Genomic DNA, 72,089 nt, shown 5'->3' with positions numbered 1-72,089 from the left:
AGTTGAACAAGATGACCATTAAGAATAAATATCCATTGCCTAGGATAAATGATCTTATGGACCAGTTGGTGGGTGCTTGTGTATTTAGTAAAATTGATCTTAGATCGGGGTACCATCAGATTAGAGTTAAGGGTGAGGATGTACCTAAGACAACATTTAGGACTCGTTATGGACACTATGAGTATCTAGTAATGCCTTTTTGGTGTGACGAATGCTCCTGCAATTTTTATGGATTACATGAACCAAATTTTTCATCCGTACTTGGATAAATTTGTAGTTGTCTTCATAGATGACATACTAGTTTATTCCAAGACTTAAGAGGAACATGAGGAACACTTAAAGGTAGTACTTCAATCCCTCAGGGAGAGACAACTTTATGCCAAGTTGTCTAAGTGTGACTTTTGGCTAGAGGAGGTGAGTTTCTTAGGACATGTGATTTCAAGGGAGGGTATAGCAGTAGATCCATCTAAAGTTGAGGCGGTGCTTAAATGGGAGACACCTAAGTCAGTTAGTGAGATTAGGAGCTTCCTTGGATTGACTGGATACTATAGAAGATTCATAGAGGGATTCTCTAAGTTATCATTACCCTTGACAAGTTTAACTAGGAAAGGAGTTGTGTTTGTATGGGATAGTAAATGTGAGAAAAGTTTTTGAGCCCTTAAGGAGAAGTTGACTAGTGCACCTGTTTTAGTGTTTCTTGACCTTAGTAATACTTTTGTGGTTTATTGTGACGCTTCTAAGATTGGTTTGGGTGGAGTGTTAATGCAAGAAGGAAAGGTCGTATCTTATGCATCTACGCAATTGAAAATACATGAGAAGAATTACCGCACCCATGATCTTGAATTAGCAGCTATGATATTCACACTTAAGATTTGGAGACATTATTGGTATGGTTCAAAATTTGAGGTTTTTAGTGATCATAAGAGTCTTAGGTATTTGTTTGACCAAAAGGAATTAAATATGAGGCAAAGGAGATGGTTAGAGTTCCTTAAGGATTATGATTTTGATCTTAGTTATCATACGGGCAAAGCCAATGTGGTGGCTGATGCTTTAAGTAGGAAATCTTTGCATCTATCTTATCTTGTGATTAGGGAGATGGACCTTTTGGCTCAATTTAGAGACTTGAATTTGACTTGTGAGGTGACCCCTAATAGTGTGAGACTAGGTATGACTTGGGTGACTAGTGAGTTGTTAAGGGAAATTGGAGAAGCACAGTTAGTGGATTCATTTCTAGTGGCTAGACGTGATGCTATAAGACAAGGTGTTGGAGGAGAATTTACCTTGGGTGTAGATGGAGTATTAAGACTTAAAGACCGAGTGTGCGTGCCTAGTGACCCTACACTTAGACGTTTGATCCTAGAGGAAGGTCATAGGAGCAAGCTTAGTTTTCACCCAGGAGCAACTAAGATGTATCAAGACCTTAGGAAGATATTTTGGTGGCCTAGGATGAAAAAAGATATAGCTGAATTTGTGAGTGCCTGTTTAGTGTGTCAGAAGGCTAAGATAGAACATCAGAAACCTTCAGGACTACTTCAATCTTTGAGTATACCCGAGTGGAAGTGGGATAGCATTTCTATGGTTTTTGTAGTTGCTTTGCCTAGGACTAGGAGAAGGCATGATTCCATTTGGGTTATAGTTGATAGGTTGACTAAGAGCGCACATTTCTTACCTATTAGCATTAGGTATTCTCTTGAGAGATTGGCTAGACTATATATTGAGATTGTGAGATTTCATGGGATACCATCTAGCATAGTGTCAGACAGAGACCCTAGATTCACCTCTAGGTTTTGGGAGAGCCTACAACGAGCTTTGGGGACCCAACTTAGACTTAGTTCAGCTTACCACCCTCAAACTAATGGTCAGACTGAGAGGACTATTCAATCTTTAGAGGATTTGCTTAGAGCCTGTGTGTTGGACCAAGAGTGTAGTTGGGATAGTCTTTTACCTTGATAGAGTTTACCTATAATAATAGTTACCACTCTAGTATAGGTATGGCACCTTATGAAGCCTTGTATGGTAGGAGATGTAGGACCCCTTTGTGTTGGTGCGAGCCTGGTGATAATGTTATCTTAGGACCTGAGATTGTGCAACAAACCATTGATAAGGTTAGATTGATACAAGAGAGGATGAAGACATCTCAGAGTAGATAGAAAAGTTATGCTAACAGGAGGAGAAAGGACTTGGAATTTCAAGAAGGTGACCATGTATTCTTGAAAGTCACTCCGTGGACTGGGGTTGGCAGGGCATTGAAATCCAGAAAACTTACTCCTCAATTTATTAGTCCTTTCCAAATTCTAAAAAGAGTCGGTAGTGTTGCCTACCAAATTGCTTTGCCTCCTAATTTGTCAAATCTCCATGATGTTTTCCACATTTCCCAACTTCGGAAATACATCCATGATCCTTCGCATGTGATTGAGTCGGATCATCTTGAGGTTAAGGAGAACCTAATTGTGGAAGCTACCCCAGTGAGAGTCGAGGATCGAATGGTGAAGCGACTTAGGGGAAAAGAAATTCCTTTGGTGAAAGTTATTTGGGGAGGAGCTACATCTGAAAGTGTTACTTGGGAGCTAGAAGAGAAGATTAAAGCGTCATATCCATTTTTATTTGCTTCAGGTAATTTTGAGGATGAAATTTCTAAATGGAGGGGAGAATTATAACATCCCAGATTTTATTTCATTTTTTATTTTATTTTAATTCAGGGTATTCTAGTAATTTTATATAAATGTATAGGGGTAATTTAGTAGCTTGGAACGGGCTGTTCCGGAATTGGAACGGGCTGTTCCGGAATTGGAACAGGCTGTTCCGGAATTGGAACGGGCTGTTCCGGAATTGGAACAGGCCGTTCCAAACTACCAAAATGTATGTGAGTTAGTAGCCCAGAACGGGTCGTTCTCAAGTTAGAATGGGCCGTTCCGGACTATTAAAAACTGCCCATAATCCTAAATGGGAACGGGCTTTGGAACGGACCGTTCCCAAATATTATGGCCGTTGTGAGTAATTAATGCACACCAGAACGGGCCGTTCTGGTTTGGGAACGGGCCGTTCTGGATGTGATTTTTACCCATTATTTAAGGGTCCAGAATGGGCCGTTCCGGTGAAGCCTAATGCCTATAAATTGAGCTTTCTACCACTCCCAAAAAGTACACCTCTCATTTTCTGATTTCTTTTCTTCTGTTCTCTTTTCTTTTCCTCTACTTTCTGCTTCAGACCGAGGGGAACCCAGCGAGGGAGATTAACCAGATCTTGTGTAGGTTCAGCTTCTACATATCTAGGTACGAGGGAAAGGGATTATTTATATGTAGAGTTACATGAGAGAATTTGGTAGAGGAAGAGTCCCTTAGGATTATGAGTAATTTTATAATTATTTCTGTTTGGAGAATTATTGGTCTCATGTGATTCTGTATATATTTAGGACTATGAATATATGATTTATTTGTAAAAATGATGCTCTGGGAGAGAGAATGAAATTATAGAAAAGTGCCTGTAAGTTAGGTTTTGGAAAAATTGGATTATTTCTGTTTGAGAAATTGATGATCCCATTAGATTCTGTATGTGTTCTGTATGTGTTGAGGATTAGAAATATATATTTAATTTGTAAGAATGATGATTTGAGAGGGAGAAAAAAATTGTAGAAAAGTGTCTGTGAACTAGGTTTTGGAACAATTGAGAGTTTTACCGTTATGTTGAAATTATATTAAATTGGTAATTTCGTTGAGTATTATATTAATTTATGAATGTTATTATTATATTACTTGATAAAAATTGATGATTTAGATGTGAATTGCTTGATGTGTATGAAACTCATTATTTTGGACTTACTTGATGTGTGTATGGTATTGAGCTATGAGATGAGATGTTGTATGGATGTGATTATGATTATGGTTCCTCACACTAATGAGTAAGGATGGCACGACCCCTGGGTAAGTGATGCTACAAGGAGGGCGTGACCCTGACATGGTGTGGGATGAGTAAGACAGTTAACACGTATACTTATGTTAAATCTGGCAGCCCTGGCATAGGGTTAATTATAATAGATTGTGTAGATTGTGATGTGTTTATGGTTCCTCACATCAATGACCAGGGATGGCACGACCCCTGGGTAAGTGATGCTACAGGGAGGGCGTGACCCTGGCATGGTGTGGATGAGTGAGACAATTACCCCGTATCACTTATGTCAGTTGTGGCGTGGCTTTGACATAGTGTTAATTGTAAGATTATGTGAATTATGAATGTGAAAATGATAATGTTAATTGCAAGATTTGAGATAAATGGGTGTGATTGTGAATTATGAAGTGAAAATGATGCATGATTGATAGAGTTATGATATATAGAAATTCTTGTAAATATTTCATTATGTAATGAGATTACATTGTTATGTGTTTGTATGTGCTTTACATATGGATGTTTTCTTTTCTTACCGTACAAATTGTGGATGTTTTAGGTGAGGAAGATCTGGCTACGAGTGGCATCTAGAATGCCAACAGTAGAATTGTGGGGATGCTTTGATATTGTGACATCGGGACAGAGAATTTTTATGACATAGGTTTTCATATGGATTTGGAATTGTAAATGTTATTTTTGAAAACAATTTGTAAACTCTTGCATTTCATTTTTATTATTGTGGTTATTGAAGAATAATTTTGAAAATTCTCATGTGAACCCTTTTACCAAAATTAAAAAATTTATTTGTAAGTTTTCATTACTATAATATATGTGTTGGGGTAGTAAGGGTGTCACAATGGCTTCTATGATGTTAGAAGCCATGTCTAACACACATGGAAAAGGTAGGATTTCACTTGGTGATACCACACTCTTGAAGTGTGATAAGTCTCTTCAAATTCTAACCACACTTAAGAAATGATAAGAGAAAATGAAGAAGTTTCCAGGAGAGAAACAAGCTTTGAGAGAGAGAATTAGAGAAAAGTTCATCCAACTCAATAATATGCTCAAAATTATTTGATCAATACAAGGAAAAAATCATATATAGGATTTGGCTGGCTTATGGTACAAGCTAGACTAACCATGGTCAGGTGTAACCATGATTAGCTATCTTGTACTTAAGCTAACTAGCCCTAGTTTATTAACTTTAACAAATTCGTGAGTTCCAATGAGCTTTCTTTGTTTAATATGTTAAGAAATCAGTTAGTCATGCACCAAATAGTAATTACTCATGATAAATGGTATGCATTTACGACTTTGTAAAGTAAGACTGTCTACTTTGTCTGATGACACATCCTCTATCTAAAGGTTTGCATCTTTTGCAAAAGCATTTTCTGTTTAAAAAAACTATTTATTTGTTATCATTAAAACTTGAAAGCTTAAGGGATCCAAAATCACCTTTTGACCTAACAAAGAGAATTAATTTCTCTGAATTTGGAACCTAACTATTGAACCAAAAATCAATCATGGCTATATTACCTACTACCCAATTAATATGAGATTTAACAAGTTTCTAGGCCTCACACACGCCTCTCCAAAATTTATACATTTTCTATTTTTTTCTCTATGCATGGGAAGATTACATTAGATAAACCATATTTAGATTTATTAAGTCTAACCCACAGTTTATCTGAATCAAAAACTAAACTCCAAAAATTTTTCATCATAATGTTATCATTCACATCCCTTAGTCTATGAAGATCAATACCCTTTGAATCCTTAGTTTGCTAAATAATAGGTCATCCCACTACATTAATGTTCTTGTGCTCTTCATTATCACCCCAAAGAAAACCCCTACAAATCTTGTCCTCCTCATTAGAAAAAAGTCATGGTGTAACATCCTTCAAATTTGACATCTTAAGGGCTCCACTTTATGACACTTCACATTGTGACACTTCACGCAACTTCTTGTTCATTAGAACCCTTCATGGATAGCCCTTTCTGAGATAGCTGTCCGCTTTTTAGGATTTAAAAAAGCCCCCATAAACCAACACAAGCCTTTTTAGTGTTCTTTATTCTCACTTGCACATTTTCTAAGAAACTTTCCAAAAGGTCACTCATACCTAAATTACTTCAAGTCAAGCACGCTTAACTATGAAGTCCTTAAAGGATAAGCTACCAGAAAATAGATGCATCTTGTTAGTATAGGTAGTACAAATTAATTGATTTAAGCTATCATCAACTATACAATCTCATACTTATACAATCTTTGGATCCCTCTCATTCTGGTGTATTTGGAATGTTACATGTGGTAGATGAACCCTTTGCATTGTGTAAGATGGTAATGTAATAAAAACTGACTTAGTTAAGGTTAGTCTTGTTAAGTCAGATGAAGCGCATTTGCAATTCCCATCGAGGTTTTGAATATGACAAATATAATACATATTGTTATTGCTAACATGTGTATTAGTGTTTCAGATAAATAACAATAAGTTCAGGAAAAATGAAAGTCAAGTATGATCAAGCATATATAAACCCTAAACTTGAACAAGACATCAGACGATGACAAAAGCTAGTATCGAGACTAAAGTTGATCTAGGCCTAAATCAAATACAAGATAAGACGAATCTATCAGCTGAAGCCTGAGGAATCAAATGGTAGACCAAAATAAGCATTGTATGAGACCAAGTCAAGCACGGGATGAAAGTTGGCCAAACATCAACTTGAAGTGGCAAAATCATTAGATAGAGCCAAATGAACTAGAAAGACGCAATTATCTCTTTCATGACCAGACGTAAAGGGTACTCAAGATTAGACAAAATGTCATATATCCAAGTGCAGTTAAAAATGATGAAGTGTGTTTGCTGTCACTAATTAGAATTGAGTGAGATCATACAAGAAACACCAAAGTACATCAAACAAGAATATAGAAAAGAAGAAAAAGGAAAACATGGAGTTACAAGTCAAAGCTGTGTATGTCAGAGAAAAGACACCTACTTTTCAGAGATAGACAACACCACAACAGCTAAACTAATGAGATAAGTACAAATATGCCTAGATTATGATTGAAGTCAGGAATTGGAGTAATTAACTACACAAAAGGACTTCATGTATACCAGCAAACATTTAATGCAAGATCAAGTGCATTAAATGAAGAGATTCACATAGCCATGAATAAGTCTCAATCTGCAACGACATGAAGCTACGCTCCAACGGGAAAATTTGAATTCAAACAATGGGAAAATTTACTTAATGGCTATATGAAGTTAGCGGAAAAACACATAGAAATGGGGGTTGAATATGTGTGTTTACGAAGGATTTTTAAAATCATTTTCGTGGGAGTAATGTTCTTCGTTCAAAGTACTTTTCAATATCAGACGGTTATGCAGAATTCGCTTAGAACAAGGGTATTGCATATGAAAGATTCATCATCTGCTGAGGAAAATGGTTTATATAATAATACTTAAAGTTCTTGCATTTTCCTTTTCAAGATAGTTTCATTTAAGGATAGGCAACAGGTACAACTTTTCAGTGTAATATATTTGTTATACAAAATTTGCATCTTCGTTTGAAAAATGGTTTTAATGAAGAATAGAAAGTAGACGAAGTTTTCAACACGATTAGTCAATTAGGAAACACTACAAAACAAAGTCAATTTAGTCACCGAAATTAGCGATCGATTTTTTTTCGTCACTAATAGCGACATAATTAGCGACCGAATCTAATTTAGCTGCAAATTTTATTTAGCGACCAATTTAGTGACCAAATTTTTTAGTAGCAAAAAAATAGTCGCCAAATCGGTCGCTAAAATAATAATTGTTGATTAAAATAGCGACAAAACGGTTTCGGTCGCTAAAAAAAATAAAAAATATTATTATTTATAATAATTTTAGCGACAAAAATAAAATTGGTCGTTAAAAATAAAAAAAATATTATTATTTATAATAATTTTAGCGACTAATTTAAAATCGGTCGCTAAATCAGTCGCTAAATCAGTCGCTAAAATAACAATTGTTGATTAAAATAGTGACAGAACGGTTTCGGTCGCTAAAAAAATAAAAAATATTATTGTTTATAATAATTTTAGCAACCAACTTAAAATCAGTCGCCAAAAAATAAAAAAAAATATTATTATTTATAATAATTTTAGCGACCAAATTAGAATTGATCGCTAAAAAATAAAATATTAATATTTACAATAATTTTAGCGTCCAAATTAGAATCAATCGCTAAAAAAATAAAATATTATTACTTAAAATAATTTTAGCGACCAAATTAAAATCGGTCGCTAAATATAAAATTTTAATTTTTTTTTGAAATATATTTCTTTTAAGTGAAAGCAAATATAAAAATATATAATATTATTTTTATAATGATAAAAATATTAATGATAAGAAATAAAAATCAGTACCGTCCCAATAAAATTAATTTTTTTTTTAAAATAATACAAATTATATAATTCAAAATAGATAATTAATATATCATAAAGTATTAAAAAATGAGAAACATAATGCTATGAAAGAAAATTAAATAATAATCTTTTTAATTGAATCTTTTTTAAAAAAAATTAGACTAATTTAAATAATAATTTATCTAGAAAATTTATTTATTTTTCTCTTGAGAAATTTATTTCTCTTTTATCCTGCTTAATATTTTATTACATTATTAGATAATATGAAAATACATAATTTATTGTGCTTTCCAATTTTGTTAAGATAAATAAACTTCTTTTCATAAATTTTATTTTATTTTCATTATTATTTTCAAAATTGACTTAAACATGTAGTTTAATTGATATAAACACGTTTGTTCCATTAAATTAAAAATAATTGGCTTATATAAGGATTAATAAAAATTAATCAAACAAATCTAAAATTGATAAAATATAATTAGTATTCCATTAGTTTAATAAATAAAAATTATAAAATAAATTATATATATAAATATATACATCAATAACACATGAGATCAATTACTTAAAATACATTATACCATCTATCTTCGATTATGCTCATACTACTTTGGGGTAGATATCGCTTCTTTGAGGAGACATGATTATATTATTATTTATGAATATGATCCCACCATGGGAAACTAATTCAACAACAACCATATTTTGAAATATTTTTATTTTGTTTAATGATAAATTAATTTTCAATATAAAAATATTTATTTAAAATATATCTAATTATACAGATATATTTTAAAATTATATTAATTAAATATGTATATAATAGTTTATCTTAAAAATCAATTCACTTAGATATTATAAAATATTTTATTTTAAACATCAATTAAATAATACCTTGCTACTTATAATTTATTTAAATATTTATAAATGAATATTACATTAACTCCATTGATTATTTTAATCCTTGTCTTTAATTTTATTATATATAAAAATTATTTACCTAATATATTTTGAAATTATTTTCATGAATCTTATTTTATTTCAATTGTTATTTTAAAAGTTAGGCTTAATCATTCAATTCAATTGATATAATCCTGCTAGTTTCATTGTTTAAAAGCATTTGACTTATACAAAAATTAGTAAGAATTTGTGAAACAATTATAAAATGAAATATTTTTTTAGTAATTTAAAAAAATTATTATCCTTTGATTTTAATTTACTCATAGATGTTCATAGTATTTAACTTATGATATATACACCTCTTTTTTATTACTATTACACCTGCTTTGTTTAAAAAAGCTAAAATTGTTGACAGTAGAGCTCGAATCCACACACATTCTTACGTGGAGAAAATCTTAAGTCTTCCCCCTTAACTAATTGGGCAAACCACCCGCTGGTTCTTTTTGATCAGTTTTTAATACATCACAATGCATTTCCTTGTTTTTTTCTTTATTAAATAGAATACGTGATTGTTTTAATGGAGTTTTTTTATCAGCACATTTATTTTAAAGTTTCATGTTGAAATAAAATTCCAACATAAATTAACATTTTATAACTAATATCTGGTTTTAAAGTTGATACGAAAATATTATGATATAACTTGATAAGATTTTAAATTATTATTTTATTAATGGTTGATAATTAGAAAATAAAACAAGGATAAATACATTTTTTGAATATTATATCTTAGATTTAAAATGAATAAATATATTAAGTTAATTAAAAATTTATTTAAAATGTTAAAATTTAATTTATAAAATAATATTTTAAAAGAGAAGTGTTATAATAACACAGGTGTAACTTTTACTAAGTATTACATCGCTCAATAACTTTATATTAAATGTGAGTTTTATAAATTCAACTGTTAGATTGAAAGTTTTTTACTCTTAGATCATATATACAAAATTTTATATGAATTCAAGATGATTTGATACTTCATTCTTGTAAAATAAAATTGAGGTAACATATACATTTCAAAATATATTAAAATATGAACACTTTGATTACCTTCTAGTTGTTGTTCAATTTTAACAAAACTTGATATAAACATATAAAGTGATATGAACTTTCAATTTAACGGTTGGATTTACAAAATTCACATTTAATATAAAGTTATTGAACAATGTAATACTTAGTAAAAGTTATACCAGTGTTATTATAACCTTTTTCATTTTAAAATGTAAAAATTATTATTTTAAATTTTAAATTTATAATAGATAATTTAAATTGTATCATAATATTAATTTTAAATAGAAATAAGTAGATTGTTAATTATAAAAGTAAGTATATATAAATAAAGATTAATTAAATATAATATAATTATTATTATTGGTAAATAATTATTAAATATATTATTATATTTTTATAACGGTTCGGATACACCGAAATGAGAGGGATCCAAAGATAGTATAAGTATGAGATTGTATATTTGAGGATAACTTAAATGAATTAATTTGTACTACCTATACTGACAATATGCATATGCCTTTCTGTAGCTTATCTCATAAGAACTCCACAGTTAAGCGTGCTTGACTTGGAGTAATATAGGGATGGGTGACCTTCAGGGAAGTTTCCCAAAAAATTGTGTAAGTAAGGACAAAACATGCTGGAAAGTGAAGTATTGTAAAATAAAATCCTTGAGAGGCCAAATATGAGTATTTCGTAGCGACCGAATTTGTAACGTCTATAAAATTTAATAAAATAAAAAATTAATCTTTAGCGACTGATTTATTTGGTCACTAATTTGGTCCCCATACACATCAGCGACCAAAATCATTGCAACCATTTTTTGCGACCAAAATTTTTGGTCGCCATATAGTTTTGCGACTACTTAAATTCGGTCGCTAAGGCAAATAACGACCGATTTGAGCAATTTAGTGACCAATTTTGGTGGTCGCTAAATGTAATTTTTTTTGTAGTGAAATGTTTGCATCTAAGATATAAATAAAACACTGAAATCATTTTTATATTGGTCGCTTAATTGAGCTACGTCTAGTCTCCTTCAACTGAAGGGTTCCACTAAATATCAAAATGAAGAACATTGAGTATTATCGTCCACTCTTGGACCTGAGTATTCTCGACCACTCCTGGCCCTGAGTATTCTCGACCACTCTTGGCCCGTCAGCTTCACTAACCAACGCTAGTATTCTTAAACCATTTCTGGTTCTCCAAGTATTCTCGACCACTTCTGGCCCGTCGGCTTCACTCACCAACGCTAGTATTCTTAAACCACTTCTGGTTCTCCAAGTATTTTCGATCACTCCTGGCCCGTCGGCTTTACTCACCAACGCTAGTATCTTCTTATCAGCCTCTTTAGGCTAGCATTGAGTATTCTTTGACAAGCCCTTCCAGGCTTTACAAGTATTCTTTCCCTAGCCTCTTCAGGCTTTGCAACTGACAGATGTGTAGGTGGGTTTGAGTGTTTTGGGTTACTCTCACAAAGATGATACATATATGATCTACACTCACTAAGGATTATTACCTTAGTTTTACAGAGACTTGTGTTTGAGTGTTTGGGTTACTCTCATGGAGAGGATGCATAGGTTTAAAACACTCACTAAGGTTTGTCCATAATTGGCATATAAAACACCTTAGTCTATAGAGATACAAATACAATATTACATTGTACATATGACTATGAAGGCTCATCTCTGGTCTCTTTGTCTTGTGGGCTTGATATCACTCTTTTTCTTCTTACCAAAAGCCAACCTCTTAAGGTTTGAGATAGTGATATATATATGGTCTAGTGGAGATCTTCCCGTTGCTTGATTATGAATATGTCCATTGATGTAGAGCTTCCCATTGCAATTATTTGTTGAAACAGATATATTCGTTCATGATTAGTTTGATCCTTTCATTTAATGCATTTGGTCTTACATTAAATGTTGCTTCCTGCTTTTAGACATTGTGTGTATTCTTCTTTGTCCTGTTGCTGTAGTGTTTGACTTTATTTGAGACTCAGAAATTATTTGTCTTTTTCCAGTCATGCAGCAATATAGCCATTGTCCTTTTCTAAAAAAGTAATGCACTTTTTTTTGACACATGCATGCTCTGCTTTTGTGTGCTTCTCTTTTCCTTTGTTCCTTCATATGTGTTTTACGTTGAAAGCTTTGGTGTGTTCATAGACAATATCTTGGCTTGTTTCTTAAGGCGTGATTCTTTATTTGCTTGCGTGGCAGTCTTCAACTTCAATGATTTGACTTTTCTTTGGTCTGATTAACAATGTGAATAAACAAACATAGTTTCCATCTAGAGTGTCTCTCAGTCTGTGTTGTCCTTCGTTTGATGCATGGTTGACTTTCTTTTGACCTTAGACATATGCCTCATCTGATTTGTGCTTTATAATAGTTGTACTAGACACGTTCCAATTATTCTCCTCTTGCCGCTCGATTACCTACGTCACTTGCTTTATCTATCTCGATTTGTCTAGTTCGTGTCTTGCCTTGACTATTCCTCATAGGCTTCGCCTGATACTTCAGTGTCTCATTCTAATGGTATTCTTCTTCCATCCGTGAGCAAACTTTGTTTTTATGCTTGATTAGTTATCATCTAATTCTTTCATCTAGTTTGTACCATCTTCGTGGATTGTTGCATTTAATGCCTTTGATATTGCATTAAGTATTTGCTTGTTGAATCTACGCTTCTTGAGATCTTTTGTACTATTTGTTTGCTTCTGTGACTGATATTAAGATGTCTCTATACTTCCCTGATACTGTTGCTGCAGAGGTATTATCCTTTGCTGGCTGGTAGGTGTGCTTGCATTGAAACACGCAATTTTGATTTTTGGATATGCGCTAGTCCATTTTTCTTTTCTTTCTCCTTATACTTTGATGACTTCATATGTTCTTCTGAGAGTGTGGATGCTAGTTAGTTTGTCATATTGAGCTCTTCAGAAATAGTCCAGCATTCCTGATCTTCATCTATGTGTTCGAGTCTCCGTCTGGTCGATTGTGTAAGCTTTTCGACTCTGTCTAGGATGCTTTGTCCTCGTCCATGATGTGATGTCTTGTTAGCCTTTGTCCTTTGTCTAGGTTGTTCGTGTCCTCTTCTTTATTCCATTGTGTAGGTGTCTTCGTATGATGTATTCCCTTTATTTGCCCAGCCTTTATCCAATGTTTGACTCATATCTCTTGATTCTGGTATGGATGTATATTCTCCATTCTTCAGTTTACATGTACTTATATATGAAACACTAACACCTTCATTAGAAATAACAACATGTATTATATTTGTCTGATTCAAAACCTTGTTGAGAATTGCTTTTGTCTTCGTCTGACTTAACACTATAAGTATCAAGGCAAAGAAGAAGAAGAAGCAGAACTGAGAAGTAGAGAAAAAGTGCAATAAGAAAAAGAAAGCGAAAGAGTATAAGCCACATTTTCTTCTCAAAGCATTTCTTGTATATCTGTGTAAAAACTAAGATAACTTATCTTAGTAAGTGTTGTCAATAGTCTATCCTCTCTACGAGAGTAAACAAACACTTGGACACTTATTCCTGTGAAACTAAGGTTATGCATCTTAGTGAGTGTAGAAACTACCTTATCCACTCTGTGAGAGTTGTAAACACACTCAACACCCTCATTTGTTGTAAAACTTGAAAAGGCTGATAGAAAGAATACTTGTGAACCAGAAGTGGTTGAGAATACTAGCGCTAGTAAGTGAAGCTAGCAGGCCAAAAGTGGTCAAGAATACTTGGAGAACTAGAAGTGGTTAAGAATACTAGCGTTGACAAGCAAAGTTGATGAGCCAGAAGTGGTTGAGAATACTTGTAATCTTTTGTGATTAGCGGAACCCTTCAATTGAAGGAGACTGGACGTAGCTCAGATTGAGTGAACCAGTATAATCATCTGTGCAATTTTTTTTTCTACTCACTTCGTTTTCATTCATCTTCTTTTCAACAAACTGTTAGACAAAAACACAACTGCTTATCTTATTTAAGAAACAACTCTTTTTATTGGACGATAAAACTTTTCAGACGGAAAACAAACTCACTCAACTTGTTTCTTGAAATAGACGATCAGTTTTGTTAGATAAAATTTTTAGTCAGACAAGTCTGCACAAAGTTTTTCAACTGTGATTGAACACTGTATTCATTAAAGAATATCCTTGCAAAGAAACTTTGAAAAATCTACCTTCGAACACAAACACACACATTCAACCCCCCTTCTGTGTGTATTTACGCTAACTTCAAGTCTCCCTACTAAAGACAAATTCTTGGCTTTCCAACTATTAAGTCTTTGATTTACTTTCACAATAATCTCTTGATAAGTAACTCCATTAACCCTTGAGTGATGTAAAGTTATAACAAAGTACTTTTTAAGATTCTCAACTCGTTGGAAACCAAAAGTTGAGCCAAACTCTTTTCTCAAGTTTGAAGATACATTTTTAGAAAAGAAAATTTTTATCTTCTCATGATTAATCTTCTTTCCTCAACTGTTACAAAATAAATCCAAACAAGATTAAATAAATTCAACTTACTCTAAGTTTGCTCAAGCGAAGAGAACCAAATCATCTACGAAGGTCAAATGAGATAAAGGGGGACCTCCTCTTGAAAGACAAATAGGTTTCCATAGGTAGTGAGGGATAACAAAACTAATAAGGTGAAATAAATGCTTCATGCACAAAACAAATAAATATGGAGAAATCATATCACCTTGCCTGATCCTTCACATTGGAAGAAGATCTTCTAGTACCTCCTTGTTCTAGAGTATGCACATTTTGGCAATGAAAATACAAGCCCATATGAGCTCAATGAATTTGTGGAGGATGCCAATATCTGCTAGTGTATCTTTGATTAAATTCCATTTTGATTTATCATAATATTTTTTTGGGTCTATTTTGATTACCATCCACCCTATCTTACCAGATTTGTATCTCATTGAATGAATGAATTCTTGTGCAATAATGATATTATCTTTATTGTTCCTTTGTGGGACAAAACTACTTTGGTTAGGGTGAACCAATTTTTCCATAAAATTATTGAGAAGCTAGTTAAAATTCTTATGAGGACCTTGTAGGATACATTACACACTTCAATTGGTCACATGTCTCAATTAAGTGATTCTTCATATTTAGGATCAAAGTAATGAAGGTTTCATTTGTGTCAAATAATCTATTTGGAGCAGCTTCAATATCTCCAGCTTCAATATCTCCAGTCAGGTTACAAAAAGCAGTCCCAACAGTATTCCATTGCGTTTGACTGTTGAATATTTTTGTTGAGTTGGATGCTAGATAGCCTAATGATATCTAACCACTTGCTCTTTTGAAGAGAGTTTTTGTCTGAGAATTCCCCCATATCTTAACTCTGAGACATCAATTTCTACCATTAATGAGGCTTGTGGATTGGGGATACCTAGACATGGGAGTTTTTTGACTATCTGTTTAATCTTTATTACTACTTGACTCATCTCATTATTCCAAGGTGTTGGATTTTTTTCTTAATCTTGAATATAAAGGGGCTCATATAATCCTAACATTAGGAATGAAATCTGCTACGTAATTAACACATCTTAAGAATCTTTGAAGTTGGTTTTTGTCTTTTATCTCATTAGGAAACTTGTTAGCGAATTCTAAAGATCTTTGTATAGGAGTTATAGTACCTTGAAAAATCTTATAACCTAAAAATATAGTCTTAGTTTGAAAGAAATTTTTTTTAAAATCTTTTTTGTTGATGCTACTAAACCATTTTCCTTAATAATATTTATTAATTTAGTAATATGTTCTATGTGTTGATTTATAGATTTTGAAAAAACTAATACATCATCTAGGTATACCATGGTAAAATCCATGTAATTATAAAAATATATCATTCACAATATTTTGAATTTCACTAGGAGCATTTTTTAGGCCTTGAGGCATTACATTCCACGCGTAATGCCCAAAAGGCACAACAAAAGTTGTTTTGTATCTATCTTATTCCTTTACAAAAAATTAATAATATCTAGACTTCATATCAAATTTAGAAAATATTGTTGCATTATTGAGTCTTTTAATAAGATCTGGTTTATTGGGTAGGGGGTACCTAATCCATTTTACAACTTTGTTTAAAGATTATAATTGATTACTAATCTAGGAGTTCCTCTTTCTAACTTAGATGCATTCATGACATAAAACCCAGAACAACTCTAAGGGATTTTTGAAGGTCTTACTAATCCTTTATCTATATATTCTTGAATTTCTTTTTTAAAATTTTCTAAATATTAAACATTCATTTGTATTGGACGAGTTTTTGTTCTTATGTCTTGTTTATTAAAACCATCTACATAAGGTAAAGATATTTCATATTTTTTTGCGATGTCAAAAAGCTGTTGGGTTTAAATCACAAATTTATTTTTCTATTTTTTCTTGAAAATTTTTAATAGTTTTTTTTTAAGATTTGTATGCTTTAACTATTCTTCTATTCTTTTTATATTGAATTTCTTTACTCAAAGAATTAATATGTTTTTTTTTCTTTTTATTAATAATACTAGTACAATGTTCTTTTAAAAGATTTAATCCTCTTGTCCTAGGGGATTAATAAATTCAAAACATATGATATTTCTCAATACTTTTGTTTCTAATCCTTTTGCAATTGCATTAAAAGGGTATAATAATGATAAAAAAAAAGGAATTCCTAAAATACATCATATATTCATATCTTTTATTAATACAAGAGAGGTTTCATAACAGATTTTGTTGGTACATATCTTGGCTGAGAGTTAATAATTAATATTTATTCTAGAATTATTTGCACTAATTACTTTTTCTTTAGTTTTTTCATAGTATATCGATGGTATTAAGCCTTTTTGTAAACAATTAATATCAACTCCTGAGTCTATGAAAGCTATTACATTAAACTCTTTTTGTTTTATTATTAATCAAACCTTACAATGCCATTTGTGAACAAATATCAACTTTAAATAATTCATGTGTGAGGTTGAAGCATCTTCAGTTATTGGTTTATGTTAAGTCAGACAAAGATGAAAGCAATTCCCAACAAGGTTTTGAATGAGACAAGTATAATACGTATTGTTATTTCTAACAAGATTGTTAGTGTTTTAGATATAAGTACAGACAAGTTGATATGCATCTATACCAGAGCCAAGAGGCATAAGCCAAGCACTAGATAAAGGATGAGAAAACGAAGGGAACACATCAGACAAAGATAACAAACATAGACACAAAAGAAATATAGAATGGACATGAGCAACCAAGATGAAGGGAAAAAGCTAACAAGATGTCAAATAAAAACGAAGGGAACACATCAGACAAAGACAACAAACATAGACACAAAAGAAATATAGAATGGACATGAGCAACCAAGATGAAGGGAAAAAGCTAACAAGATGTCAAATGATCAAATAGAATCAAGCCCAACACAAGAAAGAAAATAATGAAGCCTTAGATGATACAAGACCGTGGACGATGACAGTTGACCAGACGAAGACTCAAATTCACAGACGAAAACCAAGAAGGCTTTCTTGGATTGCGACTAAAGTCATAACGAGAAGAGCTACCTAACATCCACACTCTCAGAAGAACATATGAAATCATAAAAATAGAAGAAGAGAGAAGAGCAAAATAGAACTATCGCTTATCCACAAATCAAGCTGCATGTGTTAGAGCAAGTACACCTACTAGTCAGCAAAGAACAACGCCTCTATAGCTACAATATAAGGAAAGTACATAAATAGTATTTTACTATGCAATTGCATAATGAATGGCTGCTGAAGGAGGCTGTTAACGAAGGGGGGCTGCAAAATTCAATTTGAATTCTAAATCTAATAAATTTGAATATAATAATGAATAGTGCATAGTAACTTATAATATTATAATAATGAATAGTAACCTATGCATAGTAATTTCATAAATTCTATAAATAGGAGCCTAAGGATTCTGAAAATTCATAACTTAAAGGAAGAAAGTTCTAGAGAGAGAGTAGAGAGAGAAAGAGAGAAAGAAAGAGAGGAGGTTCTGCTCTAGTTCCGATCCTGGTTTAAGGAAAAGAGGAGGAGGTTCTGCTCAAGTTTCTATTTATCCAGGTACGGGAGAAAAAAGGGTTATTTATATGTAGAGTACATGAGGGTATTGGGTAGAATTTCTTTGGATCACGTTTAATTTATCTGCATGGAAGGCTGAGCCTCCTATTAATTTATAATTTGAAATAATTAGGGATTTTACTGTTATTCTATTAACTTTTATGTTAATGAAGGTTATTGCTATATTATTTGTTAAGTATGAATGATATTGATGTAATATGTTTGAGGGGTATGTAAACCCTACTTTGTTAAATTTATTTGTTATATGGAATTATATACGTGTTATAGATTTGATGAGATTTTGTATGGTTGTGATATGATTATGATTGTGATGTCTCACATCGATGACTAGGATGGCACGGCCCTGTATAAGTGGTGCTACAGGGAAGGCGTGACCCTAGCATGGTGTGGGATGAGAAAGACAGTTAATACCACCACTTATGTCGGTTATGGCAGCCCTGGCATAGGGTTAATTGCAATAGATTGTATTGATTGTAATGTGAATTGTGGTTACTCACACTAAAGGATCAAGGATGATACGAACCCTAGTAGTTGATGTTCAGGGACGAGCGTACTCCTGGATGATCAGGGATGATACGAACCCTGGTAGTGGATACTTCAGGGACGAGCGTACTCCCGGATAATTAGAGATGATACGAACCCTGGGTAGGTGATGCTTCAGGGACGAGCGTACTCCTCGACGATCAGGGATGATACGAACCCTGGGTAGGTGATGCTCCAGGGACGAGCGTACCCCTGGTCTGGTGTGGGTTGAGTGAGGCAATTAACCTGTATCACTTGTGTCAGATGGCGAGATCTTGGCATAGTATTAATTGTGAGATTGGCATGAATGATGGATGTGGAAATGATGTTGTAAATTGTAATTGGTGTGGATTATAATGGATGTGGATATGTAGATGAAATGAGATATGTGAATAGAGATATGAGAATGATGAATGATTGATATATATATATATATATATATATATATATATATATATTATATTAAATAATGAATTATGATGAGATTATTTTGTGATGTGTTTGTATGTATTTTGCATATAGATAATTTTTCTTTTCTCACCGTATAATTTGTGGATATTTTAGGAGGAGAGGATCCAGCTGCAAGTGGCATATAGTATGCCAACAGTTTTATTTTGGGAAAATGCTCTGATAGTGTGACATCGGGGCAGAGGATTTCTAGGTCGAGATATTTATGTGATTTTGATACTGTAATATTATTTTGAAAACAATTTTAGAAACTCTTGTATTTTAGGTTGTTGAATTTTTATGTGAACCCTTTTACCAATTTAGAAAGTTTATTTTCTTTAATTTTGTTATATTATTTTGATGTATGTGTTGTGGTCGTAAGGGTGTCACACATCGTGTAGGTTTGAAAGAGACGGTGACAAAACCAACCGATAAGCAATCAGACCCACACGCTATATGATCTGATAGGGAACAACAAACCTCGGTGTCAACTTCCTTGCCTTCAATGTTCTACCCACACCAGAGGTCGGGGTCACCTTTAGAAACACATGCTCCCCTTCAGCAAACTCCAAAGGCTTACGCCTTTTATCAGCATATGACTTCTGCCTATTTCGAGCAGTCTTCATCCTCTCTTGAATCAGCTTCACCTCCTCAGTAGTCTGTAGGATTAGCTCCGGTCCCACAACCACTGACTCACCATCTTGATACCAACACAGAGGAGTCCTACATCTTCTGCCATATAAGGCTTCAAACGGCTCCAACCCAATACTAGCATGAAAGTAATTATTATACGCGAACTCAACCATCGGTAGAATCTCCTCCCAGCTCAAACCAACAGCCTTCTCAGTTCCCAGCAAACCAACAAGTTTCACCAACTCGACATCTTACAACTATTTCTGTCCAACCTACCTCAAGAACTCACTAGTTATGGTAATCATCCCATAATTAATGTGATCTTGAGCTAACTCCACATAAAGATTCAAATCCCTGAACCCCTCAACCAGCTCCAGCTCTTTCTCCATCATACAAGACATGTGGATGGATTTCCTACTCAGCGCATCAGCCACAACATTGGCTTTCCCAGGATGATACATCAACGGGAAGTCATAATCCTTCAAAAATTCCATCCACCGCCTCTGCCTCATGTTCAGCTCCTTCTGATCAAACAAGTACTTCAGACTCCTGTGATCACTGAAGACACTGAACCGAGCACCCTACAGATAATGCCTCCATATCTTCAAGGCAAAAACAACCGCTGCCAACTCAGTTGCCTTGAAGCATATGTCACTACTTTCCTGTTTTGCATCAGCACGCACCCCAGACCCTAGTGAGAAGCATTGTAGTACACATCAAAAGGTTTACCAGAATCCAGCAACACCAGCACAGGAGAAGAAGTCAACCTCCTCTTCACCTCATCAAACTCCGCTCACAGGCACCTGTCTAAATGAACGGCTGCTCCTTCCTTGTCAACTGGGTTAGAGGTGCTACTATCATGGAGAATTCCTCAATGAACCTTCGATAGTAACCCACTAAACCCACAAAGCTCCGAATATCTGCGACAGTCCTTGGACGTCCCCACTGCAACACCGACTCCACCTTAGCCAGATCAACAGCAATCCCCTCAGCTGAGATCACATGGCCCAAGAACTTCACCTCACTCAACCAGAACTCACATTTTGAAAGCTTAGCGTACAGCTGCTTCGCTTTCTAAATCTCCAGCACTAACCTCAAGTGCTCTCCATGCTCCTCCGGGGTCCTTGAATAAATCAAGATATCATCACTGAACACCACAACGAATTTATCCAAGAACGACCGAAAGATCCTGTTCATGTAATCCATGAACACAGCAGAGGCGTTGGTCACGCCAAACAGCATCACAACATACTCGTAGTGACCATACCTAGTCCTGAAAGCAGTCTTCGGTATGTCACCCTCCTTCGCCCTTATCTGGTGATATCCTGACCTTAAGTCAATCTTCGAGAAAACGGATGCTCCGCTCATTTGATCCATAAAGTCATCTATCCGGAGAAGTGAATATTTATTCTTAATGGTCAACTTGCTCCACTGCCTGAAATCAACACACAATCGACTACCTCCAACTTTCTTCTTCACCAACAACACGGGAGCACCCCACAGTGATACATTCGGTTACACCAACTGCTTCTCTAACAGGTCCTCCAACTGACCTTTCAGCTCAACCAGCTCAGCAGGAGCCATCCCATAGGGAGCCACCAACACTGGCCCCGCACCTGGAACCAAGTCAATGCTAAACTCCATCTTCCTAACAGGAGGCAATCCAGGCACCTCATCAAGGAACACCTCAGCAAAATCTCTCACCACATCAATCTCAACAATGACCCACTCGGTCTCCACACTCATAGCAGCAAGCAGAAAACAACACTCTGCTCCATCCCTCAATAATGATTCAGCTTGACCAGCTGAAATCAATAGCTCCTCCTCCACCTGAGGAAAGATCAACCGCCTATTGGCACAATCTTTAAGGATGCGACTGGCAGACAACCAATCCATCCCTAAGACTATGTCAATATCCACCCAAGGTAAACAGATCAAGTTCACCTTGTACCCCTCCACCAATGCTCAACCTCCCCCAGCCAGCATGTAGACAGCATATGCCAGTCTCCTCTCTTGAAACATCCCAGCACAGTGAAAATCTTCTCCATCTCACAGATCCAGTGGTCAGCTACCTCTGGGTATGCATCTCCCTTGAACTGAGGAGGATGACATTTCCGGAACTCAGCTAGATCTCGGCTCTCCTACCACCCCAAGGGCCTTGCTGCACCAGCTGCAGCTCTATCAGCATCCATCCTAGTAAAATAAGAATTTTGTTGCTGCATAGCCATAGCCATCATCTCTATGGCACTGGCTATCAGCTCATTGGTTATAGTCATTGTCTACAGAAGTAACAGCATCTTCAGTACACAATAACTAAACCAAACAACCATCAACAGCACAAGAAAACAACACAGCAATCAGCACAACAAATAACACAACAAGACAACACAGCAAGACAGCACAACACAGAGCTCAGCACAACAAAAGCCTAAAGGAACCACCCCCAAAGAGTGTCCACTAGACTCGAACTGCTCTGATACCACTAAAGTGTAACGACCTGGCTGGTCACTACACACGGCATAGCACACTAGTAACACCAGACAGATAGAACAAGTATATGAATATAGGATCTAGAATATATAAATATACAAAGTTCCAGTCTAACTAGAGTTAAAGTGCACCAAAGAAAATTACAACCAAATGCTACTATCCCAAGTAGCCACAAGCAAAATAACCACACAGCAAAACAGCTCCATGGTTCCGCCGGAGACTCACCACTAGACGCCCACCTATTCCTGTTCTGCTCCCATACACATGTATGATCATCGCAGTCCAAACACCATGGAAAACAGCAAAAGGGTAAGCTAGTGCAATTAAAAATCAGCATATACATAGCAATATAATTAAAATTCATCATTTTAAGTATCATCGCATCTGCACAGCTTATACCACTCATCAATACTAGCACCACGATGCGGCTACATCAACACTGCATAGTAGCAACAACAACACCACTTCAAGTGGTTATAACGGCACCGCAAAGCGGCAATATCAACACCGACTTAGCGGCAATTACAGCACCATGTATGTGGCCGACAACAGCACCGACTGAGCGGTTATAACAGCACCACGCATGTGGAAGACAACAGCACCGACTGAACGGCTACAGCACCGACTTAGCGGCTATAACAGCACCACAATAGTGGCTAATAGCACCGACATAGCGGTTATAACAGCACCACAATAGTGGCTAAATACAGCATACAGCTCATCAATAAACAACACAGCAAAATCAGCAGACAGCACAGCTAAGTAGTATTCGACACAGCTTACTACTCATTACACAGCTCGTCATTCTAGAGCATAGCCATATTATAAATCAGCATTTAAAATTATCAATAACAGCCCAGCTCAGCATAGCGAGATACATCTATTACAGCTTAATATCATTTTTCAGCATTTACATCTAGTCAGCACAACATATTTATCAATTACATCTCAGCTCAGCAATCACAGCAAAATTCAACAATTATCAGCATATAATTCAACTCGACTCAAACAATAAAGTTTAGCATTAGCATCACATAGCACAACTCAGCTTAATAGCACAACCTATCGTCTTACAGCACGTCTAAGCATCTTACAGCAACATACACTTAACACAGCTCAACATCATCAATCAGCAATTTCAGCTAGTCATCACATCATATTCATCAATTATCAACATAAACAACATTCGACACAGTTTAGCTTTTCATCATACGGCATTAACATCATTAATCAACATATAACATATTCAACACATAACACGGCTCATCCATCTGGTTTACAACTCATCTATCTTGTCAATTATACCCACCCAAACAACATCAATCAGCCTAAGCACCTAAAACAACTTTCAGCTTAACCAAATCACTAAATGTGAAATGGCAACCTTCACAGAAAACAGCGCATCAGGAGCTATACTACTCCTACCATGCTCATCCTTATCTCATATTAAAGATAAGAAGGTTTCCTACAACTCTCATGAAGACACCAAGTCCTAATTCCTTCATTTACCTTATTAAAAATTCTAAAAACCGCAACAGCTAGATGTAATGCTGACAGCTTGACCTCTCTTCACTAAAACAGCCATATCTGGAGTTCTAGAACTCCTTTTTGGGTGATTCCAACGCCATTGGAAAGCTAAGATCCAAGGATACAACTTTCATGAAGACCTTAAGACCAAATTCGGTCATCAAGGCCCACCGCTGCAGCGCTCAATCCAGCGCTTTAGCTGCAACTCTCTGGCAGTTCAGTTTTTTTCTTTCCACAGCCATAGCTGCAAATCCACGGCCATAGCTGCAAGTTTCTGTCATTCTAATTAATTTTCCACAGCTATGGCTGGAAAAACTACAGCCATAGCTGCAAGTCTCTGCCATCACATTTTTCCTTCTCATGGTTGTGGCTGCAAATCCACGGCTATAGCTGTGGGTTCCTACAAGTGCATTTTCTTCCACGGCTATAGCTGTGATTCCACGGCTATAGCTGTGGGTTTCTGAACTTCCAAAAACTCCATGGATTTCAGCTTCGTTTTTACCCAAAACCTTCATGAACTTGCAATCCAAGGAGACCCAAACCATGCTACAACTCAAATGCAATACTATCAACCACATGCAACCCAAGAACATCAACAATCACGACATGCATGCATCCAAAACTCAAGAAAAATCATCAATGTTCAACCTTCCATCAAGAAACCAAAAACCCCAAATTTTCATCAAACCACGAAACCCCGAAAATGAAAATCTATCAAACACAGCCATCAAATCTCCAAGAATTAGACAATCCGTGAGTTTCTAACTCACTCAACAACAACCAGCACAAAATCCTAGCTTCCCTTACCTCGGTGAAGAATCCGAGCTTCGGGATCGCGGAGAATGGAGAAGAAGATGGAGGACGGACGGAGAAAATCAACGGAGAAGAAAGAAAACCCGCGCCTCTGCTAGCTTCCAACACAACTCCTCAGCTCCACCACTTAATGGTTCCAGAGAAAGACAAAAGGCAAAGAGAAGACAAGGAAATTTGAGAGTGAATGAGGGAAGGAGAAAAGAGTATGAGAGTGATAGTGAGGAAGAGAAAAAAAAAGAACGGATATGGGGTCTCACATTGTTTTCCTCTCAGATTTCTCTTCCAATATCGTTGTTATCTTGTCTTGTTTCCGTTTCCTTTGACATCTAATTACATTAACAGATACTTCGCGATGGAAAATGGAGTGAAGAAGAAGCTTCAGTGTTGGTTCCTGGAGACATAATTAGCATCAAGCTTGGTGACATCATTCCTGCTGATGCACGTCTCCTTGAAGGCGATCCTTTGAAGATTGATCAGGTAAAATTGGCTGTTAATGGTTGAGGTTTTTCCATATCAACTAAGTTAGACTAAGAGAATATGTGAACTAAATAAGAAATATCATTTTTACATGGATAAGAAATTAAGTGTTTGATGCATAGATAGATGAGATGTGACTTCATTACCTATGAAACACCGATAGAATTCCATGTCGACGTATGTTACATGATATCTGTCAGACACGTCTTGGCCTTGACACACGTCTGACACCTCTCTAATGTGTCACAATTAAATTTATTTTTTCTTGGAAACCTTTCTAACATAACTTTAATACCCGTCTAACACGACTTGGACACGAGTCAAAAGTGTGAGTCTATCCATATTCTTAACTAAACACTCATCTAACCCTCCTATTTAAAAAAAATATAATTCAGAAGTCAACTTATTAATATATATGTAAGGCTGGTGACATTTTTATATTCATAGTGAGACTCATTTTCATAAAAATTACTCATTGTTTTAACTTATAAAAAATTTAGTTCATCTTTTATGGATCATTATCATATAAAAGTGTTAAACTTATATATATGTCGTCTCCTACTTTTTGGACATTAGTTGGTGTCTGAGTCGTGTCGGGTGTCCATGTCTGAGTCAGTGCTTCATAGATCGTTACTAATATTATGCTTTATCATATCATCTTACACATGACCCTCTTGCATATGTTTTTCTATGTATTTCAGTCTGCTCTTACTGGAGAGTCACTTCCTGTCACCAAAAATCCTGGAGATGGAGTATATTCTGGTTCAACTTGCAAGCAAGGAGAAATTGAGGCAGTAGTTATTGCAACCGGAGTTCACACCTTTTTCGGGAAGGCAGCTCATCTTGTGGAAAACACAACACATATTGGACATTTCCAGAAGGTTCATATATAGGATTTGTAGTGTCCTTAATGTTGGTGAATGAGTGTTTTCTGTCTCAAGTAAAAACATCTCCGTGAGAAATATTGTCAGGATAATGCTCAGTGACATCACATAATTGTTACAGGTTCTAACATCTATTGGGAACTTCTGCATCTGTTCAATTGCTGTTGGCATTGTTGGATAATCTTAAATTTCTAGAGATATCCGAGATATCCGAGATATTCGAGATATCCAAGATATCCGGGATATCCGATTTAGTTATCTGGAATTATTTGATTTTGAGTTATTTGGTTTCAGATTAGATAAGATAGTTTTTTGGTAAGTTTTGATTTGATAAGATATTTTATTATCTTCTTGTTAATTCAGTACGTTGTACAATGGCTATTTAAAGGCCATCTCTTATTCAATAAAAATCACAGTGAGTTGCTACGATCACCCACAATTTTAGTGTTACTCGTCTCTCTTAGTTTTTCTACAAATTGGTATCAGAGCTATATGCTCTGAGTGCCGAGTGTGAGGGGAAAACAGTGTGCGCCTGTGAAGGGGGAAGAAAGAAGAAAGAGAGAGTAATGACAAAGGTTGTGAATGGAATGACCGTACCACAACTGTCAAAGAAAACCAATTATGATAATTGGTGTTTACAAATGAAGACCCTGTTGGGTTCCCAAAGTCTATGGGACATAGTGGAGAAGGGGTTCCAAGAACCCGAGGAGGACGAAGACCAATCTGTGGCTCAGATTGCCGCATTGGAAAAGACACGAGTGAAGGACAAATCAGCTTTGTATTTTTTGTACAATGCCGTGGATGAGTCAGGTTTCGAGAAGATTGCAAACGCTGCATCTTCAAAGGAAGCATGGAAGATCTTAGAGGTTGCGCACAGAGGTAACCACCGTGTCAGACAGATCCGACTTCAAACTCTCCGAGGAGAGTTTGAGAGTTTGAAGATGGAGGATAAGGAACAAGTATCCGAGTACATAACTCGGGTGGAGAAGGTGGCTAACCAACTAGGAAGGAATGGGGAGCCAATGCCAGCAAGTAGAATTGTGGAGAAAATCTTGAGATCATTAACAGATGATTTCGAGAGTATTGCATGCGTAATTGAGGAGTCAAAGGACTTGTCAGTTCTCTCAGTGGAAGAGCTCGCTGGGTCACTCGAAGCCCACGAACAAAGGAGGAGGAAGATGAAGAATACTCTTGATCAAGCATTACAGGCGCAACTTGATTTGAATGAAACTCGGAACACTCAGGGCCGAAGATCAGGAGGACAAGGACGAGGTGATCATGGAGGACGAGGCAAAGGACGAGGTGATCATGGAGGTGATCAAGGACGAGGTCGAGGACGAGGTGACCATGGAGGTGGACAAGGACGAAGTGATCGTAGCCAAGGAAGTCAGCCGAGGTCCGAGGTGGAATGTTATAAGTGTGGCAAACTCGGCCACTACGCAAAGGAATGCAGATCGGCAAATTGCTACAACTGTGGCAAATACGGTCACATAGCAAAGTATTGCCGAGCTAAAAGCCGAAGTGAAGAAAAAGGGAAGAATCTTCTCACAGAAGAAGAGGACAAGGAAGCAGGAATTTTGATGATGACGCAGAGCTCGGAGACCAAGCTACGTCCGAGTTCTGCCTCCGAGGTCCAGCTAAACTTGAGTTGCGTCGAGAGATCAACAATTGAGCCTCCAAGCTCATATGAGAAGTCAGAAGCCGAGCTTGATTCGAGTTGCCTAAACAACTCGATCTGGTATTTGGACACTGGAGCGAGCAATCATATGTGTGGAGAAGAAAGTTTCTTCAATGAACTCATCAAGGTAAAGGCTGGATTCGTGTCATTTGGGGATGATTCCAAGGTGGCGGTAAAAGGGCGTGGAACCATCAAGTTTATACAGAAGGATGGACGAGTTGGAGAAATAAGGAATGCCTACTACGTTCCCGAACTTAAGAGCAACATCTTAAGCATGGGGCAGATGATGGAGAAAGGCAACTCGGTTCTGATGAAGGATCGAGTGCTTTATTTGAAGGACAAGCATGATCGTTTGATAGCCCGAGTGGAGATGAAAAAGAATAGGATGTATAAACTGGAGCTGAACATCCTTCAAAATAAGTGCTTGAAGCTGGACGTGAAGGATGAAGCCATGATGTGGCATTTTCGTTTTGGGCATTTAAACTTTGGAGGCTTGGCCGAGCTATCAAGGAAGGAGTTGGTACTCGGACTACGTGGTGTTGAGTTTGACAAGAAGTTTTGTGAAGCGTGTGTACTTGGAAAGCATACAAGGACAAGTTTTCCGAGCTCGTCCGAGCACAAAGCGAAGGAGCAACTTGGGCTGATACACACTGACTTGTGTGGACCAATCTCTCCAGCATCTTTCAGTGGTAAGAAATATTTCATCTCTTTCATAGATGATTTCTCTCGAAAGACCTGGGTATATTTTTTGCAAGAAAAATCAAAGGCATTTGAAGCTTTTAAGAAGTTTAAAGTCATGGTGGAGAAAGAGACTAACAAGCAAATTAAAGCTTTGAGGTCGGACAGAGGTGGAGAATTCACATCGGCAGAGTTTATGGAATACTGTGAAGAGCAAGGTATAAAGCGTCTTCTCACAGCTCCATATTCACCACAACAAAATGGAGTAGCTGAAAGAAAGAATCGTACTATTCTTGAAATGGTCCGAACCATGCTTAAAGGGAAGAATATGCCTGAGAAGTTTTGGGCAGAGGCAGTACAGTGTGCTATATATATACAGAACAGGTGCCCACATTCAAAATTGGATGATGTGACACCTCAAGAAGCATGGAGTGGACAAAAACCGAGTATACGTCACTTCAAGATCTTTGGAAGCCTTGCTTACGGTCATGTTCCAGCTCAGCTCAGAACGAAGCTTGATGATAGGAGCAAGAAGTACATTTTGATCGGGTATGATGAAAAGGCAAAAGCCTACAAATTGTATAACCCTGTTACAGGTAAAATTCTGGTAAGCCGAGATGTCCAAGTAGATGAGGAAAGTGAGTGGAGTTGGAGTAACTCGGAAACGACCTCGGGGAGCTCGAACTCTGAAAGGGAGAACTCGGAGATAATAGGGAGAAGCTCGGATAGGACCAATGAGCATTCCGAGGAAGATGATGAACCTGAGCAACTTAGAACTCGGAGCTTGCAAGACATCTACAACTCCACTGACGAGTTACATGTAGTATGTCTATTGACAAGAACAGAAGACATAAAATCTGAAGAGGTGGTACTTGATGAAAGACGGAAGAAAGCAACGGATGAGGAGATCGGATCAATTGAGAAGAGTGAGATGGGAAGTAAAGCTGAGCTAGTTGAGGAGTTTAAAGAAGTGAAGAGGGAGTTTGTGATGACCGATTTGGACATCATGAAGTACTTTCTGGGTTTAAAGGTGGACCAAAGAGCAACGGGTATTTTTGTGTCCCAAAAGAGGCATCGGCCACCTCGACGCAGGGGGTGCTGGACGTTGCATGGCTCGCGGGGCCATGGTACACAGAGGAGTATCGCGCTCTGGTGGAAGAAGCATCGAAATGAAAGAAGAAGGAGAAATTTAAGATTATGGGGGAGTTTTGTTGGATAATCTTAAATTTCTAGAGATATCCGAGATATCCGAGATATTCGAGATATCCAAGATATCCGGGATATCCGATTTAGTTATCTGGAATTATTTGATTTTGAGTTATTTGGTTTCAGATTAGATAAGATAGTTTTTTGGTAAGTTTTGATTTGATAAGATATTTTATTATCTTCTTGTTAATTCAGTACGTTGTACAATGGCTATTTAAAGGCCATCTCTTATTCAATAAAAATCACAGTGAGTTGCTACGATCACCCACAATTTTAGTGTTACTCGTCTCTCTTAGTTTTTCTACAGGCATGGTTATTGAAATCATTGTGATATATGCAATCCACGGAAAGCACTACCGAAATGGTATTGATAACCTCCTTGTGCTATTGATTGGAGGCATCCCTATTGCAATGCCAATTGTTCTTTCTGTTACAATGGCTATTGGTTCACACAAGTTGGCTCAGCAGGTTTGTGATGCTACACTTAGAACGTTGATTTGAACATTTCAATGTATTTTTTTATTTTTATGGGAATCGAACTCGATATCAAGGAATTCGCAACAACTCACACCATGCTCAATCAATTGAGCTATATCATAAGAATTTAGTATTTTTTAAGTTTTTGATATCATTTTGCAGTTGAGCTAATGACTATAATGGGTGCATCCTTTGCAGGGTGCCATAACAAAGAGAATGACTGCCATTGAAGAGATGGCTGGAATGGATGTGTTATGTAGTGACAAAACAGGAACATTAACTCTTAACAAGCTTTATGTGGACAAGAATATCATTGAGGTCTTAACTTTATTCTTCTTAGTTCCTACAATAAAACTCAACATAACAATTGGTTTGATATAAAGTTCATATCTGCCAAAAGTATGGAAACAGGTAAATCAGAATGTAAAGTGTCATGTATTGTACATGACTTGGAAGAATCCTTCAAGGACAACTATTCTATTTCACTCCTGAAACAAGAGTACTCAATTTCTTAAAGAAACATCCTGCTTTCATGAATGATGACATATTATGGGAAAATGATAGCGATGCTAATAATTGATAATCAACATAAAATTTATGATATAGCATAGAAAAAAAAATCCTTTTCATGCAAGGGACCATTAAATTCTGCACATATAAGTACATATAAATAATTATGTGTGGTGGTGTTTAAGTATTTGTCTATGTATGACATCCATAATCTCAAATGCTAACTCTCTTTTTCCCAACAATTATCACCATCTGGCAGGTTTTTGTTAAAGATGTGGACAGTGATATGGTTGTACTTATGGCTGCAAGAGCATCAAGGCTAGAGAACCAAGATGCAATTGATTGTGCTATAGTTTCAATGTTGGCAAACCCAAAGGAGGTAAAGTCCAAAAATTCCTTATTTGATTAACAACACTAAAGCCTTTTGCCCTTTCTTTCTGCAGTGAATTCCATAATTTTTATAAATTTTTAGATGATAGCTTATATGTTAACATACATGAAATTTTCATTGTTCGAAGTGTAGCATTCTGCAAGGCAAGTTTCCACTTTCTTCTGTAGATTGTAGTTGAAACTTGGTTAGTCTACTAATGGTCCTTTAATTTTGCAAGGCACGAGCCGGAATACAAGAAGTTCACTTCTTTCCATTCAATCCAACGGATAAAAGAACTGCACTTACATACATTGATGCTGCTGGTAAAATGCGCAGGGTTAGCAAAGGTGCACCAGAGCAGGTAGCAGATAATCCATTCTAACTCTAAGAACCATGTTACCAACTAGATTTTCTGATTATTTAACTCTTATACTGTGTAGATTCTCAATCTTGCATATAACAAATCAGAAATCCAACAGAGGGTTCATGCAATTATTGAGAAGTTTGCAGAACGTGGACTTCGTTCTCTTGCAGTTGCCCGCCAGGTTTGTCCAATGAATTCTCCATCATCTCATTAGTATAGAATAATTTTATATTCTCACCCAATCACAAATCACTATGTATGATAAGTTTATTAAGTTTTATAATAACTACCTTAAAATTTATATCAAAGTGATTTTTGATTGATTGGCGGTATGAAAGTTTTTAATAGGTACAATTATTAAAATTATTTTTTATAACGATGAAAATTTTCTCCAATTTAGGAAGTACCTGAGGGAACTAAAGACAGTCCTGGAGGACCATGGGAGTTTGTTGGCCTTCTCCCTCTTTTTGATCCTCCTCGTCAGTCGTCATGATAGTGCAGAAACAATTAGAAGAGCTCTAGATCTTGGCGTGAGTGTCAAAATGATCACTGGTATGTGTCACTATTACTTGATTTCGTTTAAGATATTGCAAGTTTCTTGGTTGCATTTTACAATAAGAACTTTTTTATGGAAATGTTTCTCTGAAAAAACAAGTTCTAGACATAAAACCATGCATGATTCAAGTGAATTTATAAGTTGAGTGAAGAACATTATAAATGTCACCATCTATTTTGAAAACTTATTCTTGTATTATCACTATTCAGTTTATTCTTAGTTCTAGTTTGTATTTAAAGAAAGTTTATTCATGCATAGAAGGACTACTAGAATAATCCTAATTGTTGACATATTTGATTTCATCTTAAAACAAAATGATATTAAGTGAAATTACTCAACAAATATATAAAATGTACTTTCAAAATTGAGACAAGCGATATAGGATCTTCTAACATCTCCCCTCCACATATGTCTACCAGAATATATGAGCCTACCATAATAGGTGATTTACCAATATGAACTATAGGCTCTGATAATATGAAAGATTTCACCTTAAAATCAATTGACATCAAGTGAAATTATCCAACAGATAGATGATTTGCAGATCAAGAATTGAGGATGTGAATGTAGGACCTTCCAATACCAGATTGATAGATAGTTTAGAGCCTTGCTTTCATTAATTTTTTAATTGATATTATTTAGACTATTCATACAAAACAATGTGTCCTAGATATTGGAGAAGTGAAGAAAGTCCATTAAACAAATCAACTTAAAATTGGATGACTTAACATGACATTTAGCTACATTTCGAACACCCTGAAATTTTTTTTTTCTATAGCAAGACCTATCTCATTGGGTATTAGCGAACATATGAAAAAGTTTTTGCTAGTTTTTGTCCATTAGTGAGAGATTGTACCTCTATATATAATAAACTTGTCCTTGTGTTCTTGGAATCACTAATTTAATTCTAATGTACATAAGAAAACTCTGATCAGATGCTCATATTATGATGCAACAAAAAACAACCTTTCAGGTGATCAACTTGCAATAGGTAAGGAAACAGGAAGACGTCTAGGGATGGGCACCAACATGTATCCTTCTTCATCACTGCTGGGTGAAAATAAAGATGGATTGGGCGCTGTTGCCGTTGATGATCTCATTGAGAATGTTGATGGTTTTGCTGGAGTCTTTCCTGGTAAGCCAAGAAAGAGGTTATCATTAGGGACTAGCGAGCTCTAATTTAATGTCTTGTTCCCTTTTTGATCATCTGTGTTTCCCTCAGAGCACAAGTATGAGATTGTGAAGAGGTTACAAGTTAGAAAGCACATTTGTGGGATGACTGGTGATGGGGTGAATGATGCACCTGCCCTAAAGATAGCAGACATTGGTATTGCTGTAGCAGATGCTACAGATGCTGCCAGAAATGCTTCTGGCATAGTCCTAACAGAACCTGGGTTGAGTGTGATCATAAGTGCAGTTTTAACTAGCCGTGCAATTTTCCAGAGAATGAAAAATTACACTGTAATCCATCTACTCCTGTCGACATATGAAAGTGTAAATAGTTGTTTTTGAGAAATTTGACACTCACTCTATCACTCTCTTATTAGCATTCTTGAGGATTGATTAAAAATCACAAATGTTAATAGGTCTTATCACTAAATTAAGAGAGAAACTCATTAAATGATTTCGAATCTACAAAATTCGTGATTTTCAATAAATTTTAACTAATAAAAAAGAATGATAGAAAAAAGTATTAGAGAAAGTATCATCAACGCTCTTTTTTTTAGCGGGACAACAAATCATGATTTTTTCATTCCTTTTCCTTTGCAGATATATGCTATATCTATCACTATTCGTATTGTGGTAAGCTTTTTGTACATGAAGAATATATTCAGAATGATCCTGATAATCAGCCTTCTTCTAATTTTGAATCTCTTTTCTTTTTTTTTTTATCATTTCAGCTTGGTTTCATGTTACTGAACAGCTTTTGGAAATTTGACTTTCCTCCCTTTATGGTTCTTGTCATTGCCATTCTCAATGATGGTAATATTAGCTACTTTCTAGTAACTTAATCTCAAGTCTCATTATAATTTGATGGCCATTAGATGAAATACTTTCTTTCTTGTCCCCTAATTTGTTAGCATCCTTGTAGGTACCATCATGACAATATCTAAAGATAGGGTTAAGCCTTCTCCAGTTCCTGATAGTTGGAAGCTTAGTGAAATTTTTACAACTGGGATTGTTCTTGGTAGCTATCTGACTCTAATGACTGTGATCTTCTTCTATATAGCTGTCGAAACAAATTTCTTTCCTGTGAGTATCTTCTTTCAAGTTGTCCACTACTTTCTTTTTCTTTCATGCAATGATATGACAATGAATTATTAATTCTGCCACAGAACCATTTTGGTGTGAAACACTTTCACTATGATCCAGAAGCTCCTAACGGTGATCCAACGAATACAATGTTGGGATCTGCTGTCTATCTTCAAGTTAGTACAATTAGTCAAGCCTTAATTTTCGTGACACGATCAAGGGGTTGGTCCTACACAGAAAGACCTGGTCTTTTGCTTGTCACTGCCTTCATCATTGCTCAAGCGGTATATGGTTTTCTCAACCTTTCCTGCATTACTTATTCAGACCTCTAAAACTATTTGCACTTGCTCAGTGGAAAGCCTCACTATTACATTTCACTGTGTATTCTCAACAGATTGCAACTGTTATATCTGCCACTCTCACTTGGAAAGTTGCTGGGATCACACGTATTGGTTGGGGCTGGACAGGAGTGATTTGGCTATACAATATTGTAACTTACCTATTTCTAGATCCTTTAAAGTTTGCAGTTCGCTATGCATTAAGTGGAAGGGCTTGGAATCTGGTGGTAGACCAAAGAGTGAGTACCATGACTAAACCTGTTATAAATTTCAGCAAAAAATTGTGCAGAAAATAAATGAACTTGGACCTTTTTGGATAAATTTCTCTAGAAACATTTTTGGGAGGGAAAAATATGAAGGAAAAATGAAATAAACTTTTTATAAATTTATTTATAATATTTTGGAAAAGCTATATAGGAGAGCTTCAACAAATTAGCTTATGCATAAGCCAATTTATGAAGAAATGTAGTTCATTTATCCTTCCTACTTTTTTTTTCCTTCTTAGAAGTGTTTTTTAGATAAATTTATCCAAACAGTTATGTCTAACATGAAATGGGTTCAAAATATAAGTATGCCAGATGGTTTATTATATAGTCCATGAGACTCATACAATGATTAGTATACTCGTATAGTTATATGACTTCTTGTTTGTGCAAATTAACAGACTGCATTCATCAACAAAAATGACTTCGGTAGAGAAGCTCGTGAGGCTGCATGGGCTACTGAGCAGAGAACCTTACATGGCCTCCACTCTGTTGAGTCAAAAGGGATGACAGAGAAGCACCACACCTTCAGAGAAATTAATACATTGGCAGAAGAGGCTAGGAGGCGAGCAGAGATAGCAAGGTCAGAGTCTTTGTTCATCTTCAAACTGTTTCTTCATTTGATTTAACCTTTTCATGATTTTTCTTTTCCCCCTTATTACTATTTTTCTTCCTTTTGATGCAGGCTGAGAGAGCTTCACACTCTGAAAGGCAGAGTGGAATCATTTGCCAAGCTAAGGGGTTTGGACATTGATGCAATGAACGGACACTACACTGTCTAAAGACTTTATGACTACTGTCTATCATCATTGTTATGTCATGCAGCTCTTTAAATTTCTTGTATTATGGCTTTACTTCAACATTGTATCTGTTGAATTTTCATGTACTGTTCATTCATACAATTGTTTGTTGTTATTTACACATCTCTCTCTTTGCAAAGTAAAATATTTTATTTGGAAACTATTTTTAGTGTTGCTAGAAAACATGCATGGACAAACTTCTAAACAAACATTAAAGCAATAAACAAATAAACGGGTGGCATATTCTCCAATTTGAGATGTAAAATGGTCAGTTTTCTGTTTAATGACATGAGATCAGCTCACATTTAGAGATTTTACAGCTAACTGACCCTGAATTTATCAGCTACTTGTTAATAAATTTTGACTCTTTACGAATCCTCAGTTGCTTGTGATAGGAACTAAATTTATTACATCTTAACAGAGAAAATACTCAGGACAATGCTATGATAACAAAGGTAGCATGAAGAAAATTAAAAAACTGAGAATGAAGAAAACAAATCACAGAAGAAAAACTTCCTGCCCTGTGGCAACCGCCACCCACAACTACCCAAATGTTTACCTACCCCTTTTCCCTTACATCCCATGTAACTTCTAACTTCCCACACTCGTTACCACACACGCAAGTTTGTTATAGCCTGCGTAATCCCTCTTTTACTCTTACAGATATAGTAGAATCTAACAGTTTGACTTGAGTATCTGAGGTGCAATGGGCTTTTCTTTTAGGTTAGTTTATTCACACGTAATTAATGAAATATGACCTCAAACACATTAAAAACACTTGTTATGAAAGCAACTTTCTATGGATTTATTATTCAAATACATGTAAGAAGTTATAAGTTTTAACAACTCCACAGGTAACCCTCAAAACTACAGGGTGCATGTCAGAGGAGCCAAATTCATGTGCCAGCCAGACATAAAATAACATAAATTAATTGTTAAAATCAACAGTAAAATCCAATCATCCCACATTATGTAGCTCATATGCTTCCATCTAGTTCATTAAGTAATTGAACAGCGAGGATCTCTCTGGGCATGACCTATACAGCAAGGTCTTCAGATCTACGTCTTTTATCTTCTCTAGGAGCTCATTCTCTAGAGGCTTAGGGGCTTGCTGATGCACATAATACATGTAAGACACCAGAGAAAGCAATCCAGCTAAGCAGTCTTAAAATGGAAAAATAATCCACATACCACTTTTAGCCACAAAATGTAACTAGCAGAATATGCAGCTTGCCCTTGAACATCCACAAAATCATCATCAACAAAAGTTGAGCAGGAGTGGAGAAGACATAATTCATTCTGCAGAAAGGTGCCAAAGTCATGATACGTGTTGATTGCCTCCCTGGGATGGTAGGATGCATCACCAGAATCAATTAGAAAATTGTTTATCCAGCACATGGAAAGGAAGCGACGATGAAGCCATAGAGCCTGTTAAAAATGAGCAACATTGAACATCTAAACTCGTAAGAAAGTTACTGAAGTAAAATAATCGCTTGCGTTCAGGAACCATAAATCTCCAGAAGGTAACAATCTGATGTCATAAGACAATAAAATGATTCTCAAATTCCAAGAATCCAGATATCCAGTAAATAATGGATGCAGAGATTATTTATAAAGCTCCAGTTGATCCGTGTATCACTTTAGTGAGTAATGATGATGATCAATAATAAGAATAAACAATAAATTAATAGCAGACAAATGTCACCTACCTCTCTTCCAACATAACGTTTTATCAGTGTTTCATTCCAATCAAGTTCATCCTGTCAAATAATAACTGCCACATGGTTAAAAACTATATTTATGTGTACTGATAGTACTAATCATATCAGGTCTAGATGATATAGTAATGTCATTTCCATTAATCAATCTACAGTTTTTGTTTTCCTTTTCTATGTTTCTATGAAGGAGAATCACGCCGCACAATTTTATTTTATTTTTGCAGGAAGTAGTACGTTGAATATTTCAAAGATAAAGTGCTGTAAAAACCAAGTCCTCATATAGAGTATAACTATCAAGACTATCATTTAAAGTAGTAAAGCAAGTAAGCAATAACAAAGAATAATGCAAATTCAGAACCAAGAAGAGTATGATCACAATGATATAGAAAGTCAAGCATATAGGAGGGTGTGGGTGCCTAATAAATTGAGCTTCACTTGTTTGGAGCAGCTCTAGTTTGCAAATTTTACAAGCATTTTTGTTCCAACTTCATTTTGCCTTTCAGTTTTCAATTAAAAGATTTCTTATAAGCATTAATGAATTTTACAATAAAGCATACCAAGTCATTGATTTAGTAAAAATTTCATATCTCACGCACATTGTTGCTTTAATTGTTTCAAAAGAGTTCAAATGTTTTGGGTCAAATTTCTTGAACATTTGGAACTTATGGCTCTTATAAACCTGAAAGGCCACCTATAAATTTTAATGTTTAGATTTCACTCATTCTGCTACCATTTCCGGTAACAGGAAGAATATATAAAGTATAAACCACCAAGAAGCAAAAGGAATTTGATATCTAATGATAGGTCTAATTAAATGGAATGGAAGAAAATTATAATATACCATTGTTTGAAAACGAAAGCTGAAAAAAAAAATAAAAGTATTGGATAGAATGGAAGGTAATACAATCCACCAGGTTCTGTTCTGTCCAATTTTGAAGCCAAAGATTCAAATTGCAGACTACATAACAATCCAAACATAGCATGACAGACTCAAAATAAAAAGTCTCTCAAATCAGGTATAATAAATGAGTATAATTATAACCTTCAAGGCTTGGACAATATCGGCACTATGACCAAAAGATACAGTTTCTTCCACAGGACTTCGGCTCTCCAGAATTTTCAGTAATAGTCGCTGCAATGTAATGCAAAGTGTGATTGTCAAGAGTGAAGAATCCTAAGCTCATCAAAAGAAAATACAACACTGTTTTCTTACTCTAAAATCAAAATATTTATATTTGGAAACTATATCCTTCAGTATCGGGTTCAAGCAAGTAAATCAAAACTTACTCTGCGATAATGAAAACAACAATTATCAGCAACATGCAGTGCAGCCCAACTTCTAGATTTCTTTAACTCGTACAGAACCTAAATAGGTACAGCTTCATGAGAACCATTCATCATGTTATAAACAAGGTCATATTTCATTTTTATTAAAAGATTTTTTATGGAATAGAATTTAATGTTGAATTATTGACTCCCTTTCATTTTTATAATTGATCCAGAATACATGTCATAACACTTGCAACAAATAAAAATAACATAGAATCAATACCTGGTCAATCGTCATGTATGAGATTAACCAGCAACGGTGATTCCATGCACGATAATTCATTTTTGATCTCTGTACATGATGAGGCACCAAAAAGGAATAAATGGATATTTAATTCAAAATAACATTTCACCAGATACGATGTCTCTAATGATGGAAAAAAAGGTGAAGCATTATATAAATCAATTAAAATCACCAGAAGATCTCGTTTTTCCCCCTCCATTTTTTTTTCATTTTAAGATGATGCTTTGGAGATTATTTAATATTTTAAATGCAAAATGGATACAAATGTCAAAAGGTGTCAAAAAGAAAATGTAAAATGATACAGTTGTCAAATGTTAAAGTAGAATATTATATTGAGCAAAGGCAAGAACAAAAGTAAAAGAAAAGAAACAACTATCCTTCTCTCACGTAAGCAAGTCCATCAACTTAGAAAGAAAAAATTAAATGTTTCCAATTTAAACATTATGCTGTTCCAATACTAAAATTAGACCTCGGCTATTTTTTCCACCAGCTCAGATTCTTTTCCCAAAATCTCTTTGAAATTTGAACAATTTGCAGAGATTGACTTGATCACCCACCGCCTAAATAAAATACTTCTATACGTTAGATTTCTATTCACGTTCCAAAGCCTCGGGATCAATTAATATTCAGAATTCAAACCTATATAATACTCATTAAGAAAACATTTATCATTTTTGTGATGGGAACAAAGCCATAAAATGCTTCACATTTGATACCTATGATTCCAAGCGTGTTCTCTTTTGGGTGAATATGAAAGCACAAGTTCTGACAGGAGTAGCTCATCCACAAACATTGAGAGTTGCTTCTTCTTGGACACTATTAACTTTCTGCAATATGCACAGGGAAACTTAAAATTGGTAACAAAAATCAAATCCCTAGCAAGTTTCCTCAATATATGCTTATCCCTTCTTTCTCTTTAATGCATTCATTACAAGTCCAATACATTTTGTGCAACACAAGTTTTTGCTCTGGTTGACTCTTTACTACCTCATATTTAGTTCCATACAGTATTGTGGATCTTATGACTGTGCAGTAAAAATGAATATGGCATCATTTGAACATTTGGACACAGGAAAATGCTATAAAATAAATCAGTTATCACGAGCAGTTGAAAACAATTCATTGAAATCTGTCAAGTTATGATGTTCACTTATAGATGTCAACAAAAGAAGTATAAAAAAATATTAACAGATAAGAGGAGAACCTGTGATTCCAAGCAGTGATAAAATCACAGCTTAGCAGTAGAAGAGACTTGCTGTGTCTCAGAAGTATACTATCAAGATGGTCACAAGAAGAGGAAGCAGTTAAACAATTTCCAAATTTGTCAGATTGATTGTCACACATCTTGTATTCTTTGATTGTAGTCATAAACACATGTTTAGCAGCTCTATATAGCGGTAGAATAACATTAGTTGAAATTCCCAATTTATGATCTCTGTGCCAGAAATATAGGTTTTTTGGTTTGGAAGATTCCTCAGAGCTTGCTACCCTGTCTGCTGATTGATTCATAGCCCCATCAGATAAATTAGACGAAATGTCTGATTCTTCATTTAGCAAGGCAAATTGGGATGGATGAATAAATCCCAACTCGTCACTGGATACAAAAGCATAAGGGAAAACATATTAGAAAGAAGCAATACAACATAGTTATATCAAGCAACATATAATCAAGATTAACCTTAACCAAGACATGTTAAAATAATTGTTTATTATCTGCTGTATTGTACAGCTTTATAAAGCTTTTTTTTTTGTTGTATCTAGCCTACGGGTTAGGAGTCATAGACTTGTAGCCTTTTTCTATGATTGTACCCTTTGATTGTACTTGCTCATATCTATCTCATATACACATAAAAATTACATCAGCTGAGAACTCGCACTGACTTCTTCCATATTTTAAGCAATGCTAACAAGGTGTTATTCTAATAACCAAGGTTATATATTACAATATTTATATCATCCATAGACTTCATACGAGTGAATTTTACAAAATTCACTAAAATAAATTAGTAGTAGTTTTTATACAAAGTAAAACACTTACCATTAAGCATTCATGATGAAAAAGTTAAAGCTAGAACTGAAGGAAACATATTTATTGACAGGAACTCTAGAAAATTCACAAGTTTCTAAAGCAACTATGAGGCTAGTATTATATCAGTGTGTGTGCATGAAATCATTAAAACTTACATTAGAGCATCAGATTCGAGGATATCCTCCAACTGATTCAACAGATCCATAGCCTCTAACTCTACTTTAGAATCAGACTCTTCACTCATATTTGCTAACCTGTATCATGCCAAAGGTGCTGGCTTCAAACAAAACAAGAAAAAGAGGATGGTATCACTTTCCAAATCAATCTAAATAAATAATAATATGATAGAAACTAAGTCATCACAATGTAATCCACTACACTCCCTTCCTGCTTAAGGCCCAACAACACCTCGAAAGGGTTCTGTACCACCTCGGGCTGAAATCGTCTCAACAATGCCCCTTTGAACCCCGTCCACGAAGCATTTTGATTTCTGCCTTCCCACCATTGAAACCACGCCACCACCTTCCCTTGCAATGCCACCATAGCAACCTCCACCTTCTCGTCCTCCCATACCCCCTTCAATCTGAAATATCTCTCCATCTTTCCGACCCATCCCAACACGTCATCCCCCTGGAACAACGGAAGTTCCAGGTTTCGCCACTTTCACCCATTCTTTTCCGTTCTTGGGGCCCCAGACTCTTCGTCCCCTTCACGACCGTTACCTCCCACTATCCCCATAGTCACTCGCATTTCCTTCAACTGCTCCAGCATCTCGCGCATCGCCCCCTCGATGTTACGCCGCCATTCAGTTTCCTCCGCCAAGAGTTTCTGTATGTCCTGCAAGCCCTTTTACACCTGCTCCAACCGGAACTCCATTTTCTTTTCCATCCTTGATCGCCTCAGGTTCGTAACTGCTCTGATACTAGTTGATAGAATCAACTGGTAAAAAGAGAGAAGTGAAGGGATGGAACAAAAAAAAAAAAAAGGATGTCTGCAAGGTTTTTATTGACCCCCTTGCTGAGCCACGATAACATTCAATCGGATTCAGTACACTAGGCAAATTCAAGAGTGCCCACTATTGTTCCACACCCCTCTCCCCTTATGTCCTCCTATTTATACAATATAACAGTCCCCACAGACTATTATCAGTTAGTTATTAACTAACTAACTCCCTTTCCCCTCCTAACATAGACCTGTTTAACCACGGGTCTCCTATCAAAATCACAGTTAAGAATAAGCAAACAAAAGCACGCACCTTCACGTACTAAGCAAACTACGAAACACCTATCAATATTGAGAAGCTGCGTTCCGTATGACCGCACCTACGGATAAATTTAAGAAAGGATTTGAGTTTAGAGAATTGGCCCAATGGACACAACGTTTTAACTGTTTTGTCTTTTTTTTTTTTGGTTTAAGTTTGATAGGCCTTCTTTTAATTAAGTTTAATTTCTTTTAATTTTTTTTAAATAAGCACATATAATGTACTAAATGTAGTAAAATAATAAATAAATAAAAAATAATAATAATGATAAAGTATAATAATAATTTATGTAAAACATAATACTAATATATATAAAGAATGATTTATTTACTTAGGAGTAAATATACCTAAATGAGATTATCTATCGATTAGAATTAATGAAACGAAGTATCAAATGATTTTTAATTTTTTTTTTTAATTTACAAATTTATTTTGTACATTAATAACTTTAAGTTTAATAATTAGATCGTTAAAATTTGATATAAGCATGACTTATATAGAGTAAACGAATCTCTCTTTATATATATATATATATATATATTACACATATATATAAAATAAACTAAATAATAGTAAAATTAGAAACTAAATAAAAAGTAACATATAATTATAAATTTTAATTTTATTAATTTATTATAAAAGCAAAATAGAACTATAGAAGAGATACAATATTTTAAAACTTTTCTAAAGTGGTAAAAGTTGACATAACCACTTATCCAATTGTCCAAACTTTAACTAAAAGAGTATAAAATAACAACTACAACTTAAAAGGATGGCTTTCAAAGGTCATACATAAGTTTTAAATTTTAATATCAAAGAATAACTAAAAATATTAACATAAGTATAGACTCACTGTGTAATACTAAAATCCTATTCACCTCCTATCAGAACAAGGTTTCCAAAACAGTACCAAGTTGATCTCATCAACAAATGACATTCAATTTAAACACAAACCAAAACAATACCAAGTTGATCCTCATCAACAAATAACATTCAATTTAAACACAAACAAAACAAACAAGGAGAGAGAGAACATGCTATAATTTTGGGAGAGCATGCTAAAATATCTCATCCACTTTCTTCTCTTATAAAGCAAGCCACCTCGAGGGTTTTTCTTCCATAATGTCAGGCCATCCAATAAGACCCTTATTCCAATTATTTACTATTAAGCCATTTCTTAAGGACTATAAATTAGGATCACACATATTGAACCATATTTACAAGCATGGTGACACCAGAAAATATCCTATCAACAGCTTTCAATGATAGAATCATATGCTCAAGTGTGCAATGAAATCAAGGGGATAAACCAATGTGACAACTAACCATTAATTTTTATCAAGTATTGATCAATGGTTCAATGTGTTTACCCTGTTGTGCAGGAGTTGGGTTTGGCAAATGAGATTGCCATGTTGGTGAAGCATAATAGGATGTTGCAAAAATTACAAGGATTGGAACTGAGTGAAGAAACCAAGAAGCTGAGGCTTTTTTTTTTACATATCCAGCTTCTCCAAAGGCATCATATCTCCAATTGACACAAGGATTTCTCCAATTTGCTGAACTTGGTCAATGACATGGGCAACATTGCCATCAAAGTTGTTCCTAGAGAGGTCTAGGTACTCCACTTTGGAGCAGTTGTAGAGGGGTGTGGAGAAGTCACCAGGGATGAAATTGAAGCTAAAGTCAAGGTTTGTGAGGTCACAGATGAAGGGTGGTATTGTGAGGGTGATGTTGAAGTGGGAGAGAGTGAAGGCAGTAATTGAGCCAGTGGTACATGTGATCTTTAGCAAAGAACAGTGAGAGAGGAAAGAAGGGTTCTGCAAGTATTACTTTATGTTTAACAAAACTACACATTCTTGATCATACAGCTGAGATTGTGAGGTTGGTGGAAAGGATTGCTATTTGGGCTCAATTATGATTGGTACTTGGTATTGACTATTGACTAAAGAGCACCAAATTCTTCAATCTAGTTCCCAGATTGCTTTACATATGATCTCAACCAAACAACCAATTTCAAAAGACTAATAAAAAATAGTCAAATACATCCCCAAAACAACATTAATAACATCCTACAATACTTTTTCTTCCTAGATATTAAAAATGAAAGAATATATATAATTTCAGCTATGATTTCATCTTCATCTATTGTTTCACTTGACTTCATTAATTTCCAGCGCGTTAAGTAGCTATGTATAAAAATGTACAATCCAGACCATGAAACCATTTCCAAGACTCAAATAGCATACTTCCCAGTTCCCATTTCCAACAGAGCAATTAAGATCAACAACATAGAAATCATAAATTTACAAATTACAATAGAGCAATTGAGATCAGTAAAATTTACAACTCACAATTTAGAAATTACAAATTTACAATATACTGAATTCTGATGAACAGAGCAATTAAGATTAATAAAATATAGGGAACTTTTACTAACCAGGTTGTGTAGGAACAGAAGCTTAGGGTTGTGGCTGGCTATGTAGTGTGAGAACACAGAAATGTGACCACTGCAATGGATTGAATTAAAAAGTATAAAACATAGGATCCGATTATGAACCTCTTATCTCTCTCTCAAAACTCATTCACAGAATTATCGGTAATGGATTGGGATTTGGGAATGATCTCTCTCTCTCTCTTAACTTCCTAAAAAATCATCTCCCTCTCCATCAAATCCTTCAGTCAAAAAGAAAGCGGTCTTTCTCTTATTTACCTAAAAACTTGACAAAAAATTTTATAACATTAAATTTTTTAAAAAAATTACTTTGAAAATAATTAATTTAATATTAAACAAGTCCTCCTATTTTATTTTAAAAATTTAGTTTCTTTTGCTCACAAATTCACATTTTCCTTTTTCTAAAATTTCTATTAAATTGTATTTTTAATTAGTTCAATTAAAAAAATTTATTTTTAATTTTTTTATAAAGTAATTAAATTCTCAAATCATTGTATTTAGAAAAATTGTTAGCAAGAATATATTATACCATTCAAGCGATTGTTACTAACTACTCACAGCACATCACACATTGATGTATTATAACGAGAAATAATGATATAAGATTTAATTATTTTAATGTAATCAATAACATATTAATTATTTTTGTTATCATTAGCATAAAAAATATTTCTTTATTATTTATTGTTAATGGACTAATTTCTTTGATATTATATATAAAGAGATTGAGAGAGAAGATTATCTATTTTTCTAAACTTTCGTTCATATTCCGTTGTTTTGGATATTATTTATAAGACTCCGATGTATTTGACATTAGTACATGAATTTGAACACATTGCCATGTAAATCTTGGAAAACAAATCGATTATTAAATTATGTCAGAGATCTTCCGAAAACTTTGTAGTAGTTTTTGTCACGACATCCTATTCTCTTTCATTATTTTTATTAATATTTTTTAACATGTAATATTGAAAGGATAAAACTCGTGCAAATATATCACGAGCCACAGTAATAGAGTGTCGATATATATCATAAAAATTCAGTAAAAACACAAGAAAATAAAGGCATAACTTACAACTAGGAAAATTTAACAGCAAAAGCATAACATACAGCCAAGTAAGCCTCGTACTTTGTATTCTATTAAGTTAAAAAAGCATATACAAATAAGAAAATATTCGCGGCATCATAAATAGAGCAAAAGCAAACAATTCCATATTGGGTTAAGCATCCAATTACTTTAAGACATTTCATATATAGGTATATACAATAGGTCAAAAAATGTTTCATAAAATTGAAAATACAGAGTTGATTTGCTGTTAATATTCATACTATAAATTATAAAAGTTTCATATACAAAATACACAAATTAAAAAATAAATATGACGAGTGAAGCAAACTTCTACTTATTCCCATCAATGGTTACAAACAATACAGGAAATATCAAACTATAAACCAAAAATAAGGAACATGTACCCTCTCCTGCCTCTATAGCAGAATGTTATCTACAACAAAAATATGGACCATTAATCAAATTTTCTCCCACATTTAATTATTGTACAATAACTAATCAATGTTTGTGATTTGGCTGAATGTTGGCTGCAATGGATCTATATTGGAATTAAGCATTTTTATCAATATCCTTATTATACTCACAATCAGTTAGTTCTACTTCTTGCAAAATCAAAAAGAGTGTTAGGGTTTTTCTTGTGTCAAGAAATATTGGGAAGTTGTCGAAGCTTCTAGATAGAGGGAGAGACGTTGGTCGATCAAGTGAAACGTTTAAGGAAGAGGTTATGGGCCCTCGTTATCCTCTCTGGTACGTAATCTCCTTGAGGAGGGTGTTATGTCCTTGAAATATGAAGGTGGTGATTGTCTCCTTCCTAAGTTTATTATTGCTGAATTAACCTTTGTGAAACTATGCGAACCATGAAAATAATGTATGGTGGTGAAATTGTTGGGGAAGAACATTGGTTTCATTATTATGCGGAGCAGGTTGCAAATGCTTCGAAATGGATATATCACATGGCTATTTCATGGTGAAATTTGATCTTGGTGCCGATAGGGAGTTATAATGCAAGGAGGTTTGTGGATGCTCTTTGATCATTACTAGACTATTAGACAATGGTCATCGAGGATTGTGGCATTTGAGGTAGGGGAGGATAAAACCCTAGTTTGGGTCTGCTTTCCAGGGCTAGGCATAGTGTTTTATGACGAGAGTGTTCTTCTTACTATAGTCTCAACGATAAGAAGGCCTATTAAAGTCGATCTCAACACCTTAAACGCTAAACCTCTATAAATCGGTGTTAGGTAAGTTTAATCTCAACAATGTACGGTAGAAAGCAGAATACAAAGGCTTACATTTACTTTGTACCATGTGTGGTTATTACGGCCATGTTGCCCGTGTGCGTGCGACTCCTTTTGTAGCGACGGAGAAGAGTACAAGGTAAGGAGACAATGACAAAGGGAGGAGGTTTGTCAACGTTGAGTGGAGATGGCAGCATTGATGAGAAGACATAGAAGAAGAGTGATCATGAGATCCTAGATGTTTCGATGAATTCGCTACAGCCGCATAGGGGATTGATTGATTGTGAAAAAAAAAATCACGGGAACAAAATAAAAGCAAATTATTTACAACACAATTCATGCATGGATATGCATGGATTGGGGAAGGATAAAGATTTTGACAAGATATGAGCGTGAGGAAATATCTTAGCTATTACGAATGAGTCCCTAGCACTATCCAAAAATATGAATAATCATGTGGGGCTTGATGTTCAGATTATGTTGGCAAATAGGGTTGGGCCTAATAAAGGGGTGCATGAGGCTATGAGGAAAGAGAAGAACGAGGTCATGCTGACATAGGCGATCCATGCATGCATGTGGGCGTGATTAACATCCAGGAGGTTAACTTGAAGCCAAGGTCTACTCAGAGTATTGCTCCTTGAATTGCAGAGTTTAAGTTTGTCTTCCTCATCAAGCATGTTAAGGGTACCCAATATATGTATTAAGATGAGGATTCCTTGGAGGGGGTTCAAAGTGTGGTGTAGGATGGCAACTGAGATGATTGTAAGGGCCATCCCAAGGTTGAGGATATAACTCATGATGACATACTCTCTTGAGGAGAGCTTCTAGTTACCACTCTAAAAAGTTTCTTATGTTAGATAACCAAAATATTATTTGTTGGAATATTAGAGGCACAATGAATGTGAAAGGGAAAAGAACGTTTCGTGAGTTGGTTAAGTTGCATAAACCTTTTATTTTCGTAGTGTTGGAAATCCATTGCTCATTATTGTTAGTTACCTCATTTTGGAGCAATCTGAACTATAAGTTGCATCATAGTGTGGAGGCTAGAAGCCATGCTAGAGGCATATGATCCTAGTTGAGAAAAATAGTCAAATATCGAAGGTTGAGTTATTTTTTCCCTCAAGCAACTACAATTTTAATCAATCAAGGTTGCAAGGAGTGGACATGCACAACTATGTATGCAAGTCCCAGCTTCAGTTAGAGAACAAAGCCCTGGGATCATATTAGGAGTCTTAGAAGCCAACTAGCGGTGCCTTAGCTCATATTAGGAGATTTCAACTAGGTCATCTCTAGCTCATAAATTCGTGGGTGTCACTTCTCTCCTTCTCATGCCTCCTAGTTGGTTTAGCCTATGAATGATTGTTCCTTGATGGACCTTGGCTCTAAAGGTCTTAGATACACCTAGTATCATAAACAACTAGGCATAATGATGGCTAAAAGGCTTGATAGAATGGTTTGCGAGACATTATGGCAGTATTTCTTTCTAAAAGCTTTTATAGAGATTGTGTTGGATTATTCATATCATTGCCCTATCCTTGTGCAATGTGGTGGTCTAAAAGATAAGTAAAGAGATTGTCCATTCCATTTCCAAGCTACTTGGTCTACACATAAGGGATTTGAAAAGGTGGTCCATGAGGCTTGGATTAAGAGCACCCCTAACCTTGCTAATGAATTGAAAGTTGTCAAGACTGATGCATTAGAGTTTATAGTTTTGGGTTTTGGGTTTTGGTTTATAGTTTATAGTATTGAAAGGAGAGGGTACATGTTCCTTATTTTTGGTTTATAGTTTGATATTTCTTGTATTGTTTGTAACCATTGATGGGAATAAGTAGAAGTTTGCTACACTCGTCATATTTATTTTTTAATTTGTGTATTTTGTATATGAAACTTTTATAATTTATAGTATGAATATTAACAGCAAATCAACTCTGTATTTTCAATTTTATGAAACACTTATTGACCTATTGTATATCCCTGTCTCTGAAATCATGTCTTAAAGTAATTGGATGCTTAACCCAATTTTATGCAATATATTTTTGTTGAATATTGGCTCCCTCCTATGTTACTTATCAACATGAATGCATAGGATAGCTTTTCTGCAAATCTTTTTAACAAGAATAGTAATCAAATCAGTCAAAGAAACTAGCTCCTAAACACATTCAAGCCACAACACCAAATGATCATTCATGATCCCATGCTTATTAGGTGTTTGGAAATATTTTGGATAATCCTAGGTCAAAAATTAAAAATAAAAAAAAAGTTAATTACATCATATATCTGTTAGAGGCTAGTGCCATCAATTTATCTATGTGGCTGACTCACCTAATGGCACATGGATTCATTATTTGCTGTAAACCATGAATGTAAATGAATACCAAATATTGGTGATGAATCTGTTTAGAGATATTAAAAAAATTCCTCAGTCCCTGTATCTAATTGCTTAAGCTTTTAGGATAGTTGATTCTTAACATAATATTAAAGTTGTGACCAAATGGTCAAGAGTAGCTAGAATTCACAAAATGACTAACACAATTCAATATATAATACAATAATGTGAATAAAATTGAATAAGTTCCAAAATCATTTTTAATTATTCTCTATTGTAATGCCATTTCACTATCAACTTTATTTTATTTGAAATTCATTAAATTAAATTATCCCTAATTCTTTGATTATAAAAACTATCTTATATATTCTCAATTATAGGCCTTTCTTCTTAAGGTAATTATACTTTGAAAAAACTTTATGAGCGAGAAATAAAGATACATAATTATACATCATTAAAACACTAATACTTTTGGTACTCCAGTATCCTTCCAGCAGAAAAGAAGCATTTTGTATATCCCACTCAGTCAAATGATGTAGTTTTCCAGAGGCCAAAAAGAGAAAGTGAGATTCACAACCAATTGGACACAAACAAAGCTATGCATTCAATGAAAGGTCGTCAATTCATTTAAACAAAAATACCAATTGACCTTGTAAATCTCATCCAGTTTTAATAAATTGGATTCTACTACATAGAGATGCAACTGGATGAGCTGATCAAACTTTTGCCACTCTTATATGCAGAATAAATGAAACAGAACTAAAAAACAAATGAATCAAGGCCAGTCATTCATTTCATTTTCATTATCTAACCATTATCAAATCCATTACTGTGACGAACTTCAATTTCTCAATTATCAATAAGTACAAAGACAATAAGTACGTACATAGCAAAACTGTTGTTAACTTGCACCAAGTAATTAATAGCAGATTCACTTTTATCAATTAATTAATGGAAAAAGAAGCACAAAGTTGTGGGATACTCTAATTAAATTATGAGATTAAATTAATGGAAAAAGCTTTCACCTACCAATTCACATACAGGATGAGTTTCAAAATCTACATCCACATTCATAGTCTTATACACAAACTTCATGACAATCTTTTAATTTCTACATAGTAAGTGGATAAAAATATAGTAGTAAAATCAACATGTAAAAATCTATATCAAGATTCATGTAATTATTTCTGATGTGATTTTAACAGACTCTGAATTTGAGGAAAGAGGGTCTCCTAAAAGAGAATTATTTCTCACGCATAACCCACAACAAACAGTAAAGCAATAACAGAATTGTAACAAATTGTTTCCGGAAGCTGCTGAATCATTTGATTTTCCTTTATATTTATAAAACATAAAATCTGACCACTTCTTTAATTAGAAAATACACATTTGGTATATCACTTGCACCAAACAATTTTACTCTCGCAGAGGAACCTAGTTCAACATTACAAAATGCATCAAAAGATTTATCACAGAAATGAACACACTTAGTTCGTTCAAGAATTAACAAGTCTAAAACAGAAATGCTACCCCCTCTATAATATGTTACTTGACATTCAAAGTTTGTTCTTGTTGAGACTCACAAAACAGAACAAGTTTCTGTAAACTTATTTGGGTGGAAACAAAATGTGAAGGGGGAATTTCCATGAGCAAATTGCACAATGTTTATCTCTTAGCTCACATGGATAACTAACAATACCCATGTAGAAACAACCAAACTGCATCACATAAACGATATGAACATTTATACATAGAACTAATTTACTTTTTGTGTTCACTCATTACAAACTTCAAATTCAATATCCAACTCACTCATAAAGCACAAAGAATCAACTTTCGTTTTCTTCTTGAAGGATCAATTGATACAAAAATATAACACAAGCACATCATTACCCTTTCACGTTCCAACTCTTAAAATTAAAAAATAAGAGCAACACAAAAAGAAACTCTCCCAAATTTAGAAGCCATAATCATTTTGTAATTCGACAAGGTTCATCTACCTCATTATTGTCCCAGTATAGAATGATAGAAAAAGCCAACTAATAAGAGTAGAAACTGATTTGATTGAAAATTTTCACCCTTGGGTTTTGGGCCCCCTTCATAGGCCCAGATCAAGGTTTTCCATTTAATCTCATATAATATATTTGATTTTCCTTTATATTTAGTAATTTGAGCAAATAAAACATCATTTTCTTCTCGTCCTTTAATTAAAAAATACAACAAAATGCAACCAACCACTCCAACAAATACAATGACAATCAAGGTGTCGTGGCCGGCGAAGAAGGAAAGTAAAATACCTAAACCACTCCAACAAATACAATGATATAGAATTTCCAAATAAGTGAAATAACTAGTCCCAGATTTCCCGATTTCATAAGCGAAATGCATAATTAGGAGGTGTCGTGGCCGGCGAAGAATGAAAGTAAAATACCTAACAGAGCGAGAATACCTAACAGGGATGGAGGTGTCGTGGCCGGCGAGGGAGTCTCGGACTCTCGAATGGCGAGGGAGTGGCGCTGTGTTGTTAAATTTCGGAGGGAAGAATGAATATTTAGCCTACTGTTGAGCTAGCTGGGTTGGGCTTGGTCTCTGATAATGGGTTTAGGAGCCCAAAAGTGGAAAAACCCATAAGCCCAGTCCATGGCAACTTTATTCCGTCAATATTAAATCAAAAAGATTATAAAAATTATAACTCAAATCATAATAAAATCTCTCTAGTATTTATAAAAATATTAAATTTTTTTATTTTTTTAATTTTTTTTTTTTAAATTAATATATCAACGAAGGGAACTTTTTATCAGCAAGTGAAAAGATAACTTAAAATTTTATCGCGCATAGACTTTTTTATTTCTCTAAATTTTACCTTAATTTCTAATTACACCTTTTCTTATTTTTTGGCATTTTTTTAAGTACTTATGTGTGATGCTTATATTATTTTTTAATGTACATGTTCATAATTTATTTAATCAAAATATCAAACATTATTAATATTTATTAAATATATTAGTATTATATTTAATTCTTAAATCGATTTTAAATTTTATCTATACCTATATTATAAAAAGGATACTAAGATTATGTAACTATTTTTGGTCTCCACTTTTTAGTGGACCATTATATTCTTTAGATATAAAAAAAATTATATTCTCTCTAAATAACTACATACAATCTTCTAATATTCTATCTACCTATCATTATTAGTGGCACAAAGTGATTCAACTCCTCTAGTATTTATAAAAATATTTAATTTTTAATATTATCACCCAGACATAACTTCTCATCAACAAATGAATCATCCAAATGAGAATAACAATTACAATAGCAGTAGTAATATTTTATTGTTCTTCGTAACAAGGATGTAAAATACACAATTTCCCCTTAATTTTCACTTTTGAATGCATTTTCACCATAATTTGTAATGAAAACTTTATTTGCTTGGCAAGACAAATATTTAAAAAGACATCACTTTCACATATCATAAATATGCGTGCATGCGATGTAAATACACAAGCAAAAAGACAACAGTAACACCATCCATATTAAATAGCATCCAACCAAAGAGACATCAGACCATCCTCTTTAAGTAGTCCACACACCAATTACGACACACAACACAAACCCATAAATGTAGTAAGTAGGGAACAACTCGAATACAAATATTTGTTTCCCACATGCAAGCTACAAAGTTACCTCGAACTCTCACGGGTAGTGAAAATTATCTTCATCTGATCATAACCCACAAAGGATTTAAACATGACAAGGATACAAAAACCAAGAAACAAGTTTGGTCCCATATCAGCGTGCACTTATTTTTTGGATCCTTATGTGGAATAACCAACTAGCCTTCTCATTCAAAATGGTTCACTTATGTTTAGGGGTGTTCAAAAAACTACATTAAACTAAACTATTGTAAAAACTAAACTAAATTAGACTATAAAAAAACTAAACTAATTTTGATAAAAGCTAATCTAAACTATATTTTAAGTTTAGTGCACTTTAGTTATAAATAAAAAAAAAGTTATAATTAGGAAATGTTATAAATAATTAATTAAAACTAAACTAATAAATAACTAAATTAGATTAAACTAGAAAAAACCAAATTATTTTTATAAAAAATTGAACTAAAATAAATTTTAAGAATGAATGATTTTTGGATACAATTATGTTTATAGACGGAAAATAGTTGTTTGATATGAATTGAAATCATAACAGGTGGTATATGACTTACTACCCAGATCGTGCGATTTGATGTAATGAGCCCTGAAGTGAATAAAATGTTATTTTCAGCAATTGTGTTGAACAGATACTAAGAATAAGAATTCAAACTATTACATATAAGAGTAAGGATGATGTTTATAACTTCCCTCAATGTGTAAAGCTGATGAAATTGAAGCATTGAAAAATAACAAAATTACTAGTTTACTAATACTTAGATTAACAACTTGTTACATGGAAACTTTAATTACAAGACAGGGAGGCACTGAGGTAACTTCATTTTTAATCAGCTTTAAAACATTTTAGGAAATCATTTCATTCAGAAGCTCAAGCTAATGCATGAAACAATTCACAGCATTTTTTCATCACCAGTCAATGTTATGTTTAACTTTTCAAGAACTTACTCAAACTAAAATGAGTCGATTTCAAGTAGTAATAATAACCAATAGAAGTCATATAGTTCCTCCCAAAAAAAAAAAAATAAATAAATAAAAGAGAATAATTGGCCATTAATCTGGTCTGCCAATTTGACAGCCAAATAAATTTGACAATTATGAGACCATAGAACAATCCTAAATAACTAGTGCAGAATACAAAGCAAAAAATTTATCGGCCATCTAAGAATACAGTCATTTGCAACAGTTCAATAAAATATACAAAAAATGTTATTGCTTTACAGAGTTAATGAGGAAAAGAAAGCGATGCATCAAGACTTCAGGAATAGAAAGAATTATATGCCTTGAAACCCTGAAACTCATTACCGGTGACACAATAGAAAATAAATAAATATAAATAAAAAGGTAAACTCAACAAAACAAAGGATAATTACTTAAAACCGTGTCCACAATATATTCATGCATCATCTCAAACACTGACAAATTAGCTTTGAGTAACTTACCAAAGGCAGAAAAAGATAAATCATGGATGTATTGCTGTTATGTGATGCATAGTAGTCAATCCCGGATAGCGGAGCGGAGCGGTCCACCCTAAAACTGGGATAGCGGGATGACGCGGAGCGGGATAACCGCTATTTTAATATTAATTTATATATATTAAATAATTAATAATATATATATAAAAGCTAAAAAAACAAAAAATAATTCTAAATTCATGTATTAAACATTTTTAATAATTAAAAATTCATAGTGAAGTAAACAAAATAAAAAAAAATAAGAAAACAAAATATTTAAGGTCTTATATTAAATTTTTTATTACTTAAAATATTATCTGAATTAATAATAAAGAGAAGTTATTTTCAAAAAAAAATAGTGAAGTAAAAGGCCCTTAATCAAATTAAAAGATAAAATAAAACTTGGCCCATTTGGCCCATTTGGCCTAACCCTAATTATTTTTCCACCTTGAGACTCAAGCAGCCGTCACCGCTCCTCTTAGAAGAAGACAAGACTGTAGATGCTGGAGAAGACTGAGCCACCATCGGAGAAGACTGCGCCGCTGTCGGAGAAGACAACCGCTGTCGGAGAAGACAGCCGCTGTCGGAGAAGACAGCGCCGCTGTCGGAGAAGACAGCGCCGCTGTCGGAGAAGACAGCACCGCTGTCGGAGAAGACAGCACCGCTGTCGAAGAAGACAGACCGACGAAGATCCGTCGGAAAAAAAAGAGAAGTTTCGTCGCCTACTCGCGATCGCGCCGCCACGCGCCCCTGCTTTCGCGGCCGCTCCGACCGCTCCTTCAAAACGCTCCGCAACAAACTTTTTGAAGCGGCACGGAGCCGCTCCGCTCCGACGCGCCGCGATTGCGGCCGCGACAACCGCTATTGACTACTATGATGTGATGAATGAACCAATTAATTCACTGTCTTTGTTTAGTTCACTGTTGAAGTCATATAAAGTCAAACCATTTGAAACTCTATAGGTTGATTAAAAGTGATTAAGATATAAAATAAAAATCAAGAAAAAAAAGAGTGTAATATATATAATAGGAATTTTGACAATAACAAATGCATCCTCTATTTCTTGCCACCATACAACATGGACAGAGGAATAAGCATAATAAATGGAAACATAAGAAGAATACACACAAAGAGAACCAACAAAACACAATTCAACAGAACAGAAACACAACAAAAAAGAACAAAATGGAACATGCAACATGTTTGAGCACTGTCTTTATTAGGGAAATAATTCATTTATTTTCAAAACTGTCTCGGGTATACAACAAAAATAATGATTATTTATTCCAAAACAGGTTACTAAATTGTGTGTGAAATTAGAGTAAAAGTGACATACTTGGATGATATTAAGACATGGTCTGATATCAGTATTTAGTCATTCCAAAAGTCAACCACAAGATCATACTCGTGGAGTATAAAAGTGTCTGTTTCCAACATGTCTATAAATTATATGTATATGAGCAGTGCTATGCTCTAAAATAGTGATGCATCATAGGTTAAAACAGTGATGAAACTACAAAAATTGAACAAATCATAATAAGGTTAAAAAATTACCAAAAATAAAAAATGCACCCAGCAGATTCTCTTTCCAATACCATCTCACTATCCTGTATACACAAACCAACAACATATACTTTGCACCACTCCACTTACAAAAAAAATAAAAGACATACACCAAAACAAAAATAAGGGCTTAATTGAAAGTGCAAGAAGAAGCATAATTTATTTAACCCAAAATTCATCCATACATTAAAAAAAAAAAAAAAAAAAAAAAAAAAAAAAAAAAAACCTAAATTCACTCAAATATCTAATAACCAGAAGAAAAAAAAAATGTTCACCTCGTCTCAAAAACCCAAACCACAACAATTTCTACAGGTGCAAATTATCAATTTTTTTTTAAATGTGTTATGTATAGGATTATCTGCGGAACTAAAGCGAACGTCAATTGCAAGAAGGGGAACGAAAAACTTACCGAGGGATCAAAGGTCTTGAAGATATTGAGGGATGTAGGAGTTTTCCTTGACGAACAACTGGAGAGGCTGTGCCGCCAAGAAGAAGAGTGCTTCGAGGAGGTGGTCGGCGTTGTTCTACAACGATAACAAGAGGAACTGACGAGAAGATTAGGGATTAGTAACGGTGGCTGTTTGGTGAACGTGATTCGTTCAATTTCTTTTTTACGGTATGTTTATAATATACGTTTTATAAATAATATTATAAATTTTTATATAACGTTAGAAATTTTTGAAATAATATAAATTATTAATAATTATATTAATTTTTATTTGCTAAAAATTTATTTTCATTCTTTAATTTTTTTCTTAAGTTTAATTTCATAATTTTTATTTTAAAAGGTATTAATTAATTTTTTTATTTGATAAAATGTATTCAATTTGATTTATTCTAAAATTAAATTTACTCTTATTTTTTGAAAATATTTGATGTTAAAAGAAAAACAAAATTTGATTAAATTAATGCCATTTTAAAAAATTAAAGACTCAATCAAACTTTTTCAAAATAAATTTAATATTTAAATAAGAAAACTAATTATTGAACTTTTTAAAAATAAGAGAATCAAATTCAACTTAAAAAATATTAAATAAATAATATAAATTATTATATAATATAAGAAAAATTTATAACTAATATAAATATAAATATAAATTATTAATTGTTATATTAGTTTTTTTATGTTAAAAAAATTCAATCTTTAATTTGTTTCTTATGTTTAATAACATTATTTTTATTTTTAAAGGTATCAATTAAGTTTTTATTTATTAAAAAGTGTTTAATTTGATTTATTTTAAAATTAAATTTTCTCTTATTTTTTTTAAAAAAAAATATTTGAAGTTAAAAGGAAAAAAATTAATTAAATTAATTTATTTTTAAAAATTAAAGACTCAATTCAACCTTTTCAAAATAAATTTAATAATTAAATAAGAAAATTAATTATTGAACATTTCTAAAATAAGAGAACCGAGTTCATCTTAAAAATTATTAAATAAATAACTTATGTTATATATTGAATTTGAACAATTTAACCATTAAATTAAATGTTCTGAAGTTATAAATCAATTTACAGAATTTTCAAGAAAAATTAAAAATCGTTTGATACGTTATATAGATTTAAAATTTAAATATTTTTATGATTATCCATTAATTTGAATTAATGAAACAAAGTATCAAATAGTTTTTAACTTTTAAATTTTCAAATTTATCCAACCATATTTTTAAACTCAAACTCGATCTCATCAAGATTGAAAACTATAATACATAAGTTCAAGTTTAACCCAATTTTATTATACTATATGTTAGTTAATAGAGTAAATATGTTTTTAAACCAACTAATATAGTGTAAAGTTAAATTTGTAAAATAAATTATTTTTACTATATATTTTGAAAAATAATTTTATTACCAATTATATAATATCATGTTTTAACTTATTTTATTGAGTAAATTATGTTAACATCTTCTAAGAGATTAATGTATTCCGGTTATCTTCACTCTTATGTTAAAATATACAATTTAGTACATTTAATTTAATGTAATTAATGTAAATTACACTTTCTTTCTATAAGTAACATAAGTATTATATTATCCATTCTTTATATGTTAAAATATTAAATAAATTATATTTTTATCCCTTACATATAACACAATTCACTATTATATCATAAAACACTAATTCATGTAGATATTATAAAATATTTTTATATAAATTATATCTTAATACTCATATATTACCTTTAATATATGTAATTAATTATATAATGAAAATGCTATTTTATTTAAATATTTATAATTAACAAAATACATTAACTACATATATTAACTACTGTTTTAATACTCATATATTATCTTTAATATATGTAATTAATATTATATAATAAATTTTTCCTTGCTAAATAAACTTTTATTATCTATACTTTTGTGAAGGATTGGCGAGAGAAATTTTCCCTTGCTAAAGTAAGCTTTACTATTTTAATTATAGTGACACATTAGCGACCAAAGTATTTCCTCGCTAAAATAATTTTTAGAATTTTCTATTTTATTAGGGATTAGCGAAGGAAATTTAACCTCGCCAAAACAAATTCAATACTCTATATATTTTGCAAAGCATTAGCGAGAAAATTTGTTTCTTGCTTATTATTTGTGAGCAATTAGCGACAAAATTTGTGTTTCTCACAAATTAGCTAGGACTTAGATAGAGATTATTTTTTATGGCGTAGGGACAGAGTGCCGAAACTTTAGAATGGAAGCATCTTTGGAAGTTGTCTATACCAGAAAAGATGAAGTTCTTTCTTTGGCAAGGTCTGCATAATGCCTTTTCAGTTAATGAGGTTTGATTGTGGAGGTGGAGCTTGCATGAGATGTTCACACAGCATGGAATCTATAGTACATGTCTATTATGACTCAAGAACTTGGTTAATCATCTAGGTGCAGTGAGGTTGGCAGTTGCGACATGGTAGATTTTGCATTTTTGGAACCATATAATCTTTGAGACAAAATGATCGTGGACTGCAAACTATGTTGTGAGACAGATAAAATTAGATGTATCACATAATGATTCTATTTGAGGTCTACCTTTCTTTGGTGGAAATGTGACAAATGGAGCCCACCAAATTATCCTTTTGTTAAGTTGAATGTTGATCAAAGTTGGCTAGAGAATCCTCGAATTATGGGGATTGGTGGAGCGGTGAGGAATGTTGTTGGTAGATGGAAAAAAGAATTTGCAAACTCGTTCAAAGGAGGAGACCCCTTACGTATAAAACTTTTTGCTTTGGAGGTAGGGTTGCATTTTATGTTGGAAAAAGGGGTTTAAATTTCTTCTTTGTGAATCAGATTGTATAACTGTTATTTCTACCATTTGTGAGTACCTGCAATATGATTGTTCATGGCATAAACATGCAATTATTATTTGCCAATATTAAAGAGTTCTTGGCTCGTAATTGACATGTATATTATGAAAGTATTCTTAGAGAAAACAATGTTGTGGCTCATAGGTTAGCCGGATGGAGAGCCAAATTTAGTATAGTATTTGTTAAATGGAAGAGTCCTCCAAATTTTATTTTGCATGAAGTTAGTTTAGATTTCATATAATTTTCTTTGTTTGTTTTTATTCATCAATATACCAAAAAAAAACATTTAGTTAGTACTTTTATCCAATTTGCACCAATGAAAATACTCATTTTCATTATTCAGCTCATCTAAAACAAGGCAAAAACAATTTATTAATAGCTAATTTGGTACTGCAATTATTCATCCTCGTGTTCTATCATCCCTAGTAACTAATTACAACTAGCAGCATGAATTGGCCAATTCAAAACATGAATAGTCCATATCAAAACAATTTAAAGTAAATTTATATGTCTTTAACTACATCTAGGGCTCACCTTGAGTTTTTTACGGCTTTAGGCGAATCAAAACATGATGTTCTCAATTATTTAAGTATTCTTTTTATATTTTTTATTGCAAAAATTTTAGAATATCAAAAGTATTCTTAGAATTATTCACAATATAAATATCTCATTTAGTATATTTTTTTTTTTGTAATTCATCTTGTAAATCACTTTTAAAGTTATTTTATATAGATTAGATTGTCTAGCATAAATATATTAATTGTTAACATTAATATATTTAATTTTATTATGATGATCATATTTATTTTTACTATTTTTAGCTAAAATATTATGTTCTTTATTATTCTTATATAGTTTTTCATTCTCAATAATTTTAGCACTCTTTTGCGAATCAATATCAATTTTTATTTGTTTATTTCTTTTTTTCCTTTTAGATGATTAGAAGATTATTTTTGTGCAACATGTTGAAATCCAAATAATTAGACAAGTATAGACAAAAAACTAAATTATAATCTATGATTCCAATTATAGATTTTTAATGAGTAAATGACAATGAGATTAAATAATACTATTTGAGTGCTTATTTTTAAACATTCACATTGAACTCTCAATTTATTGTAATAGAAGAAAAAAATTAACAATATTGACACATCACCAAGAAATTTGGTGTGGCTAACAAAAATAAATTTTTAATTTGATTTTAAGATTCTAACATAGCATAAGAGATCGTGATTAAGATAATATAGGGAGAATAAAGATGTAACATCCCAGTTTTCAAATGGTTATTATTATTATTATTATTATTATTATTAATATATGATATTTGGTCATAATTTGGTGGATATCTCTATTTCAATTGTAGCTAATTCACACTCCATTTATGCTTTAGAAAGATATGTGTGTTGTTGGACTTAATTAGATAGTTGTGAATCTTGTTAAAACCGTTTCTCACTGGGCTGGTTGACAAGTCTCGGGTTTTGGGGCATAACTTGGGCTGTGATTGTCCAAATGATGCAAACTTTGTGGCTATGGAAAGATAAGAGAAAATACTATAACTTTCATGAAGAATCCATTTTTAAATTTCTTCATATACCGTGTTAAATATTCTAAAAACCGCAACAGCTTTAACTCACGCTGGCAGCCTGACCCCTATTCACTAAAACACTCATATCTGGAGTTATAGACATCCTTTTTGGGTGATTTCAAATCGAATGGAAAGATAACATCCAAGGCTACAACTTTCATGAAGACCACTTGACCAAATTCCGCCTCCTAGAAGGTCCAATCATCGTGCTTAAGAACGTGTCCACTAAAACCATCCACCAACTCCATTAATTCATCCCACCAACTCCACTAATTCATCCCACTAGCTCCACTAATTCATTCCACTAAACTCCACTAAGCTCATTTCCTTATAATTTAATGTGTGATGAAGGCTATAAATAGCCCTTCAACCTTCCATTTCATTTCATCCCAAGAAACACTTCTCAAATCTCATTCTCTCTTCTCTTCTACTCTCTTCTTTCCCTCTTCTTCTCTTTGAAGACCAAGGGAATTCCAGAGGAGGGGGTTCTGTCCTAGTTTTAGCTCCGGTCCCTGTTTAGACGGAAGGAGCCTTGGGGAGGCAGCTGTGCTATAGTCTCAGTTTCTGCTTATCCAGGTACGAGGGAAAAGGAAATTATTTATATGTAGAGTACATGAGGGAATTGGATAGAGGAAGAATTTCTTAGGATTATGATCAATTTTATAATTATTTATTTGGGGAATTATTAGTTCCATTAAATGATTTATGTTGAGGTTGATAGATATGCCTAAGCGTAGGTATAAAGACCTGAGAGGAAGAATGAATTGTAAGGAAAATGTGGTAAGCTAGATTTTGGGATAATTAGGAGTTTTACTGTTTATATTAAATTAGTTATTTTGTTGATTATTATATTGATGAAAGTTATTGTTATATTACTTGTTAAGAATGAATGATCTTGATGTGAATTGCTTGAGCGGTGTGTAAACCCTTATTTTGTTAGATTATCTGTGTGTGTGAGGTGGAACTGTGTACATGATGTGAATTTGAATTATGAGATGGGATGTTGTATGGATGCGATTATGATTGTGATTGTGATGTCTCACATCAATGACTAGGATGGCACGGCCCTGTATAAGTGGTGCTACAGGGAAGGCATAACCCTAGCATGATGTGGGATGAGAAAGACAGTTAACACCACCACTTATGTCAGTTATGGCAGCCCTGACATAGGGTTAATTGCAATAGATTGTATTGATTGTAATGTGATTGTGGTTACTCACACTAAAGGATCAAGGATGATACGAACCCTGGGTAGTGGATACTTCAGGGACGAGCGTACTCCTCGTAAGATCAAGGATGATACAAACCCTGGGTAGTGGATACTTCAGGGACGAGCGTACTCCTCATAAGATCAGGGATGATACGAACCTTGGATAGGTGATTCTTCAAGGACGAGCGTACCCCTGGTATGGTGTGAGTTGAGTGAGGCAATTAACCTGTATCACTTGTGTCAGATATAGCGAGGTCTTGGCATAGTGTTAATTGTGAATGATGGATGTGAAATTGATATTGTTAATTATGAGATTGATGTGAATTATGAATGTGGAAATGATATCGTTAATTATGAGATTGGCATGAGTTATGGATATGGATGTAGAAATAATTGTACGATTGGCATGTAATATTAATGTGATATTATTAAATGTGAGATTGGCATGGATTGTGATAGATTGAGATATGTATGTAAAATGAGAATTGAGATGTGAAAATGATGAATGATTGATAAATTATATATATATCTATATGTTGCAAATATTTTAAATAATGAGTTATGATGAGGTTATATTGTGATGTGTTTGTATGTACTTTGCATATAGATAATTTTTCTTTTCTCACCGTATAAACTGTGGATATTTTAGGTGAAAAAGATCAGCTACGAGTGGCATCTAGGATGCCAACAGTGAAAATTCTGGGAATGCTTTGATAGTGTGACATCGGGGCAAAGGATTTCTAGGATGAAATATTTATGTGTATTTGGTATTGTAACAAATGATTTAAAAATTGTAAACTCTTAAATTTTACCTTTCAAGTTTTATTTTTCAGTCATTTCCTTATATTAAAGAAAGATCAGTTATGAAGTTTTATGTGAACCCTTTTATGAACCCTTTTGAAAGTTTATTCTTCTTAATTAAACTATATTATGTTGGGGTAGTAAGGGTGTCACAAAAGAGATTATATATAAAGGGGAAGTGAAAATTTTCAAGACAATCCTTATTTATCAGCAATAAAAGAAATATAAGATAAGAGAAATTAAATGAAATAAGTAAATTATATATTATATTATATATCATACACTTTCCTCTTTATATTTGACATCATTGATTTATTTTCCTAAAATTACAAGTAAATTTTGATTGAGAAATAGAAACATTACGTACAATTGATTAATTATTGTTGCTTAATTTTTTTAATAATTTAATTTTGTAAATTTTATTTTTATATTTATATAAATTAAAAAATAATTGGTACCCTTTACAAAAGGATCCTGGATGCTCGTCCACCTTAACCATGTTCAAGACCACCGCTAATTGAATGTTGGTTAGTATTTGATAGTAAAAAGTGAAAACTAAAAAGTAGTATCTAAGATGTGAAAAAACCTTTTCAATTAAAAATGAATATGAGGTTAGTTTTATTTTACCTTTTCTTTTCCCTTAACCAACTAGTTAACATCTACCAAGGAAACACATTTTGGCGTCATATTATTATCGAGTTAATGCAAATAACCCCTTGAATTTTAGCATTTAACAATTTTTTTCTTTCTAACAAAGATTTTGAAAAGGAAATGACCCCACCCTACAGATGTAACAATATGGTCAAACTATGTGAGCAAACATTCGCAATGGCACTACTGTACTACTTAATTAACATCTCACTTGAATGTCTTAATAAACTCTACAAGAGGAGAAACAACTCTTACTGAAAATAGATAAAATTCTCTCTTTTCTGTTAAAGAAATATGTTTCTACTAACGATGTTTAGTGGACTAGTTTGGGTTGAAAATGTCCAAAACTGCAAGAACCCCTAATGTACATGTTATAGGCTTATTTCGACCCAAATAGGATGTCAAGTTTGGAGTTTTGGATTGGGTAGGTTTTTTTAAATTGGGTTATTTAGTTATTTTTTGTGGCCTAGATCAAGTTTTATACTTGGCTCACCATATATACACCTCATTTGCGTCTCTTTTTTCTTTTTTATAAAAAAAATTATTTTTGATTTTTTATTCACTAGATTTTTAATTTTACACCTCCAACATTTTATTTAGCAATTTCTCCTTTTTTTTCATACACCTCTTTTTTTTCCTTTTCAATTTTTACATGCACCCTTTTACATTTTCCCCACTCTCCATCTATTTTAGTAGATAGTTTTAATTCTTTCAATTTTCATATTACTTTTTTCTCCATCTCCTCATTTAGTTTTCACACACTCGGATTGTAGAATTACCATTCATTAGAATTATTGGCATATGCGACTTCCTAGATAGTGTCAAAAGAGGCAAACCATACACTCATTTTCTTCTTTGAACACATCATCTCGTTTCATACTTCTAAAAACCTCAACATAAAATTTAATGTTCCAGAAAGTACCTTCTCAAACATTAATTTTATTATTCTGAAAAGTATTTTCTAGAATAGTAAAATTAGTTTCTGAAAAATATTTTTCAAAATTGTGTTTTTTAAAGTAATTTTTATATTACTAAATTTAGTTTCTGGAAAGTGCATTTGCCATTCTAGAAATTACTTTTTGGAATACAAACTTTACTATTCCAAAAAGTATTTTCTATAATAATAAAATTAGTGTTCCAAAAAGTATTTTCTGGAAGTGTATTGTTTTAGATAATTCACGAAAGTTCTTTTCAAAACATTTTCAAAATATTAAATTGTGAGAACCTTTGGGTTTAAACTTTTCATCCCAAACTGAAGTCTTATTAATAATAGAGAGGATGGAGAATTAGGTCGCACACATAAGTTTTTAAACCTTAAAAGTGTCTATAGAGGAAAAACTTAGAGGAAAACCCCGAGGAGCACACAAAGTAGCCTCGGAACAACAAAGATCATACATATTGCCTTGGAGGTCATCATCTGAGATAAGAGGGGGAGTGAGAATGTCTCACCTTGTGGGCACATATGAAGAGTATGAGAAGTGATGCAATTCCTAAACCTTTGTAAAACTATTAATTGTATTTGTTTGATGAAATCGACTTTGCTTTGGGTTGATTACTATTGTATGAGTGTAGGTGCCATGAAATTCGTGATTTATGATGCTAAATTATACTATGTTGTATGTTCGAATATTGGGGGATTAAGGTCGGATGTATAATTTGGGAATTTGGTGTGATTTGTTTAATTTTGTTATAGTCTTTATTATAGTTTTTTTTAATGCACTTTCCACAATTTTGAATAGTCTTTATTATAGTTTTTTTTTTAATATTTTGTTATAGTCTTTTAATAACAGATATTAGGAGTAGTGATAATGTAGCTAAGTGCTTCCTATCAAATGATGCTCTCATTAGCTTACTCCTTTCCCATTCCCATTTCTACCACCACTGAAGATCACCTCTAAGCCATCTCTAAGAAACTAGATAGTACGATCAAGAAGATGGATAATCGATAACAATTGGAAGATTCTCGTCATTGTCACCTCTTATACACAATATATCACATTTATTCACTAGTGACATGGTTTAATAACTTCACTAGTGCCCCTTTCCTTTCATCTCTAGCAACCCAATTTGGTCACTCCAAATTCCAACCTCACATTTTTGCTCATCAAAACATGACCTCCATTCAACCTTTTCAAAACAACTCTAACATTTATCCCTAGTAATCCACATATATTCAAGATCAAATCCCAAATTCCCTCACACCCACCTTACTCTAACAAATTGTTATCACACCACCTACCATCCATGCAGTTGATCCCTTAACAATTCAAAAGCTACCTTTTCTCCTTTCACTTTTCAAGACCCATATTTTCATAACTATGCCTCTACAACCCACATGCCTCAAACACTTTTTCTCTTTACTTTCCATTCAAGGCAGGTGTATTCCACACAAATTCTCACATTCAACCAAAACCATTAGATCAGTTCCTTTATACTAAACCCCATAAATTTCCACTCTCCACTAAAAAACTCGTGAACCACATGACTACCTTTCCTACAACTTTTTTTGTTTTTTTTATTATGACCAACAAGCTAGCACCATATCAATGCACCCATTCTCCTTCTAACAAACAAGTCGTTACCATTTTCCAAATTTCATTCCTAGATATTCTTTTGTCACCCAAATTTATATGCATATCAAATATTCAATTCTTGCCTATATCAATCTTCATTAGTTCATACTTGTCTCATAACCTTGAGGACTAGGTTCAATGTGGACTTCTAGGTAATGTTAGGATGGGCCTAGAGAGACCCAAAAAAATATACTAAAGTGGTTGAAAGATTTTGTTGGATGGAGTTAAATATTTATTTTTATTCTTTTTAAATAATTAGATGTTGACACATGGATAAATATTATCCATTGATTGACACCTATTAGGGTTATATAAGTGTTTTCTTTCTAGAGATTATCATGAATGAGAAATATGAATGATAATGTTATCTTCGCTATAGCTTTCTTGTAGCCTTTTAATGGCAGATTCTAAGAGTAGTGGCTAGTTGTTTCCTATCAAATCTTGTGCAGCAAGTTAAATACATGGAGGAAGGTTCAATTTGGACATTCCTTGTTTATTGGTATGAAGAACTAATTTAAAAGTTGTATGATATATGACATGGTAGGAAATTAAGCCCTGTAAATTGAATTATTTTGTTTACTTTTTTTTTCCATTTTCACTTGTTGGTTTATTTATTGAAACAAGTGACAAATCTCCGTTGGGAATTATAAGCGCACACAAAGTGAGTATTCCCTTCTCAACACAGTTTATTTCACACCTAAGGCCAAGATTCAAACTTGGACATGGACATTTAGGGATGGTAATAGGGTGGGGCAGGTACAAGTTTAAATATCCCCATGCCCATAGAGTATACTCGTACTTGTCAGAAATTAATTAATATTTTTTTGTAAAAAATAACAAAAATAAGAAATTCAATATAAAGTAGAAATTACAAAACTACATCAATTAAGTTTTATTTGATATAAATTTAAAATAGAGTAACAATTACATAAATGTCAAGTAAATTAAAAAAAATAAGTTTCTAGAAACTTAAAATGGAGATGGGGATAGGTACGAGTACAGGTGCGAGGTGGAACTTACTCATCCTGTCTTGCACACGATTTAATAAATTGGGTCTTACTCATAGTTGTTTCCATACCCAATCCAAGCAAGTATTCTCTGTCAAAGTTGGGACAAGTTCAAGTACTGCAATGGATACGTGATTACTTGTCATCCCTATTGACATCTTGATTAACAGACACAAGCCGCTACCACTTGAGCCAATATTTTTTTTCTTGTATAATACCATAATTATAAATGAATACATTAATTGAAAATTGTTGTGTTTAATGGTTTAATTGAAAAGGTTACTAAATTCCTTGTTACAAATTCACATAATACACCAATGACATAATTTAAGCTTAATGTTGCAACATGTGGGGAGAGGACAACATTACTTGATGGAAACAACTATTTGGGAACATCACACTCATTTTTTGAGACATAAGTTTGCATAACACATGAATTAACAAGAACAACCCCGCGATGGCTGTAACAACCCGAACACACTAGAATGAAAGGGATCCAGAGATTTGTACAAGTGTGAGATTGTACATTTGATGATGGCTTAAGGGAATTAATTTTTACTACTTATACACCAACAACATTCATATACTTTTTGGTAGCTCATCACTTAATAATTCTAAATTTAATTAAGCATTCGTGGCTTGTAACATCCCAAATTTTCTACTAGTATAATAGTTAATTATTGTTTATTTTTATATTATGAAAGTTATTTTCTTATAGATATTTTAATGGGTTTTATAGAATGTTTTAAAGGTTTTTCATATTTATGAGTATTTTGATAATAAATATTTATGAAAATTATTTTTGATAATATTTTGATTTTTTAGTAGCCCAGAACGGGCCGTTCCAAACTACTAAAATGGCCTTTAAACTGTAGATTGGGAACTGGTCATTCTAACACTGGATTTTATGCGCAATATGCAAACTCAGAACGAGCCGTTCCACTTTGAGAACGGGTCGTTCCACACATGGCCATTGTGGGTTAAATTGTAATCCCAGAACGGGCCGTTCTGGATAAGAAATTATAGCATGATGAATGAGTCCAGAACGGGCCATTTCAGATTCAAAACTGGCCATTCTGGCCACTCCTGATGCCTATAAATAGAACGTTCAGGCACTCCCAAAAGCACATTTTTCACTTCAGACCTCTTTTTTCTTCTACACTCTTTGAAGACCAAGGGAGAACCCGGAAGAAGGGACTAGCAAGATCTGACTTTAGTTTCAGCTCCTGCTTATCGAGGTAAGGGGGAGTAAGAAACCTTACTCTGGGTGTGGGAATGTATGTTAGGTAGTGGGATTGGCCTCCAATCTTGTGTTTGTTGTATGCTCATGTGTGAGGGGTTTTCTCCAATTGTATCTGTTTCATCTATTGTTCCTCTTATATGTAATTAATTGTATAAATTGCTTGAATGAATGATTAATTTCAGTTTTAAAATTGTAATTGTATGATTTGAGATTTCTGTGGGTTCCTACAGAAAACCCTATGAGAAAACGGACAAAATATGAATGTTTTCTATTTTTCCTTCTGATTGCTTTGTTGTGTTCCTTGTTGGATGTGATGCATTAGTATGTGGTTAATTTTGAAAATAAATATGTTTTTATATGAATTAGAGTGCTCTGTGAAAATTGTGAATATGATGTGATAATACGATAATGTGATATGGTGATGTGATGTGATGATGCAACATGATGATGTGACATGCTGATGTGATATGATAATGAGACATGATAATGTGATATAGTGATGTGGTATGATGATGTGTTAGATGATGAGACATGATAATATGATATGGGAATGATATATGAAAATGTGATATGAGAAAAGCATGGAGTCTTGATTGACATGCATGATGTGCATAAATCTTTTTAAGGGTACGATATGAAATACACCGCTAGAGAAGGCCCCCTAGTGTAAAAGCATTGGGGATTAGTCCTTGGGGATAGCTCGGTTTGTAAGTCCCAGTCTCGTCCATTGTGTGCATGAGATGTATCTTGCGCGGCTTAGCTATCCTGACGAGACTCTAGTAGTATGTCCTTCTAGTGAGAGTGCGCAGAGGGTGTGACCCGGCATGTACTCCTAGACTACTCTTCGTGTATTGCTAGTGACAATATGCCATGTGATATGTTACTGGCACCACATGCATGATAAAATGTAGTCCATGTCCATACATGTGCATTTTAATGTTATATAAAGAATTAATATGTCTTGGATGAGTGAGGTGTAATTTTATTATTAATTTATCTATGTTATATCTGTTTTGTTTGTGTTTGGCTATCCGGCGTATATTTCTACACTATAAGCCAGATTGAGATGTTTCTCACTCCCTTTTCTCTTGTGTTATTTTTCTTTGACTGTCATACAGGTGATTATCAACATGAGGCTGAGGATGTTGGTGATGAAGCTTAGGCTTCTATGTTTGGATTTGCTCTGATATGACATGTGACATCGGGACGTAGATAGGATTAGATTAAACTATTTTTATTAAATTATTTAAGGAGACCTTATATTATTTCTTTGTAATTTTCGCTGATTAAGCTATTGTTTAAGTTATGGATGTGGTACTCTCTATTTAAACATGTTTGGTATTTCAATTATTATGAAAAAATTATATTATTCAATTTGTGTTATTTGTGTTATTGTATGTGGGGTAGAGGGTGTCACATGGCTTGGAGCAATTCAATGATGGGTGACCTTCTAGGAAGTTTCCTAGAAAGTGTGCGAGTGAGGACAAAGCACGTTGAAAAGTCTTATGTTAGTTTATGGGGTCAGTTGTTGATCCTAAAAGCAGACAAACATCTTAGAAAGGGCTACTAATGGAAGGTTCTAACTAGTGAAGGATACTGACCAATGAGGAGTTATGTTGATGGAAACCTACTTCCTAAGGTTTCCTTTGGAAGAAATAAGATCAAGAAGGGTGAAGGTTGATCCATTGGAAGCTCACACTTGAAAGGAGGCTTCTATAGAGAATGTGTTTCTTAGACCTATGCTCTATATGAGTATTGAGTATGATTCCTCTTTTTATTCTCATAGTCTCTATTGTATAGACCTTATATAGTTTAAGTTCTTGTACCTTGTATATAGTAGATACTGGTATAAACTTATTTTTGCCTTTGTATTTGCTTGGCACATTTGTCTTTCTTTGTAGGTCATAACCTTAGAATTTTAGGGTATGTTGCTTGGAGACTTTTACTTCATTTAACCTTGTATTTTGGGTCAATTAGTGTAGGTAATTTTGTCCTTGTATTGTTTTTACTTAAGGGTGTAATTAGTAAATTAGGGGAGGTGTAACTAGCAAAGTCTTGTTAGACTTATCTGGGATTGGATGACCTAAATCCTTTTATGGCCCATAGGTTTGGATGTCCACTTGCTCATGCAAGTGGATTGGACATCCAAACCATGTCAAGCTTGCCACCCAAGCTACAAATTAAGTCACATGGCTTTGATAGTGACATCTCAACAAACTTGTTAAAAGTAATCCTTAGTCTAGTATTTGTAATTGTCGCCACCGGCCCGAAACGGGCTTTCGGCATTCGCGAAGGATGGTTGGACTCTTTTATTTGTTTAAAAATATGGATTGCTAGAATGACTTATTCTCAAACTGAGACCTTGTCAAACGAGCAATTTTATTAAAAGGCTCACCAATCCATGTTAATCCCAAGCGGGACCCTCCATGGATTAGCGGTTTTCATAAAAAAGGAAGGGTTCGTGGAGTCGCCACCAATGTTTTACTCAAAACATTGGAAAAAGGGATAAGGCAATTGATTTTATAAATCAACTTCGGCCATTACAACCAGAGTTGGGTAAGGGAGTCGGTTACGCGTGGGGAAGGTGTTAGCACCCCACAGCGCCCCTTTCGGGTTCCCTATGACAGATTATTTATTAAATAATAGCGCAAAATTACTAAATTACCCCTATTTATTATAAGCGATTGTAAATTAAATATCTACATGATGATAAATTTAAATATACACACAGAAAGCAGTAAAAGGAAGGACTTAAGAAGAAACCTTTGAAGCGTGCTTTTATATTCAAGTAAAACTGGGAAGCTTTTTGGCGTTCCCTCGCTCTACAAGCCCGCTCGCTCCCTCCTAGAAAATTTTAACTATGGAAATCCGGAGGATTTCCCTTCGACTCAGTTCGAGACTCAAGCAAAAAGCTCAGAACTCGAGAACTTTGTCGGATCAACTCTCCGAGTGATTTCTAGGCAGAGCACTGCTCAAAAAAAACCCAGAATACTCAAGAAGAGGGTTAAAACTCCGTGAAAAAGTGTCCTATGACGTCAAAATGACGCCATATTTATAGGGAACAGGCGCAATACGGGCTATGGAATCAATACGGCCGTATTGAAATTTTTGAACTTCAATACGGCCGTATTGAGTTCAATACGGCCGTATTGAAATTCAGAAATTTCAATACGCCCGTATTGAGTTCACTGCGGCTGTATTGAAGCTTCAATACGGCCGTATTGATTTCAGTACGGCCGTATTGAAGTTTCAGAAACTTCAATACGCCGTATTGAGTTCACTGCGGCCGTATTGAAGCTTCAATACGGCCGTATTAAGTTTAGTACGGCCGTATTGGGCTTCATTCCCTCCACTTCCTTATTTTAAGCTACTCTAAGACCTCTAAACCTACAGATAGCCATCCTATGGTCTTCTAGGAGTCCTTCTGGCTGACTTTCCTTCGATCTTTGAGGGTCTTCGAGTTTTATTTCCGACCCGGACAATTTTAGGGGTCTACAGCTGCCCCCCCTTTACTTAGTCGGACGGCCTTTTGATGTACCGGCTGACAAGTAAAGGAGTTGACCCAATTGTCCGGGTGATATGCCAACCTTCTGACTTGTAGCGTCTTCCGGTGGAAAATTGTTGAGTAGCCTCTCCAGGTTTGTGCATACCTCGGTGCTCTGGACATCTGGGTAGCTGAGTATTACCTCTCCAGGCTTTGTGCATACCTCGGTGCTCTGGACATCTGGGTAGCTGAGTATTGCCCTCTCCAGGGATGTGCA

The 72,089-nt window shown here is 34.0% G+C and overlaps 5 protein-coding genes across 23 annotated transcripts; 3 read left to right on the top strand and 2 right to left on the bottom strand.

The window, feature by feature from the left end:
- Nucleotides 1-21,444: 21,444 nt before the first annotated feature.
- Nucleotides 21,445-21,825, bottom strand: LOC145950338 (uncharacterized). The gene has a single exon (XM_083061426.1). The coding sequence runs from the start codon at nt 21,823-21,825 to the stop codon at nt 21,445-21,447; it is 381 nt and encodes a 126-aa protein (XP_082917552.1).
- Nucleotides 21,826-24,552: 2,727 nt separating this feature from the next.
- Nucleotides 24,553-30,013, top strand: LOC145950337 (uncharacterized). The gene is made up of 7 exons (XM_083061425.1): nt 24,553-24,699; nt 25,102-25,236; nt 25,938-26,117; nt 26,242-26,287; nt 26,931-27,152; nt 27,615-29,506; nt 29,990-30,013. Exons 1-7 carry the CDS (start codon nt 24,553-24,555, stop codon nt 30,011-30,013), a joined length of 2,646 nt encoding a protein of 881 aa, XP_082917551.1.
- An 873-nt stretch (nt 30,014-30,886) lies between these two features.
- LOC145950336 (plasma membrane ATPase 2-like) lies at nt 30,887-31,896 on the top strand. Its single transcript, XM_083061424.1, has 4 exons — nt 30,887-31,048; nt 31,278-31,400; nt 31,480-31,584; nt 31,804-31,896. Exons 1-4 carry the CDS (start codon nt 30,887-30,889, stop codon nt 31,894-31,896), a joined length of 483 nt encoding a protein of 160 aa, XP_082917550.1.
- A 1,002-nt stretch (nt 31,897-32,898) lies between these two features.
- LOC109818673 (plasma membrane ATPase 2) lies at nt 32,899-35,659 on the top strand. Its single transcript, XM_029268902.2, has 9 exons — nt 32,899-33,094; nt 33,182-33,420; nt 33,730-33,762; nt 33,861-33,942; nt 34,052-34,212; nt 34,296-34,496; nt 34,607-34,789; nt 35,215-35,396; nt 35,499-35,659. Exons 1-9 carry the CDS (start codon nt 32,977-32,979, stop codon nt 35,593-35,595), a joined length of 1,296 nt encoding a protein of 431 aa, XP_029124735.2. The 5' UTR covers nt 32,899-32,976; the 3' UTR covers nt 35,596-35,659.
- A 732-nt stretch (nt 35,660-36,391) lies between these two features.
- Nucleotides 36,392-56,586, bottom strand: LOC109818676 (uncharacterized). 19 transcript variants are annotated; one of them, XM_083062931.1, is made up of 13 exons: nt 56,374-56,574; nt 53,505-53,536; nt 44,632-44,701; nt 41,089-41,210; nt 40,109-40,498; nt 39,621-39,731; nt 39,374-39,464; nt 38,884-38,952; nt 38,619-38,696; nt 38,374-38,463; nt 37,323-37,373; nt 36,805-37,041; nt 36,392-36,724 (listed from the first exon to the last, which is right to left on the bottom strand). In XM_083062931.1, the coding sequence occupies exons 4-13, from the start codon at nt 41,175-41,177 to the stop codon at nt 36,605-36,607; spliced, it is 1,326 nt and encodes a 441-aa protein (XP_082919057.1). In that variant the 5' UTR covers nt 41,178-41,210; nt 44,632-44,701; nt 53,505-53,536; nt 56,374-56,574; the 3' UTR covers nt 36,392-36,604. The 19 variants fall into 19 exon arrangements, with proteins under 19 accessions (XP_082919057.1, XP_082919055.1, XP_082919066.1 ...); XM_083062929.1 differs by having other exon boundaries at nt 41,089-41,206; XM_083062940.1 differs by having other exon boundaries at nt 41,089-41,187.
- Between the last annotated feature and the right edge of the window lie 15,503 nt (nt 56,587-72,089).

Source organism: Cajanus cajan, chromosome 8 (genome assembly GCF_000230855.2).
Source record: "Cajanus cajan strain Asha chromosome 8, NIPB_CcT2T_4, whole genome shotgun sequence".
NCBI classification, from domain to species: Eukaryota; Viridiplantae; Streptophyta; class Magnoliopsida; order Fabales; family Fabaceae; genus Cajanus; species Cajanus cajan.
The sequence above is the reverse complement of the archived record's forward strand: the minus strand, read 5'-3'. Positions and strand labels throughout refer to the sequence as shown.

Coding starts and splice junctions, on each gene's coding strand:
- LOC145950338 (XM_083061426.1), bottom strand. CDS start 21,825: ATGGATTGGTTGTCTGCCAGTCGCATCCTTAAAGATTGTGCCAATAGG.
- LOC109818673 (XM_029268902.2), top strand. CDS start 32,977: ATGGGCACCAACATGTATCCTTCTTCATCACTGCTGGGTGAAAATAAA. Junction 33,763..33,860: donor CTATCACTATTCGTATTGTG/GTAAGCTTTTTG, acceptor TTATCATTTCAG/CTTGGTTTCATGTTACTGAA. Junction 34,497..34,606: donor CCTTCATCATTGCTCAAGCG/GTATATGGTTTT, acceptor TATTCTCAACAG/ATTGCAACTGTTATATCTGC.
- LOC145950337 (XM_083061425.1), top strand. CDS start 24,553: ATGCATGCATCCAAAACTCAAGAAAAATCATCAATGTTCAACCTTCCA. Junction 26,118..26,241: donor ATATTGGACATTTCCAGAAG/GTTCATATATAG, acceptor TAATTGTTACAG/GTTCTAACATCTATTGGGAA. Junction 26,288..26,930: donor CATCTGTTCAATTGCTGTTG/GCATTGTTGGAT, acceptor TGGATGAGTCAG/GTTTCGAGAAGATTGCAAAC.
- LOC145950336 (XM_083061424.1), top strand. CDS start 30,887: ATGCTAACTCTCTTTTTCCCAACAATTATCACCATCTGGCAGGTTTTT. Junction 31,049..31,277: donor TGTTGGCAAACCCAAAGGAG/GTAAAGTCCAAA, acceptor TAATTTTGCAAG/GCACGAGCCGGAATACAAGA. Junction 31,401..31,479: donor GCAAAGGTGCACCAGAGCAG/GTAGCAGATAAT, acceptor TATACTGTGTAG/ATTCTCAATCTTGCATATAA.
- LOC109818676 (XM_083062946.1), bottom strand. CDS start 55,999: ATGGTATTGGAAAGAGAATCTGCTGGGTGCATTTTTTATTTTTG. Junction 38,953..39,373: donor TGGTGGAAAAAATAGCCGAG/GTCTAATTTTAG, acceptor CATCATGTACAG/AGATCAAAAATGAATTATCG. Junction 38,697..38,883: donor CATACATGACGATTGACCAG/GTATTGATTCTA, acceptor GTACCTATTTAG/GTTCTGTACGAGTTAAAGAA.